The 71,459-nt window shown below is 46.7% G+C and overlaps 2 protein-coding genes, 1 long non-coding RNA gene and 1 pseudogene across 8 annotated transcripts in view; 2 read left to right on the top strand and 2 right to left on the bottom strand.

Annotated features, from left to right (window-relative positions):
* LOC144098258 (NAD(P)H oxidoreductase RTN4IP1, mitochondrial-like) overlaps positions 1-19,925 on the top strand; it is a 20,976-nt gene extending 1,051 nt beyond the window's left edge. Inside the window, exons 3-9 of the mRNA XM_077630769.1 lie at positions 1-34; positions 138-262; positions 7,605-7,653; positions 8,777-8,913; positions 11,400-11,586; positions 18,766-18,858; positions 19,268-19,925. The exon at positions 1-34 is cut by the window's left edge and continues 35 nt beyond it. Coding sequence (XP_077486895.1) covers positions 1-34; positions 138-262; positions 7,605-7,653; positions 8,777-8,913; positions 11,400-11,586; positions 18,766-18,858; positions 19,268-19,411 — 769 coding nt within the window. The 3' untranslated portion in view covers positions 19,412-19,925. The remainder of the gene's footprint in view (positions 35-137; positions 263-7,604; positions 7,654-8,776; positions 8,914-11,399; positions 11,587-18,765; positions 18,859-19,267) is intronic.
* On the bottom strand, positions 16,711-17,828 carry LOC144098260 (uncharacterized; annotated as a pseudogene).
* Positions 19,926-29,969: 10,044 nt separating the features above from the next.
* On the bottom strand, positions 29,970-71,080 carry LOC144098256 (uncharacterized). 6 transcript variants are annotated; one of them, XM_077630764.1, is made up of 7 exons: positions 70,687-71,076; positions 70,547-70,615; positions 70,231-70,448; positions 68,450-68,599; positions 67,815-68,029; positions 56,736-56,850; positions 29,970-36,981 (listed from the first exon to the last, which is right to left on the bottom strand). In XM_077630764.1, the coding sequence occupies exons 1-7, from the start codon at positions 70,736-70,738 to the stop codon at positions 36,829-36,831; spliced, it is 972 nt and encodes a 323-aa protein (XP_077486890.1). In that variant the 5' UTR covers positions 70,739-71,076; the 3' UTR covers positions 29,970-36,828. The 6 variants fall into 6 exon arrangements, with proteins under 6 accessions (XP_077486890.1, XP_077486889.1, XP_077486894.1 ...); XM_077630763.1 differs by having other exon boundaries at positions 70,529-70,615; positions 70,687-71,068; XM_077630765.1 differs by lacking the exon at positions 29,970-36,981 and adding an exon at positions 47,980-48,137 and having other exon boundaries at positions 70,529-70,615; positions 70,687-71,080.
* On the top strand, positions 39,620-53,873 carry LOC144098257 (uncharacterized). Its single transcript, XR_013307149.1, has 3 exons — positions 39,620-40,285; positions 42,587-42,688; positions 52,661-53,873. It is a non-coding gene; the product is annotated as an uncharacterized LOC144098257 (long non-coding RNA).
* Positions 71,081-71,459: the final 379 nt, after the last annotated feature.

Genomic DNA, 71,459 nt, shown 5'->3' with positions numbered 1-71,459 from the left:
ACACGCGGAATACATTGTGGTACCTGCGAGCATTGTACGTCCCTGTACCCTTTAATTATGCATGTATGTTGCTGCCAATGGTGGTATTGTGAGTGAAGTGTTCACAGGAGTGCTCAGCTGTGCTCCCTACTGTGCAGATATCAAGAAAGCCAAAAACTAAGGACCACCTGCAGTGTGCGGCTTTGCCCTATGCAGGTTTAACAGCATGGGCTGCCATCCGCACTGTGGGCAACCTCAGCCGGTACACCACTCGAAGTAAAAGGTAAGCCTCGAGCAATGTTTCCGCACAAAGTTTAGTGACGTGATAACATTGCGTCTTTGGTTCAAGATCTTTTTCCAAAGCATGTTAGCACAGAAAAGCCAAGCACCAGACCAGGTGAAATCTTGTCATCATCATCATCAGCCTGACTATGCCTACTGCAGTCGAAGGCCTCTGCCATGTCTCTCCAATTGACCCTGTCCTTTGCCAGCTGCGGCCACCTTATCCCTTCAGATTTCTTAATCTCACTTGCCCACCTAACTTTCTACCGGCCTCTGGTATGTTTGCCTTCTTTTGGAACCCAGTCCATTATCCTTAAGGACCAGCGGTTATCTTGCCTTGCATCACATGCCCTGCCCAAGCCCATTTCCTCTTGATTTCGACTAGGATGTCATTAACCCATGTTCATTCCTTCACCCACTCTGCCCGCTTCCGGTCTCTCAACATTACAACTATCATTTTCCTTCCATACCTCGCTGCGTTGTCCTTTAGCTGAACGCTTTTCGTCAGCCTCCACATTTCTGCCCCGTAGGTGAGTACCGGTAAGATACAACTGTTGTATACATTTCTCTTGGGGGATATTGGTAAACTGCCTTTGATGATCTGAGAGAACCTGCCATATGTGCTCCACGCCATTTTTATTCTTCTAGTTATTTCCCTGTCATGATCCGGATCAGCAGTCACTATCTACCCTAAGTAGATGTATTCCCTTACCACTTCCAGCACCTCTCTACCAATTGTAAACCGCTGTCCCTTTGCGAGACTGTTGAAGATTACTTTGGTTTCCTGCATGTTAATTTTTAGACCCACCGTTGTGCTCTGCCTGTCTAACTCATTGATCATGCTTTGCAGCTCATCTCCTGAGTGACTTAGCAAGGCAATGTCATCAGTCAATCGCAGATTACTAGGGCATTTTCTATTATCTCTTATCCCCAACTGTTCCCAAACCAAGCTTTGGAATACCTCCTGTAAACAGGCGGTGAATAGCATTACGAGATCGTGTCCCCCTGCCTGACACCCTTCCTTATTTTAATTTTATTGCTGGCTTTATGGAGGACTACGGTAGCTATGCAGTTATAAATATCTTCCAGTACCTTCACACCTACAAGACTCTTCTACACCCTGATTCCACAATGCCTGCATGACTGCTGAGGTTTCCACTGAGCCAAATGCTTTCTTGTTATTATGCTTCATCCTGACCAGACGGTATTTTGTCGAACGTTAGACTTCTTGTAATCAACAAAGGCTATACGGGTTGTCCCATATAACTTGAGCCAAGGTTTTAAAAATGATAGGCACTCCAGACGCAAACAGAACCAGATGTGTAATGTTGGCACTAGCCTATAGTTACTGACGCTAATTTTTATTTTCTCCTTAAGTAATTAGTTATGCTCAATTAATCTATTTCTTAAGTATTGGCTGCAGACCCAAAGTATGATTGGCAAAGTTGTAAAGCACCTTCAGAAACCTCTCAATAAATTGTTTCTTGCACGATATATCTCATGTAGTCCTTTTTTCCGCGTTCCAAAGAAAGCCTGCAAAATAAGAAATATTACCATGTAATGGGATGATTGCACTCAGTTATTGTACTGCTCTCAAGCGTGCGATGAATGAACAAGGTTGGCTGCTGCGAGACTGCGGCCCTCGACAAGGTGCTTTGCCTGATGTAGGTGTCTGGGCATGCGGCTTTGATCGCGTGATGGCGCAAATGCATGCTGCTGGCCATGTGTTGCCACAACAATAAAGCATCCAAGGCTATGAAAAAGAAAAGAAGAAAACAGCATTTCAATTCTGCTTGAAAGAAGGAGTAGACAAGGCACGTGAGAATGATGGAAGACAAGGCGGCTTCAACAGTTTTGCCTTTGTATACAAGTGACCTTGTAGTAGTTTTCGAATTTAACGATACTACAACTTTAAACTTTAGTGTTCGAATGACAGTGGATAATTCACACGACAAAATTGAGTAATGGTAAAAAACAACCTTGGCTATATTCAAGCAAGGTTACGCATGTCTTCTTCAGACAATGACTTGGAGACAAGGACGTGGAGACATGTTCTGTAAAAATTTTCTCCAGGCGTGTATGCAAGTGTTCGCAGTGTGAGTGTTGAAGTTGGAATGTCAAAGTCTTCAGTGTGGAGAATATTGAAGAAGAGACAATGTCATCCATACTACGTGCAGCTGCACCAGATGTTGGAGCCTCATTATTTCCAAAATCAAAAGGACTTTGCAAACTGGATTCTAATCAAGACGGAAGAGGACCAAGGCTTTGTCAACAGAATACTGTGGACCGATGAAGCTAGCTTCCCACGTAATGCCCAAGTGAACATCCACAACGCTCACTATTGGAGTGACGAAAAGCTTCACTGGGTTTTGAAGACACATCATTAATATCAGTGGTTGCTTAATGTGTGGTGTAGAATTTACAGTGGCACTATCATTGACCCCGTGTTTTTTGATAACACGCTTACAGGCGAAAGTTACGTCAACGATATCCTTGATGGGGCACGCGTGGATTTTCTTTGCGAAGTTCCATTGGCTAGGATCAAGGATATTCGATATTGGGATGATGGTGCTCCTGCTCACGGCAGCAGTAAAGCTTTCAAATGGCTGGATGAAGTCTTCCCAGTGGATTGGATGGCATGGGTCCATTGCTTGGCTGGCACGATTGCCGGATTTAACTCCTCTCAATTTCTCGCTCTGGGGCTATGTCAAGAATCCAGTGTACCGGACACCAACCACAGCATCAGAGAACATAAAAGAAAAAATAAGACAAGTCTGCAACTCCATCCCTTACACCATGATGCCTATGAAACGCCAAATGCCATGTGCCTATGAAATGCCAAATCTGCATTGCAGCAGATGGTGACCTGTTCGCACGCACATTATAACCAAGGGGCACTTTTTGGATTGAAGGTTGCTGAAAAATCATTCCTGCCCTGTCCCCCTCTCAAACCCAATACAATTTGTCCGCAGGCTGCCAGCTCTTGCCCATTTTGAGCATCAAAAAATAAAGCTGCGTTTTTGTTCTCTTTCGTAACCTTGGACACTTCATCGCTTTGGCAACGCTCAGCCAGCCGCATGCCCAAATGCCTACATCAGGCATAACGCACTGTCGCAGGCCACAGTGTCGCTGCAGCCGATCTTGTTTGTTCATCGTGTGCATGGGAGCAGCACAATAACTGAGCGCAAGCTTCCCATCACGTGGTATTTCTTCATATTTCAAGGGCTTTCTTTGGAACGTGGAAAAAAGACCACATGAGATGTATCGTATAGAAAGCAATTTATTGAAAGGTTTCTAAAGGTGCCCTACAACTTTGCATATCACAGTTGGGTTGTGTAGCCAATACTTAAGAACTTTATTAATTAAACGAACTAATCAGTTAGTTATAGGGAAAATAAATATAGCCTAACTCTAAACTAGTGCCAACATTATGCATTTGGTTCAAGTCCAAAGTTCCTTCCATTTTTAAAACCTTTGCTGAAGTTATGTAGGACAACCTGTACATTACATAGGGGTTGGTTATATTCTGCGCATTTTTCTATCACCTGACTGATAGTGTGAATGTGGTCTACTGTTGAGTATTCTTTATGAAAGCCTGCCTGATCATTTGGTTGATTGAAGTCTAAAGTTGTCCTCACTCTATTGGTGATTACCTTAGTAAATACCTTGTCTGCAATGGATAGTAAGCTGATCAGTCTAATTTTTCAAGTCCTTAACATCTTCTTTCTTATGAATTAAATAACGTTAGCATTCTTCAAAGCTTTCGGTATGCTCAAGGACATAAGGCAATGCATATACAGGGTGGCTAGTTTTTCTAGCACAGTCTCCCCTCCGTCCTTCAACAGATCTGCCGTTACCTGATCCTCACCAGCTGCTTTCCCCCTTTATTTGCACATACTATCAGTCCTAACTCGGACCCAGATAGGGGTAGGCTCCTAAGGCTTTCTTTTCTTCCTCGTTCATTACTGGTGGGATGTCTCATTGCTGTGACACTGCCTCGCTCATTAACCTTCTGATTACATTGGCCACTATATAGATTTGTGTAAAACTCTTTGGCTACCTTAACTATCTTATCCATATTGCTAATGACATTGCCTTGCTTGTCCCTTAGTGCATACATCTGGTCGTTACGTATGCCTAGTTTCCTCTTCACTGCTTTTAGGCTACCTCCTTTCTTTAGAGCATGCTCAATTCTCTGCATATTAAACTTCCTTATGTCGGCTACCTTGCACTTATTTATGAACTAGCTCTGCCAGTTGTGTTCTGTATGTAAGGGTAGACACTTACATGCTTTGTTGTTTTTAAATCAGATCTTTCGTCTCCCGAGATAGCTTGCTGGTATCCTGTCGACCCATGCTATCGCTTACTTCTACTGCGCACGTTGACGAAGAAGAAGGAGCGCCGACCAAAGAAAACAAAAAACAAAAACAAACGTTTCGGCTCCCGTACGGGAGCCTTGTTCACATTGAAATGAAGCAAGCAGCACAGTGGCATTACATATGCTTGAAAAGAGGGCGCAGGGAGCGTGCGTAGATTGGGTTAAGATTTCCATCGTTGCGGTTGAGGGTGTGACTAGTAGTTTGGATGATTAATGATTCCAAGTGCAGGTGAGGGTATAGCTTCTTTTCCGTTGAAAGCACGTGTGCCCGACCCCAGTCGATGTCATGGCCTGTAGATACTGCGTGCTCGGCGATAGCATTTGAATCCACTTTTTTGTTACGTACATCGTTACTATGTTCTTTTAGCCGCCTCTCGAAATTTCCGGTTTCGCCAATGTATGCGTAGTCACAGTCGGAACAAGGAACCTTGTACACTACGCCTGGATATTTTTCTTTGGGAAGAGGGTCTTTGACATTTACCAACGCATGGCGCAGTTTTCTTGTCGGAACGTGGGCGATATGAACACCAAAGGTGCGCATGATGCGTGCTAAAGCCTCGCTTAGTCCGGGAGCATAGGGCACGGCAGCACGTTTCAAGGGTAACAGAGGAGTATCGCTTGCTGGGCGACATAACTGTTTTTCCACAGATTGCACAAATGAGGTCGGGTAGTTGTTGCTTGAAAGTTCTTGTCGTACAGTTTGAAAATCAATGGTCTGGTCTTCAAGGGAGCTGCAGATGCGTTGCGATCGTCAACATGTTTGTCCCCGACCAGACGAGTTTTCGTCGAACTCTCGACTTCATCTACTGCACACTTTGCAGGTATCTGTGAGATATTGTTCATTTTTTTAACATTAAGATCGTCTTCCTGAGTTAAAGCCAAATATCTGTTCTGCAGCAATATCCTGAATTCCTCTACTTTCCCTCTTACCGCTAACTCATTAATGGTCTTCCACTTCACTAGTTTCTTCCATTCTCTCCAAGTATAAGCTATTTCGAGACCTTACCATTCTGGGGTCACAACTACGCACCTTTCCAAGGGCCTCCACATCCTGAACAATGCAGGTTCAACGCATAGTATGAAGTCTGTTTCATTTTCAGTCTCACAACTGGGGCTCTTCCACTTCCACTTCCTGTTCTCTCATTTGCGGAAGAAGATATTCATGATTAGTAAATTATTTCTCTCTGCAAACTCTACCTGCTACCCCTGCTCTCTGTAAACTCTACCCTTGCTATTCCTGGAGTCTTTGCCATAGTCGCCTAGTGCCTGGTCTCCGGCCTGTTTCTTGTCTACCTGCGCATTAAAGTCACCCATCATTACAGTGTACTGTGATTTTACTTTGTTCATTGACAATTCTGTGTATTCATAGAAGCTTCCAACAATCTGGTCATTATGGCTGAGGTAGGCATGTGGGCCTGTACCACCTTCATTTTGTACTCTTATTAACCCTAATTACAATAAATGCCACCCTTTCATTAATACTATAGAACTCCTTTATGAGCTACGTCCTGAATAATGAGGAATCCCACACCTTGTTCTCATCTGTCTACTAATCCACGATACCACAGTGCATGCCCGCCCCTTAGTACTGTATACGCCTCACCTGTCCTCCTAACCTCACTAAGCCCTATGACATTCCATTTAGTACCTGCTAGTTCCTCGAACATCACTGTTAGTCTAGCCTCACTGGATAAGGTTGTAGTGTTAAACATTGCCAGGTTCAATTTCCAATGGCAGCCTGTCCAGAGCCAGAGATTCTTAGCACCTTCCGCTGCATTCTGCTCTGGTGAGGAGTGCGTTGTCGGTTCTGGTAACCGAGATCAGGCCACATCTCAGGCCTGGGCATGTAATTCCGTCAACACGTTTTTTTTTTGTTTTCACGTATCCGGTGGAGCATTGCGCGGCACCAGGATTCAAACCCCGGTCCTCTTGCACGCAATGTGGATGCTCTACCTCTACACCATCACTGTAAAAACCCGCATACAATACGGACCCGCATATAATATGAGAGGTAATTCGGGGATAGCAAGAACGGAAAAAAAGTTTTCATTCGCATATAATGCGAGTAAGCCAGTCGCGTTGAAGACGTTCCGGAAGACGCGAAAGCTGAACATCTGTAGTCGGTGTTTCAGTGATCGTCGTCGTCGAGTGTACTGGCTTCCGAAAAGCCCTTATCAGAGGTACCTTTCCAGTAAAACATGTCTTCAGTACCTCCGAGCGTGTGTGATGTCCCGCATTTCTTGAAATTAAAATCGGCGAGTTCCTCGGGATGGCTAGCCCAATCATCTGCCATCCAGCTGCACAGAGTGGCTGCAGAGGCCCGCGTCGAAATTGAAACTACCGACGTATGCCACCACTGGGTAGCGCCTCCTCTCACTTGAAGCGTGGTGGTAACGGCACTTGATAATTACTAAACCGGAACTGCGAATTTTGGCTGAAAATTGTTTGGATCCACATATAATGCGAGGTGGAAGTTTGACATGCTAAAATCTGGAAAAAAACCCCGAATTATACGTGTTTTTTTTTAAACGGTTTATTATATATACACCAAGTACAGCATTTCAATTCAGCTCCAACACAGTTCTAACAAGGCTGCTTAACTGGCCCACTGGAAAACCAGTTGGTACCCGGCGACACTGCATATTGAACCCAGCACCTCGTTATGCAAGGCAGACACAGTAGAAGCATCTAAAAGCATTCCCTGCAGAATATAATACAGATGAACATGGCAAGGGGACTCGGTAGATCTGAGAGCCTTTGAGTTTCAAATTACATTTCATGCATCAGATTACCAGGAATGTTTTACACTTTTTTTTTTACATTTGTCATTCTCTCCCATTTCTTTCAAAGGTGGTATGCTAGCTCAAAAGAATTCTGCTGTGTCGAATATACGAAGTGGCACTACAGACCATTGAGTTGTACATCTTCTGTTGTCTCTTTATTGCACGTATTCTTTTCATGCTAGGTGCTTAGTCTTGGGAGCCTCCGGAGGTGTTGGAACCTTTGCAGTGCAGGTAAGTTTTACTTCGTTCTGTCAGTCGCTTGTTTCAGCTCCAGCCTTATACCCCTGTCAGACGGGACTTCTTCTCGGCCTTTGCCGTAAAGTTGTCTTATTGCACTAAAGGAGGAAAACTGAAAAGGAGCAGCGACGCTGCTACACGGAAAATCCAAAGGAGCTAGAACGCGGCCTCCGTGAATGCCAAAAGTCACCGCTGTGTGTGAAGCGGCTCTAGTAACATTATAAAATTAAAGCAGACGGCAGCACTTCAGCTAAGAGTGCTTTCGTTTATGTTGGAAAAAGTAGCTATCACGATAATAAACGAGCGTTCTGACGGTGAGAAACGGATATTTTGAAACAAAGTTTCTTTTTTTTTTTTTTTTCATCGTTCTCGGTCCGACCACGGTAGGCGCACTTTTCCGTTCGGCTCCTCGTTGTGTTCGAGAAGCGTGCTTTGTTGCTCGTGTCTTTGTGCACACAAGCAAACTCAAAACACGCACACAACAAAGAGCAAACGAAGAAAAATCAGCAAAGCGAGATGCGCAAGTACGTGTGTGTCGATGCGGCTGCTGAGAAGCGTACAAGTCCTTTCTTAGCAGAGTGGATGTCTTTAGTCATAGCCTCCTCTACGGTTAAGTGCACTGTAACGCAAATTTAACCATTAAATAAGATAAATTAGATATTTTTTTACGGTTTCAAAACTAAAAATTGCGTCAATTTTTTATTCTTTAAGCTCGCTAGCTGGCACTGCCGTCTGGGTTGCTCCTTTAAGCAACTTTAAGGCCGCTGACGGCCGCCTTTATTGCTACAGACCTTTATCGCAAAGGTCTCGACGCTTTGCCGTGTAGATGCGCGTCACACGCCTTTGGGGCAAAGGACCTTAATTTCTAAGGCCTTACAAGTGCCCGTGTGACAGGGGTATTAGTCGGTACCCATCCTTTTGAAGCACTTTTGCGCCTAGGCCTCTGTATAGCTCTGCTGTTTTCTTTCATGAATCTGGGTAAAACTCCAAGAATGGTTAACCGTGTCTGTTTACTCTTGCACTACATTGCACACGATCCGATATGATCACAAGCAGGAGTATGAGTGTCTTTTCCCTGGCTTGTTAGCAGCTAGGTGTGAATGCTTCGCCTTTGCAGCTACTCAAAGCTTGGAATGGGATTGTCACAGCCACGTGTAGCACTGGAGCGGCAGAGCTGGTTTCAAAGCTTGGCACAGATAACGTCATTGACTACACCGCACCAGACTACGAGGCTCAGCTACTGCAAGGCCCCAGGTGTGTGATGGTAGCTTGAGGAGCACTCCTCAGGCTGCCTTGCTGCGAATACCCGCACGGATGCTGTATAGAAAAATACGGATGACAAAGACTACTGTGCATATTGGTTAACACGAATTCCAGTAGTGGCACACAGGCTAGCATGCCCCACAACAGGTGGTCAGCGGGTTCGTTTGCTATGCAGATGAAAAGGGAGTGCAGAAAAGAGGGCAGCAAAAGAAAGAGATAAATGCTCAGCCTATAGGTGAACAAGTGTTGCACATGGCGGATTTCTACTGTGCCAAGAACAGCCACAGTGTGCAGCTGGCCTTCTAGAAGGTTACATGTGATGGGCACATTCTGTTCTTCAACTGGTTTTCCAAGAGCATAAGGGTCACCATCGGTCGGCTGTAAACATTAGAGCAGATATCGTCCTTCTACAGGTGTAAAAGAGCTGTTGTTCCTCAATAGGCTGAAACCTACAGCTACTGAATGGTTGGCTAAAGGCACTGTGGCAGGGTTTTCGAAGGACATTTTTTTTAACAATTCCTTGCTTCCTCATATGTTCCACCTTTGCTATGCCACTTTACTCTCGACATAGTCAGGTGCATCTGTGCAACTCAATATTCCAGCCACTTGTGCTCACCTGACCAGATGCAAGGTCCCATTGGTTATGGAGGCCTCTGTATTCATGCACTGCATGACAAAGGTAATGCTTGGCACTGTAACGCCCTGTTTTATTTTCCTGCTGCGCTAGCTTTTCTTGTGGCCACCAGCCTTCTTTGCTATCAGGGTGTCCACACTTGGACCCAGTGCTAGGTTCAATGGTGGGGGTGGTTGAAGAACTGGCCCCTCTAAGGGAGATGCCACGAGGTGTTGGCCTTTTCGTCTGGAGAAACCACAAAGTCTGGGTATTTAGAGATGAGGAAAAGAGAGTGGTAGCATCAGGTTACTCGTGCTCCCTCTCATACAAATTAAATGGCACACAAGGAAGAACCAAAACACAGGCACTGAATTGCCGCATCGTGGTTCTTGTGATCCTGTCTGCCTTGGCTGAATGAGTTATTGCTTGAATGACCTAGCTTAAGGGGGCTCTGAAACATCTTCCAAGGAGAGCACATTAAAATCACTGCATTGTGTTGTCATGACTCATGAACACCTGAGTCAAGTAATCCAGTCCTACACGCAGCAGAGGACCCACAATCACGCGCAAACATTGGCGAGCCCTTTCCGGCAACTTTTTCATGCTTGCACCCTCCTCCGCTGCATTACTTCTATGTATACCAGTTGAGAAATAGCTATTGGTTAGATTCTTTCAGACATCGGGCATAAGTGGCGTAGCTCCGGCTCCAGCGGTGGGGCCAGCGGAGGAGCGCCGACTTTTCAGTGTGCACAAAGTGACGAGAAGAGAAAGAAAGCCATGAAGATGCTGAAATTCAAATTTTGACTTTTGACATTGCATTTTTTTTAAAATGCAGTGATACAATCTAACAGGCGATAAACCAGCACCCTCGCAGGCTGACTAGAGGCAAATTGAACAGCAAACCAAACGGTACGGTAGTTTCGGATTCCGGTGCGCAGCGGCTGTTACAGTAAGTTTTGCTTTGCCAACTGTTGATCCGGGAAAGCAACCACCACTATGAGCAAGCCGAATAAATGGCACGCAATTCTTCCCCTTTCTAGTCGCACCTTTTGTAGCCACACACAGCGATGCAGCCACAGCAGTCTAGCACAGCAGGGAGTGTAAAATGTGCGAGTAAAGTTGTTTTTTTTAAACCCAGGTAATAAATCGGTTGTGTGCAAATTACGCGTGGGCGCAGATTATGCGGGTAATTACGGTATTTGTCATGTGCAGTTGCTTATCCATCCCCGTAATATGGGCATCTGATGGAACAGGCACAGTGAAGAGCACGCACAGCTTCCACTGTTAACAACGGTGTCTTGACACACTGTCAGCCCAATCATTGCACTTAGTTCATGACGTCCATTGCTTTGGTGTGTTACACGAATATGTTCATTGAAGTGCAAATTTCTTGGGCAGCTATGAGTGCCAAATGAAGAGGGGAAATATATATTCAGTTGCACCATTGAAGTGGAGCTGCTGAGAAGGTGGGTTTGTAGCCAGGTGCAAGATAACCGCTGGTCCTTGAGGGCAACGGAGTGTATTCCAAGAGAAGGCAAGCGTAGCAGGGGGCGGCAGAAAGTTACGTGGGCGGATGAGATTAAGAAGTTTGCGGGGATACGTTGGGCACAGCTGCCAAAGGACAGGGTTAATTGGAGAGACATGGGAAAGGCCTTTGCCCTACAGTGGGCGTAGTCAGGCTGATGATGATGATGCAGCTGTCCTCAAGCTTTGAAGCACCCGTACACTCAGTAACTGTTTGCTGCTAGCTTAAAGCAGAAGCGATAAGGAGTGTGTGCTTTCATGTTAAAGCACACTGGTAGTAGGTGCTAATAGCTATTCCATATCAAGGTTCCTGTCGATTACACTTGGTTGCCCTTTGCAGATTTGACTTCATCCTGGACTGTGTTGGGACACACCAGGGCAGCCTGTCTCCAACCAAGCTCCTTCACAGGGGGCGCCTCTCAACCTACGTCACAGTTGTGTCACCAGTGCTGAGGAACACTGACGACTTTGGGCTGGTGCCAGGAGCAGCACTGTCTGCCTGCCAGGCCCTGCAGCTGACTGCCAAGGTGGGGGGCCATCCATTCATTCCGTGCTTTCTGGCTTGGGATGGCCTGCAACAACCAAAACCAGTTTGGCTGGAGGTGTGTGCATCCAGTCTGGGGCATTGACAGCTTAAGTGATAGTGTGTCGTTCTGAGATTACCCAACACTCATGGGCTAATACATTTGTCAATCATTGCACTGGTACTTTACATCCACTGTGGTAGGCTTAGCGGCTGCGGAACCCTAGTGAATCGTGGTCACGGTGGCTGCATTTTGATGCAGGTGAAATGAAAAAAAATGCCCATGTGCTGTGCGATGTCACTGCGCACTGAAGGACCCAACTTTGGGATGTTAAACCCCGCACACCATAACATACCGGTACTTTTACATCAGAAGCAGGCAGGCTGCACTCTGAACATGTCCGTCATCCAAAGGCACTGGAGATGTGTATTCCTGTTTATTAACTGTTCTCTGCTGCTCTGCATCACGTTTTGTTGTATGACCACAGCTTTGTTGTGCCACGACTCCCGCACTGACCGAGTGCTGTGCCAAGAGGAAGGAGAACAGTGTTTGTTCTGTCATGGCTTTTCACTTCAGCTGGATGTGGTTCAGTGTTGTGTGCCCATTTCTGCAAAGTGCTGGAAATGGCCCCTTGGCCAGCATTTTAGTGCATTTAATGCACTGTGGACACTCACTAAGAGCTGCACTTGTGTATAGACTGCTCCCCCCAGCGAGCTTTATCTTCCAGCATGCTCCGCTTGTGCCAGTAATAGAGACACCCATGAGGTGGAGTGTATGGCAACCATGAAGTGACGCCGATTGGATGGCTAAGAAGAGCATCAGTGCAGGTTGTCTGCTCGTAAATTTTGACTTTGTGGTGTGCGGTGTCCCCAGGTGTTGTTAAAGCTTTGAAAGTTACATTTGAATTTGGAATGCAATGGATGGAACCGAAGACGACTTCATTTACGGGTGTGGCAAGGAAGCAGGGCCCAAGGAGTAGCAACAGCAAAAGTGGTGAAGGAACTTGAAGGTATCTGAAACTAACCACTAGAGATACCGTGAGGCTGTATGGTACAGTATAATAGTTTCTGTAGAATATATTTGAAAAACTCAACTAAAGAATGCCGCTTTCATGCAAGGGTCGTGCCCTGCAAAATTTGTGAAAAAAAGTGCAGCCCTCAGTCAAGCATGTACGGCATTTCGATACCCACCATTTTTTTCATGCCGATAGTCTACTAGCTGTGACAGTGCAGAAGTGATATTATTATGAGGTTAGTTCAGCAGCAGCAACATTAGGCCATACACAGAAGACACACCAGAAAACGGGTCACTCAAGCATTAGCAGCAGCATCCTCGTCTTCGACTGCCCAGCGACACAACGTCGTCTTCGCTTCGCGACTGCGTACTGTAACACTACCCCCCCGCCCCACGGGAGAAGGCACAGACCCAGGGAGGCCTAGGGGGTGGGTGAGAGTGGTAGAGTTTAAGACGGGCGACGTGCACAAGCTGTGTTGAGGGGGCCACGGAAGGAGAGTGGGGGTGCAGCGGCATGAGTTCATAGGTCACATCACTTAGTTGCCTCAAGACGCGGTAAGGACCGATGTAACGAGGCAGGAGCTTCTCACACAGCCCCGCACGGCGTGCAGGGAGCCGGGAGGGTAATGGACGCCACGATGATAAAGGTCGTAACGACGTTTTTGAGTGGTCTGAGATGCTTGGAGACGATCCCTAGTGATTTGGCGGGCGGCGTCAGCACAGGCAATGGCGTCACAAGCATAGCTGCTAGTAGAAGGGTCAGAAGGCAGTAAGCTCTCAAAGGGTAGCAACGGGTCGCGGCCAAAAAGCAGGTAGAAGGGAGAGTATCCAGTGGTATCATGGCGTGAGGAATTGTAGGCGAACGTCACGAAGGGTAAACTGACGTCCCAGTCACGATGGTGGTGGTAGACATACATGGACAGCATGTCCGTCAGGGTGCGGTTAAGTCGCTCAGTAAGGCCGTTCATTTGGGGATGGTAGGATGTGGTGAACTTGTGACGGGTGGAGCAGGAGCGGAGAAGGTCGTGGACCACTTTAGAAACAAAGCAGGGGCCTCGGTCTGTAAGCAGATGACGTGGAGCGCCATGAAGGAAGACGACGTCATGGAGGAGAAAGTCGGCGACATCGGAGGCACAGTTGGTCGGGATAGCGTGCGTGATAGCGTACTGGGTAGTGTAATCGGTTGCAACGGCAATCCACTTGTTCCCAGAAGTTGATGTGGGAAAAGGCCCGAGCAGATCGAGACCAACACGGAAAAATGGCTCAGTCGGAATGTCGATGGGCTGAAGCGGGCCACTAGGCAAGAGCGGGGGCGTTTTCCGGCGCTGTCATTGATCGCAGGCAGTAACGTAACCGCGGAAAGAACGGTAAAGGCCAGGCCAGAAGAACCGCCGGCGCACGCTGTCGTACATGCGGGACACGCCGAGGTGCCCTGCAGTAGGTGCGTCATGAAGCTGGGCAAGGACTGTGGGGCGGAGATGCGTCGGGACGACGAGCAAAAGGTCGGCGCCATCAGGGTGCATATTGTGACGGAGAATATCGTGATGCAGCACGAACAGGCTCAGGTCAGGATCGGGAGTGCCGCATCGGAGGTGGTGGATTATAGGGCGCAGAGATGGATCATGGCACTGCTCGTTGTTGATGTGTAGAAAGTCCGAGATGGACAAAACACAATCGTCGGTATCATGTTTGTGGGAATCAGGAGGATCGACAGGATGGCGGGACGAACAGTCAGCGTCTTGGTGCAACTGGCCGGACTTGTAAACAACAGTAAATGTGTATTCCTGCAAGCGCAAGGCCCAGCGACCCAGTCGGCCTGTGGGGTCTTTAAGAGAGGAGAGCCAACACAAGGCATGGTGGTCCGTAACGACGCAGAAGGGCCGCTCAAACAAATAAGGGCAGAATTTTGTTAACGCCCAAACAAGTGCAAGGCACTCCCGCTCAGTGATGGAGTAGTTACGTTCAAAAGGAGATAGCAGGCGGCAGGCGTAAGCAATGACACGATAGTGGTCGTGCTGGCGCTGAGCAAGGATGGCCCCAATACCATGGCCACTGACGTCGGTGCAAAGTTCCGTAGGCGCAGAAGGGTGGAAATGGGCCAGCACAGGCGGAGCAGTGAGGGCTGCAACAAGTGCGGTGAAGGCGCTAGTTTGGTCAAGGCCCCAGGAGAAAGGCACATCTTTCTTCAAGAGGGAGGCAAGGGGACGGGCCGTGTCTGCGAAGTTCGGGAAAAACCGGCAGAAATACGAGGAGAGCCCGAGGAAACTGCGCACATAGCTCTAGGAACAGGGGGTGGGGAACTCGCGGACGGCAAGACCTTTGTCAGGGTCGGGCTTGACACCAGAAGCATCGACCAAGTGGCCGAGGACCTTGATCTGGCGCTGGCCGAAGCTGCACTTCTTGGAGTTGAGTTGGAGGCCGGCGTGGCGGAAGACGGAAAGGATAGTAGAAAGACGGTGTAGGTGGCTTTCGAAAGTGGGGGAGAAAACGACAACGTCATCCAGGTAGCACAAGCACGTCGTCCATTTCAATCCACGCAGGAGCGAGTCCATCATATGCTCAAAGATGGCAGGAGCATTGTAGAGGCCGAAAGGCATGACTTTGAATTGGTGCAGGCCATCGGGGGTGACAAAGGCTGTCTTCTCATGATCCCGTTCGTCAACAGCAATTTGCCAGTAGCCTGAACGGAGATCAATAGAAGAAAAATAGCTGGCACCATGTAGGCAGTCGAGGGCATCATCAATTCTCGGAAGAGGATAGACGTCTTTCTTTGTTATTCGATTAAGATGGCGATAGTCGACACAGAAGCGCCAACTGCCATCTTTCTTTTTGACCAACACAACAGGGGAAGCCCACGGACTGCTAGAAGGCTCAATAATGTTGTTCGCCAGCATCTTGTCCACCTCCGTCTGGATGACATGGCGCTCAGGAAGGGAGACACGATAGGGCCTTCTGTGTATGGGGCTGGCATTGCCCATATTTATGTGATGGGACACGACGGTAGTTTTGCCGAGAGAACGATTCCCAAAATCGAGGACGTCATTGTAGGAAACTAACAGGGTGGAGTGGGTGGAGGTTGGCGTGGTCAGGTGGCAAATCCGCCGCGATCATGGCAGAAATAAGAGGTCTGGATGTGAAGCTGCCGAGTGGGGATTAGGGAGACCAGCCTGAGGCTCAGCTGCGAGAGCAGAAACTGTGCATTCGGCCAAAGGAAATAGTTCAGCGAGTGCGATTCCACAGGGTAAAACTTGAGTAGAGAGGCTGAAGTTGAGAATCGGAAGGTAGGTGCAGTTACCGATGACGGTCAGGACGGTGTGTGGAAGGTGACATTTCGCTGAAGGACAACGTCCTTGATTGGGTAAGTGACGTAGGCACCATCAGGAATGGGAGGAACCGGGACATTTTAACATAGACTGCAGAATCGCGCGGCAGGCGAGTAAATTCATCGGCACGTAAGCGGGACAGCTTGGAATCGGCGCTTTCAGAGCAGAGCGGCAGGTCCAAACGAAGAAGGCCAGTAAAGCAATCAATTAGAGCCGCATGGGTTGTTAAAAAGTCGATGCCGAGGATCACATCGTGGGGGCAGTGGTCGAGCACAGCGAACAGGACGACTGTAGTACGCCCGGCAATGCAAACACGCGCAGTGCACATTCCAACGACGGCAGCAGCACCGCCGTCGGCGACACGAACGGCTGAGGAAACGGCGGGTGTCACAACCTTCTTCAAACGCCGGCGAAAGGAAGACCACAAGACAGAAATTTGAGCGCCAGTCTCAATCAGAGCCTTAACTGGTGCACCGTCCACGCAGATATCGAGAAGGTCGCGGCGAGAAGCGGGGGTCAGGAGAGGATTATCGGACCGGGTCGTCAATGCAGCGTCACCTCCGGGAGCTGCATTGGTTAGTTTTCCGAATGAGAGCCAGGCAAGGGCGGAGTGGATGGGCGTTGAAGTTGCGGCGAACGGGAGCGACGGATCTGAGGTGAAGGCGAACGGCTGTACCTGCGCGGGGTCGGAGTGTTGCCGTGCGAGAACTCGGGACGGGGAGACATCTGGCGCGGTCTGCAGTCAGCACGACGATCGTAATCAGAACGAAGTCCGTAGTCCATGCGGCGATCATAATTAGAGTTAGAATGAGGTGGGGAAAACCAACGGATGCGGCAGTGGCGGGAAATGTGGCCGACACACGAGCAGGTGAAGCAGATAGGCCGGTCGCCTGAGGTTCTTCAGTCCGCAGGATTCCGGTAGCGATAACGCGGTGGGATGGCCGGAGTCGGTGAAGCAGTGGCAATCAATGGAGCGGTGGTTGGTGTACAGGGCGACGCAGAGGGCAGGCCAGAATTGAGACCCACGTTCGCGAACTCCTGGCGAACAACGGCCTGGATCAGAGCAATCGTAGCGTCAGGCGGCTGAGGGGTGAAGGCGATGGGAGTCATAGCCTCCAGTTCCCTCCGTACAATTCTGGTTAAACAGGCAGGATGGGACGGCTGTTGCAGTGTAGGCAGGCCTTCGCAGAAGGATGTCGCCGCCGTGTTCGGAAGGCGGTCGAAATGGGGAGCAATGCGGCGGTGTTTGGCTTGCTCAAACTGCCGGCATACCTGGAGGACAGAGTCGACCGTTGTGCAGTCTTTGCAAAGGAGCAAGTTAAAAGCGTCGTCAGCGATCCCCTTGAGGATGTGGCCCACCTTGTCGGTCTCTGACATGGCGCTGTCTACCTTACGGCAAAGAGCGAGGACGTCCTGTATGTAAGAGATGTAAGACTCAGTAGATGACTGAGCTCGAGAAGCGAGGTCTTTTTTAGCGCCGAGCTCGCGTCCAATTGGCTTGCCAAATAAGTCGCGGAGCTTCTGCTTACAGGTGTCCCAAGAGGTAAGTTCTCCCTCATGCATCTCAAACCAGACGTGCGCCGTGCCCGCCGATTAGAAGATGACGTTAGCAAGCATGAGGGTCGCGTCCCATCGGTTGTGCTTACTCACACGCTCATACATGGCTAGCCAGACTTCAACATCGACGTCATCGGTGCCACAAAAGGTGCCCGGGTCGCGAGGCTGTGCCACGACAACGGTTGGCACTGGAGTTGACGCTGTGGCCGGAGGTGCGTTGGACGGCATAGCGATGGATTCAACGTGACGACCACTGCGGAGGTCCAGGGCGTGGTGTAGTACTCAGCACAACCTCCACCAAATATTACGAGGTTAGTTCAGCAGCAGGAACTGTAGGCCGTACACAGAAGACACACCAGAAAACGGGTCACTCATGCACTAGCGGCAGCGTCCTCATCTTCGTCGACTGCCCAGCGACACAACAACGTCGTCTTCGCTTCGCGACTGCGTACCGTAACAATATGCTGTGGCTGGTCAGTGGGGCACCCATGTCAGAGATAGGCCTCGCCCTGATCTTGTATGAAGGCATTGGGGTGGGCGCATGACTGGACCGAAACGGCACTACTCACACAGGTCGCGAGAACAGGAAACACAGCATGGTCTACATTTCCATTCCTTCTTACAGGATCCCCATACAGTACATGTGTGCATGCTTGATTTCACCATTTGCCCTTTCTTTTTCCCTTTTCCTATTTTTTTCACCCTCACCTGGAGTAGCACAACAGGCCAACAACTGGGCAAACCTCTCCTGTTTCATTAAAGTCTCTCCTCCTCCTACCTCATTTTGCCTGCAGAGTAGAATCTTGGTTTAAGCTCAGGACCTGTATTGTGTTGCACCAAGCTTGTGTGTTGAGAGGTTTCCGTTGGCATATTTTGTACTCATTGTGCCTCAGGGTTTTTAATGCGTCAACCCCCATGTTGGCAAAAAATCTGTCCATCTGTAGGTTCAGGTGGCAAATTGAAGAGGGGGTACTGTGTCACACTGCAATTGCTGGATCGGATTGGGAGAGTGAAGTGGGGGTACGACATGTCACACGGTGATTGACAGACTGGATCATGGTAGCTGCTCCATTCAGGGGGGAACACTAATGCTAACGGATTTTTAACTACTCGTAGTAGGATTGCCTCAGCAACAGAAGAGCAGTGATGATGTGATTGCTGTGTTCCTAGCTGCTCATTACGTGAGGGAAGCACAAAATTCAAAAGCTTCATCTCGGAGTGCCTCTCAAGATATGCATGCCCCACAGGTGCTATTGGCACAATCTGGTTTTCTCTCTGCACCTTGCAGGAGCTGCTCGATGGCCGCAGTGCGCGTTGGGCTTTCTTCTGCACCAATGCTGATGCGCTAAAGGAGATGGCAGAGCTTGTCGACCTTGGCAAGGTGGGCTGCTGCTGCAAAGCAAACCTCGCCTGTGTTTGTCCCGGTCCCATCATTTGTGCGATAGCCAGCCATCCTCCTCTCCCCTCCCACACCACCTGTAGGAGAGAGGGAAGCGGCCAGTTCGTATAAAAATGCTAAAAGAAGCAATCAGAATTGCTATAGAATTGAAAATGGAATAGAATCAGAATGGAGTCAGATTTGGAATGGATTGGCAAGTCAAAAAAAGCATCAGCCCAATTGGTCGCCCATAAATTCCTGTTGTCCCAACATAGTAGGAACTCACCACGACGCAAAATGTTCCAGACAGTTTGCACCTGGCCACAGATCGATGAGGGTATTTATGTGGGCAAAGAAAGCAGTGGTGATGTGAACCAATTGCACCTTTTGCTGCCCCCCACCCTCATTGCAGGTAACCCCCGTTGTGAGCAGCCCATATCCTTTCATGGAGATCCCCAAAGCCTACCACAAAATGAAGGAAGGCCACGCCAGGGGCAAGATTGTCATCTCACTGGTTGAGCAACAAGGGCCTACAACCAAACTGCAAATGGCATGACTTCACAGAAGCCACAAAAAAGTTGCACGTTCTTGATGCCTGAAGCTACGGCCAGCTCCACTATACAAGTCGCATGGGGAAAAGGGCAGACCACTCTGTACAATCTGTGGCTGCCAGAAATTAAGCTTTCTTGTGGCTTCTGTGTTCTGGAAGCTTCTGTGGACATGTAGGAAATGTTTAGAATGCAAGCTGAATTGTATGTATAGCATATCGCAGGTGCTCTAATGGATTGCATTCATTTTCATTGTGCAAGCTTGCAAGTGGCGACAAATGAAATATGAAAGAAAAAGCGCCAAGGTCTTGGCTTGAACAGTAGCACACTTGAGTTACACACCAATGCTGTGAAGATGGCAATGTCCAATTGTTAATTGAGCCCAGCTGTATATCTTCTCCAGACACCAATGTTTTGTTTTTGTGTGGGTGTTTCAGTTATCTTGTTGATATTTCATTTCACAGTGCTGATACGTACATTTTGATGGAATAAATTGGTTCTGCTTTCAAGGGAGAAAAAGTATGAGGACCTTTGTATTTTTTGTGAAAGCAGCTATCAGCTCATCATAAAGTAAGGTTATGTTAGCAGATTAACTTTCAAGGAAGAAAGATATGCTGACTTCTCGGAAAACTGCTTTCTAAACAGAAAAGGTGGCATGGTCACCTGTCATGATTCATCATGCACTTTCCACACTACTAGCGGTAATGGTTCTGAGGTGAGTGACCTCAACAGCTGCATCATATAAATTGTTCCCAAGAAATAACAGCACTCAGAGTGTGATATTTTGTGCTTTGAGACACTTCTCAGTGTAGTGCGCGGGCAGAAACAGAGGCACAGTGGTGTTGTCGCGCTCACTGTTGCAGCTTTGACCAATTACTCCATTCATTTGCAGTTAACAAAAGTGCCTGTCATCGGTAAATTTATGGGGCTCAATCGTTGGCATGGAAATCCCTTTACACCAGTACGCAAGTGCCATTACTTATGATACGCAGTCCACACCCAATGTGTAGTACATTGTCTGCATGGTAGGAAATGGTTTACCATTTAAAGTATAATAATTTAATTTGGCATTAATGAATTACCTTACTGGTCTAATAATTTAGCAATGTGACTAATCACTCCAGAAAGTAATTTTTCAGCGAATGTAATAAATCCCCTACGAAACTGCTTCCATTGATATACACCACTGCTCTCTGTGGCAGCAAAACTTTGGTCTCTCATACGCCCGATAGGGCACCCCGATAGGGAGAGTTGCGGTTTAAGAACGAAGTATACCTAAATAAATGGCTTTCACATGGCCTTTCTGTTTCAAGCGAGCCGCACACAAGATAAGACCAATGCAAGGTTAAGTACAAAGTCCCGCCGCGCCATCACAATGTCGCCGTGAAAACGAAACTTCTCCCAGTCCATGTCACCAAACCGAGTGGCAGGTCATGCTTCCCCTCGGCAACATTTTAACGAGTTGTCTTGCACGCAGCCGTCAGAGCGAGTTTGATGTTGCAGAGAAGCGCGTCAGATAGCGATACCGAACGAGAGCACCTTTTCGCGAGCAATACCAAGCTTTCTGTGCACGCAAAGCGAATTACTGCCATTAGCCTGCAGCGTCAGCAGTGCTGCAAACACCGAGTTAGTCTGCTGAACTTTCAGAGAACGAAACGAAGGCATTTCGATTCCTTCATGTCGCGAGTATTCTGTCGCATTTTCTCGGGACAATGCATGGAGTCTGCGCTTGTTATGCAGGTGCGCCACCTTCGGCGAGGTGTTTCCAATTGCTCAGCCGCTGCTCTGATGTGTGTTGATCAGCATTTGTGGCTCGGAGCTTCCACTGAATGACCAGTGCAGCATTCCAACTTCGTTTTTTTAAAGCGAAAGCTTTACTGCACCAGCCAGCGAGCCATTTCGACTTGTCGCGCAGCCATATGCTGTGGCTGACGAACGACCTTGAGCCGCCGTTGTCTAGCAACGCTGCAGCCGCGCTGCGACAGATGGTGCCACCATCGACGCCGCTGCTCGCTTCACCAGACGTGCTCCGCTGGGGTAGAGGGAGAGGAGGTGTCGCCTCGCAGGGGTATATGTATATGCGCTTCGCCTCAGTGTATTGTAGTCGTTATGGAGAGCGTGAAAGAGACGCAACAACGACAGAACGAAGCGAGGAAGAGACAGCGCGCTCAAGAGACGCCAGAAGAACGCGCCGCACGACTCGAGAAGCGTCGTAACGAAGATGCGGCTAGAAGCAGTTGTGCCACATCCCGGAGTGACTGAGGAAGAGACCGGTTTCAGTTCTCGAGAGCGTCGGAATGAGACGCTGCATAGATGACGTGCCGAGGAAACAAAGCTTTCGCAATTCAACTAGGGTTAACCAGAGCTAAACCACAGCCATTGTGTAACAAAAGTAAAAACAGCGTTAATTTTGACACAAACCACGCAGGAAGACCAGACAGGACGGGCGCCGACTCCAACTATCAACAGTCAGCGCCCATCCTGTCTGGTCTTTCTGTGTGGTTTGTGTCAAAATTAGAACCGTTTTTACTTTTGTTACACAATGTTACACCAACTAGCCCAGCAAGAGGTACTGTTAAACCACAGCCAATTTTTTTTTTTTTGTTTCCCGAAGTTGGGGGCTGACCTGCACAGCCCATCAAACAATGTGCGAGTAAATGCAGCATAGTGCGATTTTTTCCGTGGATTATCTTCAATTTTAACGCAAATATTCGATTATAACCTGACAGGTGACTTTTAACTGCAACTTTAGGTGAAAACTCTCGTTACATTAGAGTAAATACGGTAACTGCTTCGGAGGTTTCGAATGGTGGAGATAGCTCTGGTACCGTGCCTACCTTTGGGCATCAAGGCGTTTGGTTTGCTACTTGTTTCTGTCTCAAGTGCAATGAAAGTGGCAAGTATTCGGTGGTGCTTCTGTTTCCAGTTTTTTGGAGTCGTATCTGTATAATGGTCCATGCTACAGGAAAGAAGAAGGATGAGGGAACAGGTAGTTGGCCGAATCAGAATTTCACTGCAAGACCAAAGAATCTGTACGTCACTTTTAGGGAGATGTATGTATACTGGTATTTTTTTACTCTGCGCACTTTTAATTTCTGTATGCATGAAAATCAATAAGTAATTTAAGAGTAATTGCTTTACTTTTTTGAAGTAATTTTAATGACATTAACTTTTGGGAGAATTACTTGATAGTTCATTTAATTACATTAGCAAAACTTTAAGCACGAACCAAGTGTACAGTTCCCAAACCCACAAAGGCACCAACGTGCCAGTATTGATCTTTTTGTTGTCCTTTGGCAAGAGTACTTTTTTCCAATTGCTGCAAAAAATTACGCAGTTAGCAACCTGTTATGATCTGCATTATTAGTTGGGCTGTTGGAGCTAACAAGGTGCATCATTTTTATATCGACAAAAGACGTCTAGCACTGACCTTACCAAGTTAGAAGCTGATGATCAGCCGTATGCTTTATGTTCTATGTGGTTTACAGGGAGAAGATGCACAATATTCTTCAAATTGAGATAGCTCCCAGTGAGAGTAGTCACACGTAGAGCCAGTAAGCTGTGTGATGGAAAGGAATGCAAACAAAATGCAAGTGTGATGGTAAAAAACATGGGTGATGCTGAGGCCTGTGTTGGCAAGGTGCCTTAAAACAGGCAGTTTGGAAACAAAACTGCTCAGGGTGATTCCACGAGAGATCAAACTGCCCAAATATTTGAAATTTTGATTAATCTTGATTATTTTATATTTGTGCACACATTATTCAGCAGGCCAACATTTGTTTCGTGAAAATGCTCATTTATTTATTTATTTATTTACACAGTACTGCTAGCCTCTAGGTGAGGCTGTAAGCAGGAGCGGGAGAAGAAAAAAAAAACATAAGTGACATGCGCAAAACGAATCAAGGCACAACACGCTACCTTCAACAAATGAGATGCACTCACAAGCAAAAATAGATGAAGGAAAGTTGCGTGCAGAAACCCCCCAAAAAAAATCTCAAGAACACTCCGTAATCATCAATTACTATCTGACCGCATTCTGACAGCATTCATAAATGCTTCAGTAGTAGGGCATTCTACAATGCTGGCCGGAAGCCGGTTCCACTCACGGACATATTTCAGGAGAAAAAAAATTGTAAATGACGCCATGGCAGAGGCAATGTTTTGGTTGGTTTTGGTTGGTTTTTTGGGGAAAGGAAAGGCGCAGTATCTGTCTCAAATATCGTTGGACACCTGAACAAGGGAAGGGATAAAGGAGGGAGTGAAAGAAGAAAGGATGAGAGGTGCCGTAGTGGAGGGCTCGGATTAATTTCGACCACCTGGGGATCTTTAACGTGCACTGACATCGCACAGCACACGGGCGCCTTACCGTTTTTCCTCCATAAAAACGCAGCCGCCGCGGTCGGGTTCGAACCCGGGAACTCCGGATCAGTAGTCGAGCGCCCTAACCACTGAGCCACCGCGGCGGGTGCAATGTTTTCACGCAGAGCTCAATTTCGGGAATTTGCAATGACGTAAGAATCAAAATATGAAAGCCATGATAGAAATATTTTGTGTGCTAAATGCAAAGGCAAGAAAATATTTCAGGCTTATTTCTACTATTGTGAAGAAGTTCTCACTTACTAGAAAAAAAAAATTCGAAAGTGACACGTCTCAAATGAGGCTATTCTCAATAATTTTTTCTCCGCAAATGTAAAACACACCTTCAAACTTTCACAATAGATAAGCATCGAGGTGCTGAAAGAGTTTGGTTTGGTTTATTGGGGTTTTACATCCCAAAGCGACTCAGGCTATGAGGGACACCGTAGTGAAGGGCTCCGGAAATTTCGACCACCTGGTGTTCTTTAACGTGCACTGACATCGAACAGTACACGGGCCTCTAGAATCTCGCCTCCATCGAAATTCGACTGCCGCAGCCAGGATCGAATCTGCATCTTTCGGGCCAGCAGCCGAGCGCCATAACCACTCGGCCACCGCGGCGGCTGGTGGTGAAAGAATGTACCAACTTTAATTGTTATATAATAAAGGGAAGCACAAGAAATATTGCCCTAAATTTGGCATTTTTTAATATAGTAGTGTTTTTCAAAAATCAAAGGAAAAAACCCATCCCCAATTTTTCTTAAAACTCCTGAAACAAGTCTCTAGAAAGAGGCAAAAAAGAATACGAAAGAACACATTGCATTATTTTGTTTCCAACAATGTTATCCACACTGAAACTTTAAGCTTCTTGAGCATTGGCAGCAGCACCTAAATGAGGGGGCGAAAGTAGCTCACACCCCCTCCAGTGCTTTTTTCTCAAACCCCAAGACAGGCCTTTTCCACCAACAGAAAGCATACTTAATTACTTTTTGTGGAGAAACACCGATCTGTGATGTAAGCAGGATTCGGTAGCGCCACTATCACAGAGTGCAGTTAACAACTGGGAATGCGGCCCACAGGAATGCATGTAAAGAAAAATTATGTAACTTTCCTACTGCACAGTGCATCTATGAAGCCGTGTGTATCCCCAGGCCCTCGCTTTATCGTTCTATTCCAGACATACCATGACTAATTTTCTTGTCTGTTTGATTTAAAAATTCATTTTGGTTTCTTTTTTTTTAGCCACTGTTCATTTACTTTGATTGGTTATGTTGGTATATGATGGATAGGTTATAGGTATGCTGGAATAAGCATTCTCTCAAGTTATGTGCAATTTTCTTTAAGTTTTTGCCTGCCACAGAGACTCCAAAATTAGTAAATGAGGTTGTCTTTCATTATTAAGATGGTAAGCGCCTACAGTAAAGAATGTGCATTCGTAAAACGTCTCTGGCAAGCACATATTGTGATGTTTAAAAAAAAATGGCTTTGAAGTGACGTACATTTCACGTTCCTTTCTATGATCTAGTTGGCTTTCTTTAATGAAAGACAGCACTGTGCAGTCAGATTACATTGAGAGCTTTTGTTTGCATGCATTCCTATGGGCCGCACTCCCAGTTTTTACTCACACGCGGGGATAGTGGCGCCACCGAATCCTGCTTATGTCACAGATCAGTGTTTCTCCACAAAAAGTAATTAGGTACGATCTCTCTTGATGGAAAAGTCTGTCTTGGGATCTATGGAAAATTTAGAGCAGCGACGGGCGTGTTTGCTGCTTCCGCCCCATCATTTAGGTGCTCCTGCCAAAGCTGCAAGTTTGAGCTTGGATAACATTGTTGGAAACAAAACAATGCAGCATGTTCTTCTGTATTCTTTTCCATCTCCTTCTAGAGATGCATTTCAGGAGTTTTAGGAAAGATCTGAGGTGTGGTTTTTTTTTTTCCTTTGACATTTGAAAAACACTACTGTCGTAATGACGAAGAAGTGCGCGTGCGGCAGCGAGCACTTTTTCGTCGTTACACTACATTAAAAAATGCCTGATTTAGGGACTTCCATATTAATGGCGCAAGGACGGCAGAAAAGAAGGGGACACAACAGCGCTTTCTTTTTTTTTTTGCTGCCCCTTATTTTGATCAACTTTGTTTTAGGAAAGTGATTACTTTGTCAGAATTTTTTTTTCTGAAAGGATCATCAACAGACAGAACATTGAGTTTCTGTTGCAGATATCTTGCAACAAGCTTCTGCCATGTCCCTGTTTCTGAAACTATTGCACGAAACAGCCAGTCAAGTTTATGGGTTTTTGCCGAGAAAAAAATCTCGAGGACGCTCTTATTACTGTTCTCAATCTTACTGACAACTTGTTCAAAATTCAACTTGTTAGCTTTTTCGCCTGACTTAATTTTCCAGATTTTAACGGCATAGCACTTGTCAAACACTGCAAAGACGCTGTCCGCTGCTTTCGACACGTACACGTCTCTGCTTAAAACAACAAAGCCTCCATCTTTGTCGGCTGGAAGAAGAGTTTTCTAGTCTTGCACAAAGGGAGCTTCCTCCCTGCCTGTCTGTACTTTGTTAAAACGGCCACAACCTTCAGAGATGCAACGGTCTGCTTCGGTCTACTCCACGCGTCGGGAAACTTGTTTCACCGTCGCCAAGAGCTCCGGTCTAGATGTTTTTGGCTCAATCGTGACCTTGGGCCCCCGTTTCGTTCTGTTAATTTGGAAGTACGCAACCAACTCACCCAAAACACTGTCTTATGGACCCAGATTTAGGGAAATACTTTCTGCACTTCCCTATAATATATAACAAAGAAAGTTGGTAAACTCTTTTAGCACCTCATTGCTCATCTATTGTGCAAGCTTGAAGGTCATGTGCTTTATATTTGTGGAGAAAAAAAATTCTTGAAAATAGTAGCCTCATTTGAGACACGTTGTTTTCGAAATTTTTTCCAGCAAGCAACTTCCTCAAAATGGCAGAAATAAGCCTCCCATATTCCTTCTCACCTGTACATTTAGCAAGAAAAATATATCCATCATGGCTTTCTTATCTAGATTATTATGTCATGGCTAATTTGCGAAATTCAGTTGTGCTCTAAAATGCTGCCTCTGCCACAACGTCGTTTTTTTTTTCACCTCAAATATTCGCATTTTCACAACGAAATTCACTGTCGCCCCACTGAATAATGTGTGCAAAATGTAAAATAATCGAGAAAATTAAAAATCTGAAATATGTAGGCAGTTTGACCTCTCTTGGATCAAAATCGCCCCTCTATAAATGGTCTGCATAGCACATAGTTAGGTTACCTATCGTGACGGACAGTTAAGTCTGACAAGGTGTTTAGAAAGTATAGTAGAGACTCCCTCTCAGATGAACACGATGGGCATTGCAAATCTGTTCAAGTTAGTGGAAGTTCGGATTAATACGGGAGCTAAAATCTCATGTTCATCAAGTGAATGTAACTACCAAGTGTGAAGTGGTGATGAAACAAGCATAAGAAAGGTGAAATTTATGAGGAAACAAGTGAAAAAAAAAAACATGTTGAAAAAGCTCGCCACACTGCCTTTAGCGGAACATTCGGTAGCTGTAGGTTTTACTCCAGAAGGAGGGTGTCTGCTGACTGTTTACAGCAGATGCATGGGGACCCTCCTGAAAAGCCAGCTGTTGAGCACAGAATGTTGTTGGCACGCCATCACGCACAGCATGTATGTATCCACTTGCAATGCAATTGGAGCCTGTGGGCCAGATGTGGGATCCAAGTCGGTGCTTCTTGCCACTCTAGCTGAGGCGGGCAGAGAGGTCACGTGGCAGAGTGACTCAGCTTGATGGAACTTGGCGGGCGTGCACCATGGGCGTGTAGTTTTCAAATTGCACAAGAAATGGACACAATTTGTTGAGCCACAGTAGCGGTGGTAATCGAACTATTGAAATTATAAAACTAATATTATCATCAGCCTGACTACACCCACTGCAGGGCAAAGGCCTCTCCCATGTCTCTCCAATTAACCCTGTCCTTTGCCAGCTGGGCATCCATATGCCACCAAACTTCTTAAACTCATCTGCCCACCTGACTTTCTGCCACCCCCTCCTACACTTGCCATCTCTTGGAATCCACTCTGTTACCATTAAGGACCAGCAGTTGTCTTGCCTTCGCATTACATGCCCTGCCCAAGCCCATTTCTCTTGATTTCGACTAAGATGCCAATAACCCGCGTTTGTTCCCTCACCCACTCTGCCCGCTTCTGGTCTCTTAAAGTTACACCTATCATATTCCTTTCCATGGCTCGCTGCGTTGTCCTTAACCTAAGCTGAAACCTTTTCGTTAGCCTCCATGTTTCTTGCCCATAGGCGAGTAATAGTAAGATACAGCTGTTGTACACTTTTCTCTTGAGGGATATTGGTAAACTGCCATTCAAGATCCGAGAGAACCTGTCATATGCGCTCCACACCATTCTTATCCTTCTGGTCATTTTCCTCTCATGATCCGGATCAGCAGTCACTACCTGCCCTAAGTAGACTCATTCCTTTATCACTTCCATCACCTCGCTGCCAATTTTGAACTGCTGTTCCCTTGCTAGACTGTTGAACATTACTTTGGTCTTCAGCATTTAATTTTTAGACCCACCATTCTGCTCTGCCTGTCTTAACTCATTGTTCATGATTTGCAGTTCACCTCCAGAGTGACTCAGCAAGGCCATGTCATCAGCGAATTGCAGATTATTTAGGTATTCTCCATTAACTCTTATCCCCAACTGTTCCCAATTCAGGCCTCGGAATACCTCCTGTAAACAGGCGGTGAATAGCATTGGCAAGATCGCGTCTCCCTGCCTGACGCCCTTCCTTATTCAAATTTTATTGCTGACTTTATGGAGGACTATGGTAGCTGTGCAGGTGCTATATATATATATCTTCCAATATTTTGACATAAAGCTCTTCTGCACCCTGATTTCGCAATGTCTGTATGACTGCTGAGGTGTCCACCGGGTCAAATGCTTTCTCGTAATAAATGAAGGCCATATATAGGGGTTCATTATGTTCTGCGCGTTTCTCTATCACCTGATTGATAATGGGAATATGATCTATTGTGGAATATCCTTTACGAAAGCCTGCCTGATCGTTTAGAAGAGTGCGGTGAAGGGCTACTTGGTACGACATTATGGAAACAATGAATAACTGTGGAAAAAGGACAGGACAAGAGAGAAGAATCACACGAGACAAGCGCAGATTAACAACTGGTTTATTTTTGCGCAGTTATTCATTGTTTCCATAACTGGTCATTTGGTTGATTAAAGTCTAAGGTTACCCCGACTCTATTAGTGATTACCTTAGAAAATACCTTGTAGGCAACGGACAGCAAGCTGATCAGTCTAATTTTTCAAGTCCTTGGCGTCTCCTTTCTTATGAATTAAGATAATGTTTGCGTTCTTCCAAGCGTCTGGTACGGTCAAGGTCATAATGCATCACATTGTGCTAGTTTTTCTAGCACAATCTCCCCTCCATCCAACAGATCTGCTGCTGCCTGATCCTCACTAGCTGCTTTTCTCCTTTGCATTGCTCCTAAGGCTTTATTTCACCTTTTGTTACTGGCGGGATGACGTATTGTTGTGCACTACTGTCTCTCATTAACGTTCAGATTACATTACTGAACTAAGTTCTGGTATTGATAGGTCTTCATAAACGGTCAAAATGGAATATCAAGATTTCATTTTACCCTCTTGCGTTCAGCTTCCACTCTAGCCTCTTAGTTCAGTTTTACATATCAACGCTCGCTCCGCTAATAATAAAGAAGACCAGATAACAGAACTGCTGAGCCAATTCAGTTTTCATTTTAGTATTACTATGCTAACCGAAACATGGTTCAATAAAGAGAGCAGCGCACTACGCCTAAATGGGTACAGCAATTATTTCATTAATCGGCCGAACAGGCGTGGTGGCGGTGTTGCTGCATACATTGAAACACAGCGCCGTTGCGTTCCTGTTCCGGAGTTCTGCATTTCATTGAGTGATTATGAGATGTTAACCTTGAAATGCAACTTGGAAATTATAACGGTAGTATACCGGCCTCCAAATGACATTATTTCAAGCTTCATAGACTTCTTTGAAACATTTTTAGACTACGTTAGCGCAAACAATTTTCACCTCATTTGCGGAGGTGATTTCAATGTAGATATCGCAGGGGATAGCACCTTAACCCAACGTTTTCTGATTACCCTTCAGTCGACTGGTTTCATGAATTTAATCAACACACCTACACGTGTTACACAGACTACTTCATCCTGTATTGATCTGCTCATTACCAATATTGAAACTATCGTCAACCAAGCTTGTACCATTACCTCAGATGTCAGTGATCACTGTCCTGTGTTTATGTTCTTTTACACAGATCTGAAAAGTTGCAGGCATCCTGAAACGCCAATTTATGTTCAATACATATCAAATAGCGCTCTGGAAACATTCAAGCATGACATTAGTATTCACGATTGGTCCCACTTATACAAGATAAAAGACGCAGATGTTGCGTACACAAAGTTCCGAATTTATAACAATATACGCCTCACATTTTTCTCTCAAAGAAATTAAACATTCAGAAAAGATAAGAAAACCGTGGGTCACACCCGCACATATTAAAATGATAAAGAACAAGAATAAGCTTTACCACGCTTTTCTACATACTCGGCCGCCAGAAATTTTGATTACATTCAAAAGCGCACGAAACAAACTAAACGCTGAGCTTAGACACGCCAAGCGAACATATTATCAGCAACTATTTTCTGAACTTGCAAGGAAACAGCCCAACGTAGTTTGGAAGCTGATAAGTGACATTATGGGCCGCGGCAGAAAGAACGCGTCAGTCAGAAGAATAAACCATAAAGGAAATGAGCTGTCAGGGAACGCACTTGCTGACCATTTCAATAGTCATTTCACGAATGTTGGAATACCTGTGAATCAGATACCTAATTCAGAAACGCCGATAAAGACATGCGCCAACAGTCTTTTTCTTGAGCCTACCGACAAATTAGAGGTTTACAGGACATTCATGAACTTAAACAATAGCAAGGCCTTAGACACAGATAACCTTCAAATAAAACCAGTTAAGTATGTCACAGAATTCATAGCTCCTGTGATTGCTCATATTTTTAACCTGATTCTAGAAGCAGGCGTCTATCCTGATGAAATGAAGAAAAGTAGGGTGAGCGTCATATTCAAGGGCGGTGACAGAAACGACACAAGCAATTATAGGCCAGCCTCTGTCATTCCTGTCTTTTCTTAAGAATTAGAGAAGGTGATATTCACTCGCATGTCTAAATTTTTCCATTGTAAGAATATTATATGTGACGCCAAATTCGGTTTCCAGAAAGGGCGATCAACAGAAACCGCCCTGCTAACGCTTAAGGAAATTATTGTGCAAAATATTCAAGAAAACCTTTTCACTCTCGGCCTGTTTATCGATTTTAGTAAGGCATTTGACTGCCTCAACCATAATATTTTAATTTACAAGCTTTCACTTAGCGGAATCCGCGGAACACCTCTCGCTTTAATAAGGTCGTACTTAGAAAACAGGAAGCAGGCAGTGTACATAGATAATCAGAAATCCCGTTTTTTACCAGTGCAAAACGGTGTACCACAAGGCAGTGTATTAGGGTCTTTGCTTTTTAATATATATATAAATGATATCGTGAACATTGATTTAAACGTAAAATTTATCATATATGCAGACGACAGCAACATAATAATTTCGGGTCCTAATGTAGACGATTTAATTATCAAATGTAATCAAATACTTGACAAATTACACCTCTGGTCCAATTTAAATTGCATTAGGAGAAATCCTAAGAAGACGAAAGTAGTAATATTTAGAGCTAAAAATAAGATAGTCAAAACATGCCATGCTGTCAGATGCCAGAGCCAAGTTCAAGAAGTGAATGAACATAGAATTCTCGGGGTTACGTTTTCTTCGAACTTAAGTTGGGATAAATACATAGAAGATGTTTGTAGAAGACTAGCCGCAGTGACGGGAATCTTATCTCGCTGCCGACATCTTCCAACAAAGGCAAAAATTCATTTATCACGCACTGTTTGCTTCACATATCGACTACTGTGATCTAGTATGGGCTACGACAAAAAGAAACGTTGCAAAGATAGTTGTACTTCAAAAGAGGATCATGCGACATATTGCAAACCTTGACTACCTGTCTCCCACGTGAAGTGCTTTTATAAGCTACATCATCATTGGTGCTGAATATATGTATTCGTATCGCCTGCTCCGCTCTTTTTACTTTTCCACTGTAGCTTTCCAAGATTTTTTCATGAATCTAGGATCTCTAAAGAGAAGACATGTTACACGTAATGATGTCTGGGTCTGCCCGAAATTTCGAAATAATTATAAATTTCAGTCACTACAGCATAATCTGACATTTATTCTAAATGAGCATAAATGTGTGATGAGTTGCGGCGTAAAAGAACTGAGAATTTATTTTCTATTCAAAGAATGAATGGCTATGCATGTTTACCTTTTCATTTGCAAGTGCTGTTTTTCATGAACATGTATGTATTCTATTTTTCTTTATTTCTGTCTGCTTAACTTCTCTTGTTGGTATTGTGCTGTGTTCAAAACTATAAGTACAGTTATTGTAGACACATTTTGGAATAATATGCTGTTTAGTTAATAATTGCATTTCTGCTATTGTATAACTCATTGTTCTTTGCATTTCTTGATGTCAATTAATATGGACACTGCCTGTTGCTGTAAACCACTACTGCCTTTTAGAAGGGGGTCATGGGCCTAGTCAAGCTGTCGAGACAGCTTTTAGCTCTTGACCCTTTCCAGGATCCATTATTTCTGGAAAAAATAATGAATTGAATTGAAAATTGAATTGGCTACTGTACAGATTTGTGTAGAACTCTTCAGCTACTTTAACCATCTTATCCATATTGCTAATGACATTGCCCTCCTTGTCTCTTAACGTGTACATCGGGTTTTTACCTATGCATAGTTTCCTCTTCACCGCTTTTAGGCTACCTCCGTTTTTTTAGAGCATGCTCGATTTTCTCCATATTAAACCTCCTTATGTCGGCTATCTTGCGCTTAGTTATTAACTTCGATAGCTCTGCTAGTTCTTCTGTCTGTAGGGTTTGACACCGTCATGCTTTGGAGTTTCTTAATCAGATATTTCGTCTCCCAAGATAGCTTGCTGGTATCCTGTCGAACCATCCTACCGCCTCCTTCTATGGCACACTACGTAATGACAGCTGTCAAATTATCATTCATTGTACGAACATTAAGATCATCTTCCTCAGTTAAAGCGGAATATCTGTTCTGCAGCGATATCCTGAATTCCTCTATTTTCCCTCTTACCGCTAACTCGTTAATGGACTTCCTCTTCACTAGTTTCTTCCGTTCCCTCCTCAAGTCTAAGCTAATTCGAGACCTCACCATTCTGTGGTCGCTACAACGCACCTTTCCGAGGACGTCCACATCCTGAACGACGCCAGGTTGAGCACATAGCAAGTCAATTTCATTTTTAGGCTCACCATTGGGGCTCTTGCAGGTCCACTTCCTGTTCTCTCCTTTGCGGGAGAAGGTATTCATGATCCGTAAATTATTTCCTATCGGCGAACTCTACTAATAACTCTCCCCAGCTATTCCTAGAACCTATCCTAGTCTCGTACTGCCTGGTCTCTAGTCTGCTTCTTCTCTACCTTGACATTCAAGTCGCCCACCAGTAGCGTACTGGGGTCGTATACTTTGTTCCATGTCTTCATAGAAGCTTTCAATGATCTGGTCATCATGGCTGGATGTAGGCGCTTAAGCCTGCACCAACTTCAGCTTGCACCTCCTATTGAGCCTACCGTATTTACACGATTTCAAGTGGACCTATTTTTCAAAATTTAAAAATCCGAAATGGGGGGGGGGGGGGTCGACTTAAAATCGAAACCAAAGCATCTCACCACAAATAAAGGTGAGACAAACGGGATATCAGGCATGCTACAGTGTGGTTGCATTTTTGCTGCGCAGCTCCGTTGCATCGCTTTTGGTGCTGGCCTTGAGCAGCTGCTATGTCAACGGGCAGAACCGGCATCCCTACCTCGCGCGAGGCAGTCGATGGTGGCTGTCGGGCCGATTCACACGATGGTCCGTTCGCTCACGGCCCGTGCATCACGTGTTCATGTGCCACTAAAAACTGGCCTGTGAACTGATGACGTCAAGCGGATGCGACAGACCAAAAGAGCAGACGACGCGCTGTGTGTACCACTGTTGCCAGATTATTTTAAAGCGTTTGGCAACACTGGTCAAACTGGTTATTCTTCCCAACCCATGACTGCGATTGAATGGTGAAGGCGCGGCCCTTAGTCCTATTCCTCAATGGCCTGGGCCGTCTTGCTAGCGTAGTCAATCGCTTTGTCATGGTAGCGAACGCAGTGTAGCTTGTCAAAACAGCCCGCCAGCTCAACGCCGCTGAGCGAAATGCGGCAGCCGAAATATTGGCAAGAGCAGTGGTTGCCAGAGCTAGCGCGCATGTCTTCGTGGGCCGCCTCTAATTCCCGCAAGGGGAGAGGCACTGGAACTTCCTTGGTTGTCCAGTCCGCAGGCCGACAGCACGCCTGTTGCAATAGCGACTGTACCCCCACTCGGAACTGCAGCGGCGCCGGGGAGTGTCGCTAGCCGACGGAAGAGCCGACACCGCTCACACGTAGTTTCTCTTTGGCTCTGACGCATTTGACTACTGCCGGCAGTGGTTCACAAGTTTTTAATAAAGTGCTTCATCATTTGTGCTCTGGGTCTGGTAAGTAACCGGCGCTCGTTCACGGCTACATTCAAGATGGCCGTCATTCTTTACGCCGAAGAAACGAACTGCGCGCTGGGCCGCAAGTTCGACGTTCGCATCGGGTGAGATACAGGTGTGGAAGCTGCAGCGAGGTAAAGTTTTCAGCTGTTCCACGCGATGCCATAATGTGGCTGTTTGCAAAGTGCGCGATTTCGCTGCACAACGATGTTAGAACGACGAGCTGTGGGACCGCAGCAGTGACCACAAAAGCGCCACTAGTGAGGACGATGGCGCAAGTGTGGACGATTAGTCCAGTGACGAATACATTTCCGTTTTGCCTATAAGCGGAGGCCTCAGGATAGTGCTATTGCGTTCTATTATCAAATGCAAGCATAAAAGACCTCCAAGTCTTTTTTTTTTTTTTTCAGAAGTGATGTGGGAGGGGGGGGGGGGGGGGGGTTGACTTACAATTACGATAGCTGTCATCCTGTCGTTAATACTATAGCACTCCTCTATGTTGCCAACTATATCCTGATTAATGAGGAATCCCACACCCAGTGCTAGTCTACCCACTGATCTGTGATACCAGAGTACATGCCCATCCTTTAGCACTGTATATACCTCACCTGTCCTCCTAACTTCACTTAAGCCCTATGACATCCCATCTAATTCCCGCTAGTTCCTCGAACAGCACTGCTAGGCTAGCCTCACTAGATAAGGTTCTAGAGTTAAACATTGCCAAGTTCAGATTCCAATGGCGGCCTGTCCGGAGCCAGAGATTCTTAGCACCCTCCACTGCGTCACAGGTCTGACCGCCGCCTTGGTCAGTTGCTCCGCAGCCGCTGGGGACTGAGGGCTAATTGGCTTGTTCATAAAAAGTTGTGGCCAAGGACTACACCAAGGTGGCCAAATCCTGTTCTGGTGAGGGAGTACATTGTCTGTTCTGGTCACCGAGATCAGGCCGCACCCCAGGCCTGGATATGCAATTCTGTGGACACGCGGAGTTTTTTTTACTAATATGGCTATTACTAATGGCCAGCTACAGATCTGCAATTGCAACCAGGAGCCTATCTGTAATAATTAAAATATTAACTATTAGAATTTAGTTACTTAACCCCTTTACTAGTATGCAGTACAGCACTTCATTAGCACAGCCAAGACAATCACATAAAAAACAAATATTAACAAACTGGACACTGAGTGCCCAGACCTGAGCTTGAAGGAGGAGCTGAATCAAGGGTGAACATGCAGCATTATTCCACCTGCACATTCCCGGGCCATTGTCTTGAAGCACGCAGCCATCCGTTGATAGAAGCACATTGTGTTCTTAAACCTCATTGCACTTCTACTGGATGAAGTACATGAGGACTCCTTGGTCCTAGGAACCTACCTTGTTCACTTCACATCAGTGTGGCAACTCAATCCAGCCGGGTTTCACACAATGGGAGAGGCGTGAAACCTAAGCAGCCTCTGTCATGGCAGTGTTGAATGGTTTGTGTGCACCTAGTAGAGGCAGACTAGAACAGCACACTGATATGGCAACAAGTGGCAATATAGACTGCAAAGTTGTGGAACTCGGCACATGTATTATCACCACGCAGGCACACAAGTCCAAGTACCTTGCTGGAATGTTCAAGCCAGGATGGCTGAGTTAGGTATGTTGACAGCAAAAGAACTGTGTGAAGGGGACAGGGACAACACTGATGACTGCTTCAGCAGAAAAGACAGTCTGGCTCGATAAAAAAGGAGTTCCATGGCTGCACTGTAGGGACTTGAACTCTGATAGACCGTGGGCTGTTTTGTGCAACCAACAGAAGCAGCAGTCACTTTACTGCTGTGCTTCTGCAAAAAGGAAGACTGTGCCACCACTGGTGCAGCCACTCATCTGAGCCATCACATTCCTTGTGGGCTACGTTAGGAGGACCTGCAAGACCATGAACGCACATGCACTTTTACTCGCACACCATCATTCAGATCCCCACAGTGCACGGACAATGGGGAGCCCCAATGCGGTGCATTCCTTCTCGTGTGTTCAGTTGGATGATCTCTCTGCCACAGTCCCTTCTGTATCCCCTCACTCAGTTCCTTACACTGTTATACTCGCTTGGGAGTTGGACAAAGATTTCAGAATATTAGAAATATGGTGCACAGCCGGTCTTTCATCAAGCATCCCTACACAATCAGGCTAGACGTGTCTTCCAGTCCATACAGCTGGCCAGCAAAACATGATCGCACTCCGACCGCAGCATCAAAGGAATGAGGATGATGAGGATGACTGCACAGTTTGTGGAAACCCACTCGGAAGCCACTCAGATTCTTTCTTCAAGGTGGTCCTGAATCCTCCTCAATTCTCGCATGATGACGCGGTTGAATGGATCTCTGCCATGAGATGACGTCGAGGCCGACCTTTGCTTACGAGTGCTCCTCTTTTGGGCCACTGGTACTGCCCCTGCACCACCTGTCTGCAGAGAAATAGAGAGAGGGGCAGAAAATATGTTACGAGTAACTACTAATCATTTATTTCTTACTTCATTTACTTGTCTACCATGTCAGTGAACAGCTAGAGCCACAGTTATTATTGGTGCACACTTCAGACATATCACACTCAAGGGAAGCTTGAACGCACTAAAGGACAAGTAGCAGTGCCACACTTCGTGTAGGCTAAATTTAAGGAATGTGCATTGCAGCTACAATATATCGGTGTTTTCATCAAAAAACTGGTAGAGACACTTAAGACTGCTTGCGTGTGAGAAGGCGTAAGCCCGCCCACTCACTTTGTGAACGCAGTCGCGGCACTGCAGCGTGACGTGACCCGACGATACACAGCTGGAAATTCTACTTCCGCGTGGCTCTATGTAGCTGCCACCCCGCACCCGCCTCCAACACCAGCTGCCGCATCAGGTTGCGTTCGGATCTGCCGACCGTCTGCAAGAGGTCATTCTCGACTTTACATTCATAGATCCCTGGGAGTCCTCATACCACTCCTGGCGCAATGGCGCAGCGGTTAAGCAGTGTGTAACTGCCCTGCGATGGCAGGTGCTGCCAATGGTGGGGTTTGTGCGATCCAGGCTCCCGAGCAACCTCGCACCATCAATCACTAACTTAACTGCCACCTACCAGGTTTCATGAGGGTGCCATATTTTATCTGTACCATCAAGGGTTATCGCACAACACAAACACCACACACACATGTGGGTTTTCGCTGAATGGAGCATGTAAGGTTTATATCTTAAAAATGCAAAAAATTAATTTTTAAATTTTGAGGTTAACGTCCTAAATCAATTTGCATGGGCTATGAGTGACGCTATAGCAGACGGCTCCAGATTAATTTACACCACATTTTTGAGTTTCGCCTCCATCGAAATACAGCCGCCACTCTGGCCAGGATCAAACCCGTGACCTTAGGGAATCTGCAGCCAAACACCGAAGCCAATGAGCCACAGCAGCGGTTTCACACACACAAAAAAAAAAGCGGTAAAGGCATCATTTTTCAGTACATTAGGATAAACCGATTCCAAAGTGCCAGAGCAATCAGGCAGGTTATGTGCGCACTCGTAAAATAAAAAAACAGATCCCATTTTATGGCATTGGCTATTCTTGGCTCTAGCCCAGATTGCACCGGACGAATGCACGGATATTAGGAGCATTCCCTGGTGGCAGTCGCCTCCATGCTCGGTATTTCTTTTTCCTAACATTTCTCTAACCAATATAACTTAATGGTATTACCTAAAAATTTATCATTTTTATTTAAATACAAATGTATTGTTGATTTGTGTTGGGTTCAATGGAGCATAAGCAGCTAAGGCTATCATGCTGTGCCCAGTTCAAGGTGTAGGAAAAATTGTTTTCTGCAGATTTTTACTAAAAACAGTGGTGTAGAGGGCCTAAATTTTTGTACTGCCTAGTAATGGGAGAGGAAAGAAATTTTATAAATAGAAAATAGTAAAAGCTTTAAAGAAGGCCGGGTAAGCTCGGCAGCTGTCAATTGGCTGGGCAAGGATTTAGAGGCTCCCAAACAATCAAATGAAGCCTTCTACTCAGGAATGAGAAAACGGCTGAAGTGTATCATATAATACAGCAAAGCAATGGATCAAAATTTATAGTTTCTCATGAACACCTGTTTCTTTTAACAAGCTAAAAACACAAGACATGTTAACAATGGCATTTTCACCAAAGAGCAGCGCTGGATGTAAAAGAATGTATTCATTATAAAATTTAGTAAAGTGCTTCTTTCTTAGTTTTCCAAGTTCTGAACAAGAGAATAAAATATGGTTTAGTGTGAGCACGTCTCCACATCTTTCACAAAGAGGTTCGTCTTGTTCCATCAGGAAAGAATTAAGTGTAATGTGTGTGTATGTCCAATGCAGAGAAAAAGTTACTTCTACAAATCGTTCCTGGTGCCCACACGTCTTCCATTCACCGAAGACAGGCTTTACTAAGTGCAGCTTGTTCGTTGTTCCATGAAGCCTGCCATTTTGCTCTCAGTTTACTTTGGACAAACTTGATGCAGTCTTTATGTGGCATGTTTACTTGTTTTACTTTACCATTACGGGCAAATGCGGCATATGCATCGGCGCTCTTGTTCCCGCCGATTCCCACACGACTGGGAACCCAGCAGAACTTTTCAGTGCGAAAGCATTACTTGGCTATGTCGGCGGTTTCATGTCCGCAGCCCTTGCGTTGAGGAAGAAGTAGGAGCAAAAGAACGATTGTATGTGATTGAGGATGATAAAAAGTCGCTGCGCTTCAAATTTGGTTGCTGCTGAATAATTACTGAACTAGCGGCAAAAAGTGAATTACACGTCGAAATACTCCTGGACATCGATATAGTGGGTGGACGTCAAAACAGCCATGGACGTTGAAATCAAGTGGAGAAGACGGTAAAACCGTAGAAAAAAAAAACGTAAAAAATAGTTCAAACACATTGAAAGTGTCAATTAAACAAAATTAATTACAAACCATTAATTAATTAATGCACCGAAGAAAAAAAACGTGCTACAATGATTAAACGTGGTGGCGACGAACCAACATGGCTGCCATGGTAACATGTGACATGTCGCCTCGTTGAAATAGGGTCACTGTTATGTCAGAGAGGGCGGCGCCTCGGTGGCGCGATGGAAAAATACCTTCTACAATGTTCATGCACATCGGCTCTGAATCGGTGCTTCGACCTTCCGTCAGTCGTTGCCTCGCCGCCATCGAGTGCACGCATTCCTTTCGTATGCGCCGAATGGTGCGGTATCTCGTAGTATGGTTATGTGTGCCTTGACGCATTCTCTTTCGCATTCTTCCATTGCAGGGTGATCTCTTAATGTTTTGTACATTCTTGTGTATCAACTTTTATTACATTATGTATTGTTTCCTATTAAGGGTTCAACTGCGGTTAAGGGCTTATTGCTGCAATTACGCTAAAGGAGTCAGTGTAGATAACACTGTTCTCTATGTTTTTCTTCATTTGTTCTACAGCTACAGCAATGGCGAAGCGTTCGGCTGTAAAAATTGAAGTGCACCGAGGCAGCCTGGCTACTTTCTCCCATTTCCCTTGTATTATCACACTCCCTACATAGAGTGCTATTTTAGAATCGCTTGTGTAGAAATCAGTGTAATTCTGGTATTTTTCACTTCCTGAAAAAAACTCCTGCTGTATACATTGCTGTGGGGTTTGCCTTTTGCGAATGTGTGTCAGTGCGAGATCACATACAGCAGGAAACGTGCACCAGGGTGGCAACGAACCGGGTCTGCGGGCAACATCGGGAAGTGCATCTAGTAAGTTTATTTCATTGCATCTTTCTTCGAAGCTGAGGAGGAGTGGTCTGGCAGCTTGAGGTTCGTTAGTAAAGAGTGCTCTGGATGAGCATTTAGTAACTATGGGGTAACACATATGTTTTGGTAGCGACGTTATTTTCAGTACCGCTGGTAAGCATTGTTCTCCTGTTGGTGAGGGGCGGTTCATTTGCTTCTACGTGAAGACTATTTACAGGGGATGTTCTGTATGTAGCAGTTGAAAGGCACAAACAAAGGTTTTTGTACTATATCCAGCCTTTTAAGATACGATGGCCTTGCTGACCCATACACTATGCATCCATAGTATAAGGAGGAGCACAATACCGAGCGATAGATGTGCAATAGGCACATCTTAGCAGACCACCAGCTTTTTCGTGACAGTACTTTGAGTATATTGCCGCGAACCTTTGCAGTGTTTGTTTGTTCATTCTTCAAAGCTGCCGCTTCATCGCTTTGTTTGCGATGCAAACTAGGTAAATCTAGTTTGCATCGCAGCCAGGCAGAGCTGATTCTATGTTGTTCCAGAATGTTCTAGTAACTTTGCACACTTTATCTCGAAAGTTCGATATCAGCTCTAAATTGAGCACGGCCGCCAGCGGCGGGCCATTCTGCTCAATGACCGCCGAGCACGCTTGTTGCTACGCCACCACCGAGTGATTCAGTCCATTGTGGGCACAAGTCAGCCCAAATAAAGAGTTTTGTTTAGACACCATTTTCGCAGCCTTTCTGCTCTCCGGAGTGCAGTCACCACTTCGTGACAATATTCAGGAATTGGGTTGCTCTCTTTTTCAAGGATTTTGTGTGCGGTAAGAATGTGAGCTTTTTGTCAAAAGGTAGGCCTAAAAATTTGTTATTGTTTCACTGGAAGTACAGTTTCATTCAAGTGGAGGGTGGGATCAGTCTGCAGTCCTCTTTGGAACGAGAGAAGAACAGCAACTGTTTTTTGTGGGGAAAGCCTAAATGCACTTCTGTCTGCCCAAACTGCTAATTTGTTTATTGTAAACTGCATCCGTCTCTCATTAGTTGAAAAGCTAGAAGATATGCATGCAATTTGAACATCATCGACATAGGCCGAGTACATAATGGAGTGTGGAATTATGCTGGCTAAGCAATTCATTTTTACAATACAGTAGCATCCCTGAGGCACACTATTCTCGTGAGTGAAATCCTTCGAGAGGGTAGCACCAAAACAAACTTGGAATGAATGTTTGGACACAAAGTCACTCAAACATTTCAGCATCCTCCCGTGGATGTCAAGCTCTGCCAGGTCACGAAGAATCCCAAACCTCCAAGTTGTGTCATGGGTCATTCCACGCCAAACGTCCCAGACGCTGCACTCGACCATCTCCAATTTGTTAAAAAAAAAACCATGGAAAGTTATGCTAATGTGCTTAAGGAAAGCCTGAAATATTTTTGCCGGAAAAAATTTATTGGTGCGGTGATTGCAGTTTGAATATTTAGAAAAGGTGAGAAACCAAGCACTGTTCAATAAGTAAAAAAAAAATTCTAACTTTTAGAAAACACCTCGCAATCTTTTTAATTCACATTTGCACAGATTCTGGCTTTCGATATAATTCGGAGCGTGCAGCTTTACATGGCAGAAATATTTTTAAAAATCAAAAAAAGTGCTAAAATGTACCATTTTTATCGTTTTTCGTTGTAAATATCAACTTGCTCTCGGAAATTCGGAAATAGTCGTTTTTTGTTTCTCTAGATGTCTAATACCTATAAGATATGTTACAGGAGATGAAACTGTGTACATCTTAGTAAAAGAACACTAAAGCTGAAAAAAGTGTGTTTTGAGCCAAAAACACGAGTTCATTTCATCCTGAGGTAGTCCAAGTAAAATTACAAACAATAGCGAGTTACATAGAACAGTTTATTGCCTTTCATTTCTGAAATTTTTATCAAGGCAATTTTTGTTTAAAGCGAGAAAAGAATTTTTGAATTCGAGCTCTCGGGCCGCAAGTTGTGTCATCTCTTAACGCTTTTTCACCACAGAACAAGGCACCCGGCATGGCACGACACCTATGGCCAGATAACAACCTCAGTTTGCTGCTGTACTCTAATGTGGATTTTTAGGGCTGGAGCTAAAGAAGATGTAGGCTTCGGCACACTGTCGCATCTTTATCTTTTTGAACATGTGTTGTGAACATTTCACGAGAGGGCAGTGACCTAGGCTGCGCGCCCTGTTTCATTTTGTTTTGGTGCACGCCGTTAGAAGGAAGGGGAGCAGTTCGAACACTTATGCCCTTCGGTTGGTCTCCCCATTCGTCCTTGCAGTTTCCCTCTCCACTCCGGACCATGGGGCTCTCTGCCGGCCTTGACCTTGGCCCCTGTCCCCTTGGCAAAGGATTGCGCAACCACCTAGGGAGGAATTCTGGGGTGAGGGGAAAACTTGACATCAGTTCTGAGCTTTCCTATTCGTTAAAACTGACGAGCTGCAGTTAGCAGTTTATTTTTACGTGTGGAAAGGGGGGCGGGCATCTTGGTACTGGACATGCGATGGGGGCGGTGCCCGAGGGCTTTTTGTCTCTCACTACTCCTAGCTGACAGGCGCTCGGTCTGGCCGAGCGCGGGGGTAGCATCCGTTGAGAGCTGGTGCAAGGCGCGCCCGTTCAACTGTTGGGACGCGGTGTCCCTCGTTTCTGTGTAGGCGGTCGGCTAGGCCAGCCGCGGATAGTCGTGGGCATATACTGACTCTTGTACCCATCTGTAAATAGCCTGAATAAAAGTTCTTCGTTTCTCACTAAATCGCTTCACCTGAATCATTTCATCGAGAAGCCTTCAAGCGGTGCATCCAGTTTCTGGAAACCACCGGACCAACAACACCGGCAAACGTTACTGGCGCAGTCGATAGAATTGGTAAACTGCAGTGACCCCGAGAAATGGACGAAGACATCCAGAGAACGACGACGTTCGGCATCCAAGGCGAGATACCAAAAGGATTAGAAGCTACGGGTACGAAGCTGCGAACTGCATTGGGTGTGAAACGCCGAAGGCAAGGCCTTGGACAGACACAGAGTGGTATCCCTGAGCAGTGGCGGCAGTTGGAAAATTCAAGCGGACATGGCCTTCAGCGGACAGAAAACGGCATCCCCAAGTAACGGCAGCAGCTAGCGGCTTCAGTGGGCACCTGGTACAAGCTCGCCACCATCCCTGTACGAAAAGAGGACCCCGAGTGCAGCTCCGAATGAGTTCCCTGGTTCCTTTGTTTTCTTAGCGGCCACTGTTTGAATAGGGCTTGCGTAGTTAATGATAACCCAATTTGGGCATCTTAACCCCGACAGGGCATCTGCGATGGACAGCGGTAGTAACAGTGGTGACAGTGAGGACGGTGGAGACAAGGGCAGCAATGAGGCGTCGGGGTCACGGCATTGCCAAGACATTGAGAAAGAGTTGGAATTGTATGAAAAAAAAGATAACAGCCTTACAGCTCGAGATGCAAATCATGCGTGCTCAAAGACAGAATGCGGCGCCTTCCGAGGACGAGTGGTTGAGACAGCACGCTAAGCAACTCGCCGGCAAGTTCCCCAAATTGCCTGCAGACGGTGAAGTACCTGTCTGGTTTGAGTCAGTGGAATGCTCGCTCATGGCTTACAACGTTCCGAAGAAACATTGGGCACAGCTTGTGTTCCCAGTGCTGGCTGGGCGGTACCACGGAGCAGCACGGGAACTACGACGAGTTGAAACTTTCAGCCACAGAGTATCAAAGGCGGTTTTCTGAGGCCACCAAGCGCCGCGAAGAAACCTGGAAGGCTTTTGTCACACGCGTCCAGAGTTCATTAATTTTTATTTAAAGTCACGATGCGTGTCGTCTTTTGATGGATTACTGAAGCTACTGGTTGCGACCAGCTCAAGGCGGGGCTATCAAAAGAAGCACATAAATATGTCAAGCTCCACGAGGGTGAGAAATGGCTGAATGCGGATGAGATAGCTGCACTGCTACAGACATACGAGGAAACCACCGGGAAGGGAAGCGCTCAGAGGAAAGCCGACAACTTAAAAGGTTTTGACACGCCCCCAAAACCGAGAACTGAAGGCCCACCTACGCAGAAGCATGGAGCAGAGCGATGAGGACAGAATAGCCACAGTCAGGCCAGGAGGAGAAAAGAAAAAGGCATCGCGGTCGGGTGGCTGTTTCCGGTGCGGAAGCTGTAGACATGTTGCGAACTGCCCATTTAATCGCGAGAACCCAGCTCTCAGACGAGAGAATCCCCCGCGCGATGATAGGCTAACGGCACGCGTGTCCACCCATGCCTTGGAATCCACACGTCCAGCGCTCAGGGACGTTAAAATCTGCTGCAAAGAAGCAGTTATTGGCGCTATTGTGGACACTGGTGCAGATATCACCGTAGTGCGCGAAAGCCTTGTACCTGAGGAGTTCGTATCCCCACATGGGACGATCGATCTCATCTCTGCTTTCGGAGAGAAGGTAGAGGCAAAACTGGCAGTCAATCTGTTGGCGCTGCATCGTGGTGCTCCACTGATCGAAAATGTGGACGATGCGACACGGTTGTGTGCGCTCACCGACAAGCTCACACACACAGACTGTCTAATTTCCGCAGACGCATGGGAACAGCTGCACGACTCGCGCAAAACGGACAGTGAGGGTCTCGTGCAGGTGGTTGGAACTCTTTCGTCGCTGGCTGAAGACAGCCCAGATAGATCAGGGCCAGATGAGGGCACCGAGCCCGTCTTGGCATTCGCAGACGAAACCCTGCCCCAGCAGAGGGTTGACAGTAATGAGGTCGAGCCATCACAGGCGGGCGGGGTGGCACGGCTGAGCTTATTGGGGCACAGAAGTTTCGGGTGAAGCAGCATGAGGATGAGACTCTGCGTCAGGCCTGGCAGAACGGCAAGCAAGGAAAGGCGGGCATGTCTATCGCAGACGAAGTTTTGTATCATAAAGACCAGGTGCTAGGCCAAGGGGTACAGCAGTTAGTACTGCCAAGATTACGGCGCGAGGCCGCAATCAGCCTAGCACACGAGTCCTATTGGGGGGACACCTGGGCTTTCACAAGACTAAAGCTCGCTTAAAGTGCAGTTTCTACTGGCCGGGCATTGAGTCGGATATTCGCAAACACTGTGACAGCTGCCATAGCTGTCAAGTGCGTTCAGACCACCGGCGAACCGATAGGGTACCGATAACGGCTCTCACTCGCCCAAGTTCCCCTTTCAGAAAGTGAACATAGATATCATTTTCAGTACCACCTCTGCACATGTTACATTTTTGAACCCTTGTCTGCTAATCAGTTTTCCCGTTTTCTTCCTGTATATATAGCGTGATGGCCACAGTGTACCTGTGATTGTTCCCTTTTCATTTTTCAATGCTCTTTTAACAATTGTTTTGCCTTCTTCACTGTTATATTTCAAATGTTCCTATTGTTTGTGATTTCGTATTTTTGCTCCCCCCTTATGTAATGCCCCACCTAGGGGTCCTTAAGGGAAAATAAATGATGATGATGATGATGATGATGACTGAGCCGTCGCCTGGCCAAGGACATTATTACGCGCTTTGCATAATAGATCTGTGTACGCGTTGGCCAGAATTAGTCTGCCTTAGGTCTTTGTCCGCCAGGGCAACCTGCGACTTTGGAGAAATTGAATATACCCCGCGTTCAAGCAACGTCCCGGAGGACCGGGTAATGCTTACGCCGGATAAAACAAGCCACTTAGACAGGAATGCAGCGGAGCTGGTGCACGCCACGCTCGAGCAGCACCAGGCATTATTTGCGAATGAACCGTCGATTGCACACGTGGGCGAGCACAGCATAAAGCTCACGGAGGGGGCAACTCCAAGGTGAGGCCACCCTTATAGGATCCCAGAGGCTTTAAAAGACGAAGTAACTAGGCAAATCCATGAGCTCCTTGGAAAAGGCCTCATCTACCCCTGTAAAAGCCCTCTTATACACCCGATCGTGTGCTTTCCCAAAAAGGGCTGGTCTGTACGTCTTTGCATAGACTACCCAGCACTGAACGCGATGACCGAGATGGACGCATTTTTTATGGGTTGCCCCCAGGAGCTGATCATGCAAGTTGGAGCCGTGAGGTTCACAACTCTTCTGGCAGGTGCCACTCGCTGAGGATTCTCAGCTTCCGACAGCGTTAATCTCGCACCTAAGTCAATTTGCCTGGTGGGTGATGCCTTTCGGTCTTAAGAACGCAGCAGCAACCTTACAAAGGAACATGAACCAGTTGCTAGCCAGGCAGGAAGAATACGCTTGCGCCTATCTAGACGATACCGCCGTATTCAGCCAATCTCTAGAATCCCATATCCATTATTTAAAGCATGTGTTTTGCACTCTGGAGGAGGTAGGCCTGCACGCTAGCTGGGAGAAGTGCCAGGTGGCATTACCCTCAATCCGCTAACTGGGGCACGTTGTCGGCTCAGGCCGACATGGCCCAGCCAAAGAGAAAATTGAGGCTACTGAAGGAATTCAAGCCCCTAAGACAAAGAAAGAATTGAGGAGCACCTTTGAGCTGTGCGGCTACTACCGTAGCTATGTTCCCAATTTTGCAGAAATCGCTCTGCCACTAACACGCCTGATGGGCAAAGGCCTGCCGAACAAGATTCCGAAGCCAGATGACGTGGACAGAGCATCTCGGTCATCGCGTTCAGCGCTCGGTAGTCTATGCAAAGACGTACTGACCAGCCCTTTTTGGGAAAGCACACGATCGGGTGTGTAAGAGGGCTTTTACAGGGGTAGATGAGGCCTTGTCCAAGGAACTCATGGATTTGCCTAGTTACTTCGTCTTTTAAAGCCTCTGGGATCCTTTAAGCCCTGAAAGCCCTGAAGAAAGCTCTATGCGAGGTTGTTTTACTGGCCACTCCGGACCCATGAAAGCGGTATCTGCTTTTTACAGACGCGTCGCCAGTAGCAGCCAGTGCCTGTTTAGCGCAGCTTTCCGACAGCGGCACTGAGGCGCCGATAGCCTTCACCAGTCACAAGTTCACATCATTGCAGATGCGGTGGGCTGCAATCGAGAGGGAGGCATTCGGGGTAATCTGGGCATTAAAAAAGTTTGAAATGTGGGTGTTCGCCACCACCGTGACTGTCATCACTAACCACAATCCGCTCTCCTTTCTTACGAGCAGCGTGCCCAAAGTGCAAAGCTTACGCGCTGGGCTCTTGCGCTCCAACACTACGTTGATTGTCACCATTGAACATCGCAGAGGGGCCGACCATGCTAACGCAGATGCCTTGTGTAGGGTACCCAACGCTTGTTGGGATAGTGCACTGGCCGGCGTCCCCCAGTGTCCGCTGGGGATAGTGGACCAGGGAAATGTGTGCATGGACAACAAACTGAACTCGTACACAAGAAAGGTGCACGTCGATCGAACGAAGTGTGGGATCTCTGTGCGTGTTTTTTCTCTCTCTATTTTGTGGACCCTAGTAGCGTGTACCTGTGTAAGTGTATGACGAAGGGTCGCAGCATGTGGGCTCGCAGGCTTCGGTTGCTTGCTCGTGTAGAGGTGCTCAACCGCCACTTGCCGAACACTTTTTGTTGTTTGTTGCCCCCGCTTATCTCTGAATAGATTAGCCAAGTCTTGGGGGGAAGGTGTAGGGTTTGGTGTCACCCTGTTGCATCTTTATCTTTTTGTACATGTGTTGCGAACATTCCGCGAGAGGGCAGTGACCTAGGCAGCGCGCCAATTTTATTTTGTTTTGGTGCACGCCGTTAGAAGGGAGGGGAGCAGTTCGAACACTCATGCCCTTCAGTTGGTCTCCCCGTTCGTCCTTGCAGTTTCCCTTGCCACTCTGGACGGCGGGGCTCTCTGCCGGCCTCGACCTTGGGCCCTTGTCCTCTTGGCGAAGGATTGCACAACCACCTAGGGAGGAATTCCGGGGTGAGGGGAAAACTTGACATCAGTTCTGAGCTTTCTTATTCGTTAAAACTGACGAGCTGCAGTTAGCAGTTTATTTTTACGTGTGGAAAGGGGCGCGGGCATCTTGGTACTGGACCTGCGAAGGGGGCGGTGCAACTACTCCTAGCTGGCAGGCACTCGGTCTGGCCGAGTGCGGGGGTAGCGTCCATTGAGAGCTGGTGCAAGGCGCGTCAGTTCGACTGTTGGGACGCAGTGTCCCTCGCGGTCGGCTAGGCCAGCCCCGGATAGTTGTGGCCATATACTGACTTTCGTACCCATCTGTAAACAGACTGCATAAAAGTTCTTCGTTTCTCACTAAATCACTTCACCTGCAAGTCATTTCATCGAGAAGCCTTCAAGCGGTGCATCCAGTTTCTGGAAACCACCGGACCAACAACACCGGCAAACGTTACTGAAGATATCGCGTGACATTTGGCGGATGGTATGCAATGAATAAGATCGTTTTCGCTTTTGAAGTCCGAACAGATCCACTTTGGTGCGGGGCAGCCAAGAGAAGAAAAACTGATGATGGCCTCGCTCTGTTAGGCCAGGGTATACGTAGCGAAAGCGCGGCGACATCTGGTCTGGAAGGGTTAATATATGAAAGGCACGCATTCACTACATGCGCCTTTATTCACAATGAAACGTTGAGCCGTCATGGCGGAGTGGTAGCGTCTCCGCCTCAAACGCCAAAGGCCCTGGTTCGATTCCCAGCCTAGACACAGTTTTATTTTTTTATTATTCAGTAAGTGTGCAAGGGTTTCAGTGGCTCCCGCCACGTGGTTGGTCACGTGGTGCGGAGCAGCTGCCAGCGGCATGGCGCCGTGGCTGGTCATGTGGTTGCTCACGTGGTGCGGTGCAACCACGGTGGGTCTGCGAGCACGGCGAAACTGTGAGTTCGTGGCCAATGTAGCTTTCGATGTAAAAACGAAGTTATTCAGTGTGCTGTCTTGCATGGACCACTAGAAGAGAACTACCAGTCGGTGTGGCAGGCGTATCACAAGTGCTTTATTAATATCCGAAAAACATCACGAAGAGAGCACCTCGGAGCGCACGTGACTGCGCTAAGTGCACACCGCTGCGGCGAGTAATGCGAGGCGCGCTGGCGGTGAACGCGGCCTGCTTGCGCGTGGGTGTGTTGCTCACATGAAGGTGCTTCGCCAGCATAGTGGCTCATCTACAGTTGTCGCTGAAGTATTAATGCAGAAATTGCACTGATTAAATCAAATAGAACCAAGACATCACATTGGAAACAACCAGACATGAGAACCTGACGGCCACAAGGGTCGATACCATGTGGTGCTGCTGCATCGCGGAGTGTTTCAACACTAGATCATTCTGGTCATTTCCAGATCGGCGTCTCACAAGCTCTTATGCTGGTGCTTACGTCTGTCATGGCGCTGACAAGAATGACTGACTGCCACAGAACTACACCAAACGACTAGCTCACTTTAGCATGTACCGCCCCGGCAGCGTTAAGAAAATTTTTCCTACAAATACCTGTACGACTGCTCAACGTTCCTGTGCTTGCCTGCAGTGCAAGCTTCACTTAAGAACAAGAACTCTACATTTCGTATGGCCACAGTGTCGACAGTGTCGTGCTTTGCGGTGAAGAGGCGTTAAGAGACAACAGAACTTGCGGCACGAGAGCTCGAATTCAAAAATTCTTTTCACGCTTTAAACAAAAATTGCCTCGATAAAAATTTCATAAATGAAAGACAATAAACTGTTCTATGTAACTCGCTACTTGTATTTTTACTTGGACCACCTCAGGGTGAAATGAACTCGTGTTTTTGGCTCAAAATGCACTTTTTGCAACTTTAGTATATTTTTTTACTTCGATGTATGCAGTTTCATCTCCTGTAACATTTGTTGTAGATACTAGACATCTAGAGAAACAGAGCGGCTATTTCCAAATTTCAGAGAGCAAGTTGATATTTAAAACAAAATACGACAAAAGTGATACATTTTCATACTTTTTTTAAGATTTTATCAAATATTTCTGCCGTATAAAGCTGCATGCTCCGAATTATATCAAAAGCCAAAATCTGTGCAAATGTAAATTAAAAAAATTGCGAAGCGTTTTGTAAAAATTTGAATCTTTTATTAAGCAATGAGCAGTGCCTGGTTTCTCGCCTTTCTGGATATTCAAACTGCCCACACATCACGAATAAATTTCTTTCGGCAAAAATATTTCAGGCTTTGATTACGCACATTGGGATAAATTTCCATGAATTTTTTTTTAACAAACTGAAGATGGTCGAGTGCAATGCCTGGGACGTTTGGCGTAGAATGACCTTCATATGCTTTTTCCATATCGGAAAAGACAGCAAGGCAGTGTTATCTTTGTATAAACGCCTCTCGGACTGTGTTTTCCAGGCGGACGAGATGGTCAACTGTGGAGCATGCTTTTTAAAACCACATTGGTGGGGATCAAGAAGCCCATGGGATTATAGAAGGAACATTAACCTAATATTGAGAACACTTTCAAAATATTTGCCAAGACAGCATGTAAGTGTTATAGGCCTGTAACTACCAGAGGAGGTCGGTGGCTTTTCTGGTTTTAGGCTTTTTTCCAATTCACTGGTATTTGTCCTAGGGCCCATATCTTGTTAAAAAATTTTAACAGAACTTCTACAGAGGATTCAGATAGACGGGACAGCATTTCATAATGAATTTCATCGAGGCCTGGTGCAGTTTGTTTACCTACAGACAGTACTCTCCGACTTTCTTGAAGTGTAATCAAATTATTGCAAGGCTCGTTTGTGCTGCCTGCTGTAGGGAGCCTTTGTTTTTTGGTTGTTTTTTTTGTATTTTAAGAATGACTGTATTGTGAGGAACTAGAAACTGTAGAAAAATGACCCAAAATGTCTGCTTGTTCTTTAATACTTGTCTGTATACCAGGCCCTCTCAGAAGAATGGGGTGTAGCTGCCATTTATTTTTCTAACCTGCTCCCACATTTTTTTTTGTGTTGTTACTGTGCTGTTTATGGAAGACACATAACTTTGTCAAAAAGTTTTTTCGGCACTCTGATGTATATATCGGGCTTTAGCTTTTGCATTTTTGATAATGATATTCTAGTGAGCTGGATACGTACGAAAAACACCCCAGGCTTTATTTTGTTGGTTTTTGGCTTCCTTGCATTTTTGCGTCCACCACACCTTTGTGGTTCTGGCGCACCACTCCTGTGGACTGGGGTCTAGGCGTGCAGCATCAATGATACAAGTCGTGAGAATTTCATTTAGTTTATCTACGCTAAGTGTTTCTGAGAAAATGCTTTCTAAACTTTTTTTTTTCTTTCTAAACAATGCCCAGTCAGCTAAATGGGGCTTCCATCGTGGTTTAGTTCGGATGACAGGCCGATAAAACTGGCAGGTCATCACTCCAATATGGGTTGTCTAAAACATCCCATTTAAAATCACTAAAAACAAACGGTGAACTAAAAGACGGGTCTAAACAGGCCATTTTCCCCAGGGTTTGGGAACAGTATGTGGCCTTTTTCAATATTTAAAAGACATACATTATTGCAATTGCGAGGATAAAATCTGAGATTATTTGGCCCCTAGAGTCACAGCATTCGCATTCCCAAAAAGGGGAGTGAACGTTAAAATCTCCAACTAACAGATATGGCTCTGAAGTTCATCGATCAGTTCTTGTAGATCATGAACTGGTAATGTGAAATGTGGAGCAAAATATACAGAACAGATTGATATTGTTTTGTAGGTGACGATGCTGACCGCAACCACCTCAAGTTTTATTTTCGGTTTGATTTCTTTAGTACGGATGTCACTTTGGATTACAATTGCGACGCCTCCAGAGAGTCTATTTGCCTGTTCGTGATCGCGTCTGAAAGTTTTATAATGTTTCAGGATATTCACATGTTGTGGAACAAGATTGGTTTCCTGAAGGCATGAAGCTACGGTGGACATTGACCCTGAAACATGTGTTATGTCACTGTAATTCTTCAGCAATCCCCTGCAGTTCCAATGAATTAAATAAGTCACGTTTATGTTTTGTGGTGGGAATAAAAGGGATTTACTTCTGGACTGGGCCCATTATCTGTCTCTTTTTCGCTCAAGAGAGCTGTTCCGCCACCGCAAAGCGGGCGGACAGGGAGTTGCATCCATCACTTCGCTAGATGTGCTGGAGGACGCGGGGAAAGCCGCGGGTATGTGTATTTCAGGCCTCCCTCGACTGGGGGGAAGTCCTGCGGGATGCCGACCCGTGGACCAGCACTCCCTCCTTTGGGGATGGCAGAGCAGCCTTCGCTCTCCCTGCCTTGGGCGTGGATGACACTGCCATAGGCTCGGTGAAAGTGGCCTCGGCATGTGTCAGAGTGCTATGTGGTGAACCGCCCCTGCACATCACATCAGCAAAGTTGGATTTTGCTGTGAAGGAGAATGTGTTGGTAAGCGCAAATCGCCTCCTTGCTTCTTTAAATGAAATGTTTTCCTTGGCCTTCATGGTGATTATTTCCTTTTTCCAGGACAGACACGCTCTGGAGTATGCAGAATGGTCTCCTTCGCAGTTTGCGCAGTGCAGGGCTGTGTCCCATTCCTCAGAAGGATGGTCCTTCAAAGCGCATTTCGTGAAAGTTTTGCAGCCGTGGCAACCCTGTGAGCCATGGCCAAACTTCTGACAATTGAAACATTGGTGGGGATTGGGTATGTAGTGCCTGACGTTACCTTTCATGTCTCCAACTTCGATAGTTTCAGGCAAGGTCCTGATGTTAAACAGGAGATCTATGTGTTTAGTGTTTATTTCTTTGTTATCCTTGTGGATTTTGAACCTGTGAACTTTAAGAGATCGGTGGGGGGTCACGGAGACAGGGATGTCCGTTATAGACGCTTTGAGACTTTCGAGCACTGGATGTTGTCGTGCAAATTCTAGCAGTCAGTTGCTGCTGGCCATCTTTGATACTTTATAGCCAGGGCCCAAGGCATCTCTTATCTCTTAAGCACTTCGACACAAGGAACGGGCGGGGATATTATTCAGGCCTGTTTTTAGTCGCTTTTATTACAGATCACATGAAACTTTGAGAATGTTGTGTGTGTGTGTGTGGGGGGGGGGGGGGGAGAGTCATGAAATGTGTATGTTACGCGGTCACAGTGCCAGCCGCTCATCGTGGAGGCCAACTAGGGGACAGGACAGCAACTTGCAAGCAAGACCTGCCCACGCCAGCTGTACACGCAACTATAACCTAATATGATGCAACTCAGGGTAGTTAGCCACCCTGAAAAGGAAAAACCAAAAAGGGAGGAGACAGGAGAGTTGTAAGAAAGAGATAGGATAGAAAAGTGAAACAGAGGGGACGACAGGAAAAGGTGACTGCCGATTTTCCATGGTCGGGCCAGGCCAGAGGTGCCGTCTACAGGAAGCTGGGGCCAAAGTAGTGTGCTGTTGATCACACAGCTGATCACGCACACAATGGCATTACGGGACAACAATCACCAGCAGTGATGTCATTCAACTTCAAAAATTTTGTTTCTCATCTAAATCACAAAGTTGCTCGAATAAAACCCGCAGAGCTTAATTACAATCATACAGTCAAACCCACAATACCGAAGTGCTATGGAAATATCAGTGTTATAACCGGGTTGTGCCGAAAAAAAAAAAAAAAAAACAGAGCATGACAAACTTTAGAGCATTTAATGACAGGAAAGTCCGGGGCGGGGGCTTGATTGTTGATTGATTGAGCCTGTAAAAGCTCGTTAATTCAAACTTCATGGGTCTGAAAAAAATGTCCCGAGTTATCAAATGATACCGAAAAACTAACAAGAACCACTCGCATTACGGTGTTTTTATTTGGAGAAAGACTGGGCAATGGTCGCTTGCTTTTGAGATGAAAATGGCACGACAATGATTATTTTTTACAATTTTGCAAATGCTTTATTTCGTGCGCACTGTCGGGAGCGCCGAAGCAGAACTGCTCAAAAGTAGTAAATTTCTGCCCAGCAACCTTCATGGTGTGACACGGTGAACTTCGAGCTCCATCACTACTGTCACACCTGTCACTTGTAAGGAGGTTTACAAGGGTTGAACGTTCCAAAGCGACTCGGGCTACGAGGGACACCTTATTGAAAGTCTCAGAAAATTCCGACCACCTGGGGTTCTTTAACGTGCACTGACATCGCACAGTATACACGAGCCTCTAGAATTTCGCCTCCATCGAAATTCGACCGTCGCAGCCGGGATCGAACCCGCGTCTTTCAGGTCAGTAGCTGAGCGCCATAACCACTGATCCACCGCAGCGGTACTAGTGAGGAGGCTTCACTGCACAAACAGCATACAGCACGAACAGCAGTGCACAGTTTCAGCACACTGGAAGCACCGAAGAAAAAGAACCACACATACAGAAGTGCTCGTGCCAATCAGCCCTGCTGTGCTCGTTTAGCTGGATGATATGAGTTAGCGAGAAACTTAGAAGAGCAAAACCGAAATTACGCGGTCCGACTGATCTCAAGACGGGGCTGTAGATTTTTCATCACGGCTGTTGTTGCAGACACGTCAGAAGTGCACGCATGGCTCTGCAGCAGCATAGAATCCAGGTTTGAGCAGGGCTGTTTGGATGATCGCTCGCCACGCCAGTCATACTTGGATGCAGCCTCCATTCAGAGGCCTGTTTGAATTAACCAATGCGAAACCCGTAGCATTGGAATTAGCGAGCGTATAAAGCCATAGGCTTACATGGGTGTTGGCCAGGAAAGGGCAGGCAGTTTGAACTATCTGGATTTCCAAATTAATGTAGGTCAAATTAACGAGATTTTATTATACACCACAACTTGCATAGGTTCTTGTTCATTAATTTTTGTCCGCAACGCCTCACATTTTTGTCCGCAGATGACACACACACAGACAGGCCCACTGTACTGGAAATATAGCTTAATAGATTGTCTTGCTGGGCAAGTTGGTAAAGAGAACTATAGAACGAGAGAAATATAGCTTAAAAGAACGTCTTGCTGGGCAAGTTGGCAAAGAGAATGAAAAGTAGAGAGAGGGTGTGGCACCAAACATGGGTGATCATTCACGAAGTGCGCCAAAGGTGTTGTCTACGAAATTCCCCTCTCGTGCGGCCGCTGATATATAGGGCAAACTGGGCGCTGCATTAACGAGCAAATCAGGGAACACGAAAGAAACGTTGAGCAAGATAAAGAAGGCCCAAATATGCCTAAGCATATAAGGTCCCGCCCGTCACGCTCTTGTGAGCCATGTTTTTCCGGTGCGCGAATTCTATCAAAAAGCAAAGATACAAAAGCCAGAGAATTAATCGAAGCTGTTTTTATAACAAAGAAAGGAAGCATGTGCATCAGCGACACGTCCATATCTTTGTATAAGGCTGAGAACAATTCTTTCATGCGTTCGCTATCATATCAACTTTGAAGATGATAGCATTCCTTGCTTGTATGATGGTATATATTTGTCCGTGTTGCCTTCAAATAAATCAGTTGTGAGTGGCGCTCCGTCCAGTCTTTCTGCCTTGTGTTGTGTCTGTTTTTTGCGCCTGTAACCAAAGATGTACAGTTACCAACTTGCCCAGCAGGACGTTCTTTTAATACATATCACAGACAGATGATGAAGCATTTTATGTTGCTCATGAATTTCGTGTGTATTTAAAAAAAAACGTAAATATGCCACATTTTAGGCTATGACAAAGGACTACAAATATGTAAAACATTTTCTGCTGGGAGATTATTTGTGACTGATAGGGAAGCACAATGCTTTTACAATGTTCAAAAAAAATTTAGAGGACTAAAAAAAATTTCCTAAACTTTTTATTGTGGTTAGTTTTGCAGTCATCTGGAAAATTCAAAGGGATTTCAAATGACAGGAAAATTTTTCCCCAGAAATACCGAGGGAAATTACATTCAGCGGTGTGATATAGGGTCATAAATTTTCTTAAAGAAATCGGGTAGGGTCAAGCGCAAAGTCTGGCACAGAATGAAACGATTCCATGTGACAATAATAATCAAGCAATTCTTGTGCTCCCACCCCTTCCGTATGAAACACCCCCAAAGTGGGGTCTTTGAGGTGATAAAGTGAAATGGTATGAAGCCAACAACGGAGCCATTTTAAAACACTAGCAAACAGTGCCCTCTGAACTCAGCACTGTGCACCTGACACAGATTGTAATGAAGTGAACACACCATATATGCAGTGACCTCGTACAGTTGTACCACTTATCCTGTCCACTGTTCGCACTGGCAGCCCACTGCACTGAGGTGTGCACCGAGGCGTGCACCAAGGCGTGCACCGAGGCCCGCTCGAACTGTAAAGGGCCCTAAAATTTGTTGGAATAACGCAGAACTGAAGACAGCCAGACTGGAACCAGGGACTGACATACTGCGCAGTGCAGCTACCTGCGCTGGAGGTGCATTTGTGCAAGCACTCAGGAGTGAGGGCAAGTGACAGCCTGGGACATGTCTCTGACCCACTTGTCCGCATTTTGTGGTGCACTAAATGTCGTCTGAACACTGAAAAGGAAACATTTTTCTAGTACTCCTCAAAACCCTTGACATAGCTAACGGATGATGTCATTGCACTGCTCTGACCAAAGCCCTTACCTCAGCCAACTTGGCCTGGATGCGGCTTATCAGGCGGCGACACTGGCACTTGAGGGAGTGCCGCATGCCGGGCACCTGGGTCTGGCTCAACTGCTTCAGGAGCTGCTCCCCCTGGCTGCAGGGACCAGATCACATAGCGCAAAGGCCACTTTTCAAAGGGACCTCAAGCATCCTAGCCAAATCAAATCATTTTATTTAACCAGATGTATGCTGGTAGGAGCACCTGGGTGACCACTACAGGATGGGACGTGGTGGACATACATACAAGCACTGCAGAATAAATAGAACAGCAAAACAAATGCATTTACACAAGTGTTAACACATGACGATATGCAATATAAAACATTTATCGTGATAAAGCACTAATGCTGAAACAGTGCAATCAATAGTCATCAAACCGTGAGTGCAGCGGCACATTGCAGATGCTGAACAGCAGGCCCTACTTGAGCTGTCAGTCAGTACTCAGTTATATATACATGTAAGTACAGCCATGTATAAAATTTTTCAAAACGCCGGAGCGGCGTTTTCAAGCTGCCTCTGCGCCACTAGGCAGCGCAGTGGCTGCGTCGAGGCTGCGCTGGGCGATGACTAGGTGCATGCACATCCTATATTCATCCGCTTGCGTGTATGATACAAAAGTAAAAACAGCACTAACTTTTACACAAACCACACAGAAAGACCAGACAGGGCGGGAAAAAACAGCGCTAATTTTTACTTTTGTTACACAATGTTACACCAACTAGCCCAGCAAGAGGTACTGTTAAACGAGCCTGTCTGATAGCTCGTTTCGCGTGATCAGCTGTTTTTTCCGAGTTTGGCTGCGGGCGGCCCCTTTTCGCCGCTCGAGCTCGTCAGCGGCCTGATGGCCGCCATACTCGGCGCGTAGCCCGGCAACTGCGATGACAGTGCACATTCAGGGCGCTCGTCGCATTTATATCCAGTTTTTTTTTTTTTTTAAGGAGAGAAAGCGCTATTCTTTTTTTCTTTTTGCTAATCATTTGCAGCTTCTTGCCAGCGAATCAGGCCGGGTTTTTGCAAACAGTCCGCTGTATCAAAACCACTTATCGAGGTGGAGATTCAGTCGCCCCTCAATGACTATCTTTACCGAGCAACGTAACCACTTTGTAACTGTTGTGCCGCCAGAAAATGTAAAGGACCGACAGAATTCATAGGCAGCAAATTTATTGCCACAAAAGAAAAAATGTACATCAACAAAAACGCAATCCAGGCATCCATCACAGAAGCCGCTTTCTACTATTTGGAAAAGTCACTGTCGGCTGCAATCACGCTTGCGAAACGCGCAGCATCCATTTGTAGAAAGAACAGACGTCTGTAAAGCACGAAACCTTTACTCTGTCTTGATGGCCGCCTGTAAATTATCCGCTTTGGCATTCCCAAAATGCGAGTTCATTTGGTCAGCTTTTATCAAGCCTCACACATTTCTATGGTGTCCGCCTGTCCCTTCGGCGATCGTGCTATATCTGCCGCACGCCGCGGCCTCCAGGCACAGCACTCACTCTCTCCGAAGCCTGCACAGGACTTTTGTCCCGCTGAAATAGACGGCATTTATCCCAGAATGGTCCACCAAGGACGTAGGGCAGGAGGCATCCTCAATATTGTCCACGTAACAGTCTGTCGATTGTCACTAGAGGTCTGAGCCCTCTCCTTGACATGCGGCCCAGACAGCCGCACAGCAGTGACCATTGGCAGACACACTTTGCATGTTTGCGCTCAGCGCCTGCTTTCAGTAACCTGATATCTGCCAATTCTCGAGCAGTGCATTGAAGCCGAAATATTACATACAGAGTTGGCAAGAGGTAGATGACAGTGCAAGTTGCGGTCTTCAGTTCCGATGTGATTATGCTGACACATGCTCTAACTGATCTGTTGGTAGATAAGTGAGAGAGCGTGAGCTCTAGTTTTACATAACATCTAATGTTTCTGCTTTGTCATCAATGTTCCTCGATTTATGATTGGTTAGTGTTATCCAGCAAAACCTATATAGCCTCATCCAGAATTTATTTGCAAAGATGCAAAGATGCAAAGATGCCTCCGAGGACTGATCGCTCGCTTCTTTGTAGAAGGCCTTCCCCAGAACGAAATAGCCCGTCGGACTGGTCGGTCCAAATCCGCTGTAGCCCGTACCATCTGAGTTTTTCAGAATGAAGACAGCCTTGCCGACGCCAAGCGCTCAGGTCAATCCAGAGCCACACGATAGGAGGATGATTTCCTAATCGTAGCCACAGCTGTGGCCAACCCATTCATTAGTGCCAGAGAAATCTGCAAGGAGCTCTCGCATTGACGGTATCTTCGAAGACCATCAGGCGACAGCTGAAAGAGACTGGCCTGCGATCTTGCGTGGCTGCCCAGAAACCGCACCTTATGGATAAACAGCGCCGTGAACACCTCGAGTTTGCCAATGCTTTGAAAGACTGGACCATTGACGACTGGGCCGAAGTCATAGTCACGGACGAGGCCACATCTTCGACCCGTTGGGATCAGAAGTGCAGAGTTTGGCGACCAGAGAGTTGCAAGTATTCATATCTTTTTTTTTCGTTATCATATAATGTTGATCGTTTTGGCGTGATTGAGCTTGTGGCACTTAATGTCACGAAGAGCCTCAGACTATGAAGGACACCATAGTGGAGGGCTCCGGAATAATTTCGACCACCTTGGGATGTTTAACATGCACTGACATTGCACAGCACATGGGCCTCTTGCATCAGTTCGCCTCCATCGAAATGCTGCCGCCGCGGCCGGGATGGAGCGCGCTGAATGTTTTGTATGAGGAATATGATCATAGGTGCAGGCTGGACACCACTGCTTCGGCATACAATATTATAGACATTGCTCTAGAACCACCCATCGCAAAAGCGACTAGAACTACCCCTCCCTGCTTAGAAGTGAAGCTACAAGTTTTTAAAAAGTGACTGCTGCTAATATACAACTATGGTTTCTTAGAGGCGTGGTTAGTACCATTCAGAGCTGTTTAACACAAGCGCAAAAGCGTGCTTCACTGAAAACATTGTTTTGATCCTAAACCAAATTCTGGCAGGTGTCTCAAGCTAAGGCGTGGTGCCATTTTTTTTTTCCCCATGCACAGGCATGTCTCACCATACGTGCAAAGCACGCTTGCCAACGGTCGCAGCTCTGTGGCTGTCTGGGGCGTCATGACAACGAACGGCCTCGGACCACTAGTGAGGACTGACAGACCCTTTGCCTCAGATTCGTATGTGGACATTATTGACAACATGTTCCTGCCCTACATCCTTGACGGACCTTTCCCAGATGGATGCTATTTATTGCAGCAGGACAGGAGTCCTGTACACACATCACGAAGAGTGAGTGCTTTGCTCAAACCACGTGGCGTGCGACGGCTACAGTGGCCACCGAAGGGAGCAGACATGAACCCTATAGAGAATGTGTGGGGCATTATGAAAGCCAACCTCATGAGGTCCCACATTGGGAATGCCAACGCGGACCTATTGTGGGCAGCCATCAAGAGCGAGTGGGACAGGCTTCGCGACGACACAGATGTCACCCGTTCCCTCTATGAGTCTATGCCACGCCACTTGGCAAGCGTGGTTGCTGCTAATGGAGGATTCTCCAAGTATTAGAAAGTGGCCTTTCCATTGCCACCTGGACTGTTTTTGTTTTCTGTCGTTTTTTTTGTAGCAATTCAATAAATTTGTTGCCTATGAATTCCTTCGTTTCCTTACACTTTACGGTGGCACAATATTTATGAAGTGGTTACGATGCATGTCAACGGTGGCTGTTAAGGGGAATCAAGAAGTGGTTTTGACAGACAGCGGGCAGTAGCGCACAGCCATCATCTACAGTAGGCCAGAAGTTACAAATGATTACCAAAAAGAGAAAAAAAGAACAGGGCTTTCTTTCCATAAAAAACAAAAAAGCAGGATATAAATTCGAGGGCGCGGTGAATGCGCACCGTCACGGCAGTCGCCGGGGCGCGCCCCGAGTACAGCTGCCATCAGGCGGCCGACGAGCGCGAGCAGCGAAAAGCGGCCGCCCGTGGCCAAACTCCGAAAAAACAGCTGATCACTCGAAACAAGCTATCAGACAGGCAAGCGGACGAATATAGGGCGCGCATGCGCCTAGTCATCGTCCAGCACAGCCTCGACGCGGCCACTGCGCCACCAAGTGGCGCAGAGGCAGCTTGAAAACGCCTCCGGCATCTCGCAAAATTTTGTCCATGACTTTACAATACATGTGCAAGTAAGAAAAAGCAACAAGTAATAACAATCAAGCGCAATTGTTAAGTAATACGAAAGGCACAACTGCTTCAACAAATGTGTTCCACAGGACCAATATTCGGAGTATTGCTTGTGTGGTTCTTTAAACTGCATCATCAAATGGTTTGATGTGTGCTTAGTGTCAAATTTGTGCCTAATTAGCAGTGAGGAGAGATTATGTTGCAATGATTGGATTTTATAATTAGTTCAGAAGCCCGGAATGAATCAGCTATCAGTGTTTCTTTCTGATACAATGCGCTCAAGATGTCCTAATAATGCAGTAGAATTAAGAATTCACGGAAGAAACTTCCTGAAAGTTATAATGTACATAAAACACAAAATTGGTACAAGAAAGACAGGAGGTGATATTGTCACGAAGTGGTGACTGGAGTCCGGACAGCAGAAAGGCTACGAAAACGGTGTCTAACCAAAACTCATTTGGGCTGACTTGCGTCCACAATGGCCTGAATCACTCAGCGCCGGTGGTGCAGCAAGCGCCCGCCGCTCTCGGCCATGCTCAATTTAAAGCTGGCAGCGAACTTCCGAGATGCGGCGTGCAAAGCTACTGCAACATTCTGGAACAACCTAGAATCTGCTTCGCCTGGGTGCGAACAACCGAGATAAATCTGGCCACATCTTGCATCTCAAACAAAGCGATAAAACGGCGTGCTGGCAGCTTTGAAAAATGAACAAACACTACAAAGTTTCACGGCATTACTCCCCTCTCAAAGAAGCATCGACCCAATGCTTTAAAACAAATAAGGCAGCTAGAAACAAATAAAACAGATTGTGCAAAAATTAACGAGTGTGGAAACACAGCGTCGTTTAGCACACATAATACGGCTTTAGACGGACAACATGGACAACTTCTGGTCGTACGCAGCATCGCTGGGATGCTGTCATTTCATCACGGACAACTTCATAGTCCAGTTCACCTAGTCGACGAAGAACTTTGTACAGGGCGAAATAGTGGCGCAAAAGCTTTTCACTCAATCCGCACTGGCGAATGGGAGTCCAAACCTAGACTCGGTCTCCTGGCTTGTATTCCGTGTTGAGTCTTCGTAAGTTGTATCATCTGGCATCGGTCCACTACTGGCCTTTGATCTGCAATCGGGGAAGTCTTCGGGCTTCTTCTGTACGTTGAAGGTAGGCGGCGACGTCGATGTTATCTTCTTCGGTAACATTGGGCAGCATGGCGTCTAGCGTGGTCATGACCTCCCTGCCATGGACGAGCTTAAAGGCTTCATCTGGGTGGTCTCCTGCACTACGGTGTTGTAGGCGAAGACGACGTAAGGCAGGATGACGTCCCAGGTCTTGTGTTCAGCATCGACGTACATGGCGAGCATATCGGCGACGGTTTTGTTCAGGCGCTCGGTCAGTCCGTTGGTCTGCGGATGGTATGTAGTTGTCCTCCTGAGACTGGTTTGGTTGTAACACAGGATGGCTTGCGTTAGTTCCGCCCTGAATGCTGTTCCTCTGTCTGTGATGAGCACATCAGGGGCGTCGTGTCGCAGAAGAATGCACTCCATGAAAAATTTGGCGACTTCTGCTGCTGTTCCGTTCGGTAGGGCTTTTGCCTCGGCGTAGCGGGTCAGGTAGTCGGTCGCTATGATGATCCATTTGTTTCCTGACATTGAATTTGGGAAAGGGCCAAACAAGTCCATGCTTATCTGCTGAAAGGGCCTTGAGGGAGGTTTAATGGGGCTCAGAAATCCTGCTGGTCGGGTGGGAGGGATCTTTTGTCGCAGACAATCTCTACAGGTTTTCACATAATGTGTGACATCGCCAGACAGTCGAGGCCAGTAATACTTGTCTTTAATGCGGTGGAGGGTGCGAGTAAACCCGAGATGTCCAGCTGTCAGCTCATTGTGTGAAGCATGTAGAACTTCTTCGCGGAGACAAGCAGGTACAACAAGGAGGTAGGCTGTTTTGCTCGCAGCGAAGTTTTTCTTTACGAGGACATCATTCTGTACACAGAAGGAAGACAGTCCTCGCTTGAATGAAGCGGAGGGCGACGAAACCTTGCCTTCCAAGTACTTGATGAGGCGTTCTAGGCCGGGGTCCAAGCGTTGCTGCTGTGCAAAAGAGCTGGGGCTGATGCGTCCCAGGAAGGCGTCCTCATTGTTGTACGGTGGCGGTGCATCTACAGGGGCTCGTGAGAGGCAATGGGCGTCAGAGTGCTTGCGTCTGGACTTGTAAACGACGGTGACGTCAAACTCCTTGAGGCGCAGACTCCGAGCGAGGCGGCAAGACGGGTCCTTCAAATTGGCAAGCCAGCACAGCGCATGGTGATCGCTGACCACCTTGAATGATCGTCCGTACAGGTATGGGTGAAATTTCAACGTAGCCCAGGTGATGGCAAGGCACTCCTTCTCAGTTGTTGAATAGTTAGCCTCGGCCTTGGAAAGGGAATGGCTAGTGCATGCGATGTCTTTCTCCAGCCCGTCGCTTTTTGAACGAGGACGGTGCCTAGGCCCACGCTGCTTGAGTCTGTATGAACTTCATTATCGGCGTTTTCATCAAAATGCGCAAGGATCGGTGGAGACTGTAAACGACGCTGAAGTTCTTTGAAGGCTTCTGCTTGCAGCGCTTCTCATTTAAATGGCACAGCTACCTTCGTCAGTTGGGTCAGGGGCTCGACAATACGCAAAAAGTTTTTCACGAATCGTCGCTAATATGCACACAGTCCAAGGAATCTGCGCACTGCTTTCTTAATGGCCGGCGGTGGAAACTGTTCAATAGCAGCTGTTTTCTGCGTGTCTGGGCGTACTCCCTCCTTGCTAACGACGTGGCCTAGAAACAGCAGCTCTTCATAGGCAGAGTGGCACTTCTCTGTTTTCAAGGTTAGGCCAGATGACTTAATGGCGTCTAGTACTGTTCGAAGTCGCTCCTTTTTGAATGCCCGCTGCTCTCGGCCATGCTGAATTTAAAGCTGCAGCGAACTTTCGAGATACGGCGTGCAAAGCTACTACAACGTTCTGGAACAACCTAGAGTCGGCTCCACCTGGGTGCGAACAATCGAGATAAATCTGGTCGCGTCTTGAATCGCAAACAAAGCAATAAACCGGTGTGCCGGCAGCTTTGAAGAACAGACAAACACTACACAGTTTCGGGGCAATATTATATGTCACAAATAAGGCACTAATGCGAGACAGGTATTGGTGGCTTCCAATATAGCGCATAGTCCATTTTTGGAGGATAAGAATTTTACGCATGTCAGTGTTTGTTGTTGTACCCCACACAAGAGTGCAGTAGTAGATGTGGGAAGCAAATAATGCATGACATTCGGCAATGTGAAATAGCACCAATCACCTTGGAAGTCTTTTGGCATGCAAGTCCCAGTTCAAGCTGCTATTAAATGCGACTCCTAGTATTTTATGAACAATTTCAATATTCTGGCCATCATAGGTGATGGCGTGATTTAACTGATATGTTTTATTTTTTTCTTTACCTTTCGTCTTCGTTGGATTAACTTTCAGCCCTATTGACTATGACCACGATGATAACTTTACAACAAATTCTTGGCATTACTTTCTCAAGATATCTTCATTTGGACCGGGCATAAGTATGGAACACTCGCCGGCATATATGATAAATTTACTTGATCTGTCAATGCGAACAATACCACTGATAAAGACACTGAACAACAGCGGCCCCAACAGGCTTCCCTGCGGAACACCATTAATGGATGGCAAAAAGATGGAGGTGTGATTACCCAAACTTACCATTGAGTTTTATTGCTTAAGTAGGATTTAATCAATTGCAGAGGTGTACCACGAACTTCGCACCAGGATAGTTTAGTAATGAGAATGCTGTGGCTTAAACAGTCAAAAACCTTAGCGAAATCTACGAAAAGGCCAACGGTGAAGAGATTTCAACCAATGCTGTCCAGCATAGTAAGGGCAGTTTCAGTTGGTTTCCCTGCTCTCAAGCCGTGTGAATCATCAAAGAAGACACAGCAAAATATTTCACGAGGTGCGAAAATATGGGCTTTTCCAACCCTTTCAACAAGACTGGAATGATGCTAACCAGCCTGTAATTAGTCACAATGTTCTTATCGCCACCTTTAAAAGATGACAAACTCTAGAACGTTTCATTTCATTACGAAAGACACCACATTCAAAAGTTATGTTTAATATGTACACTAGTACGGAAAGAAGGAACTCAAACATGCTTTGCCAGCTTAGTTTGCAAGTTATCACGACCTAAAGTGATGCTGTTATTTACGCTACTGAATGTTCTGGACAGTTCTGTTTTGTCTGTAGGTTCCATAAAGAAACTTAACGGGGCTATAAATTATATTTTCATCCAGTGTCTGTGACGTTGCGCCTATGATGAAGAAATGGTTATTGAAGTAACGTGCAAGTGACTTGCTAGCGAGTTCCTTACCGTCAACAAGCATTTTATCAGGGCCTGAGTTGAAACTGTTACGGCCCAAGACATTGTTTACTACTTTCCATGCTATGTTGGGTTGTTTTGTAGACACATCAGCAAATAGGTGGTGATAATATGCAAGCTTAGCCCGTTTGATCTTGGAATTGAGTTTATACCAAGTCCTTTTGAATTCCTCAAAAGGCATACACGTGCACAGAAACGAATGGTACAGACGGTTTTTATGCATTATCATCCTCAAGTGACATCGCGTAATCCTCCTTTGATAAACCTTGGAGTCCAAGGAACCTAGTCTCTCGATGGCTGTATACTTCTGTAGCATTGTAAAATACCTAAGCACCCATGAATATGTACCCTTGTACCCCAGTGCCGGAAAGAATGGCCCTGTAGCAAAATGTTCTCTCTATTCAAAAGTTGAAGCTATGTGCAATGCCATCCTCACAGCTTTGAAGCATCCTTTGCATCTTGGAGCTCTGCGATGTTTCCATGTTTGCAATACAAGTTTTATTTTTTCGCGAGGCGTTGCCCAGAGATGGCCCAAGCGCCATCTGCAGAAGGTGGTCATGCGAGGGCAGTGCTTTGCTGAATGCTTGCCTTTGACACGAGGCTTTCTATTGCAGTTGCTTTTCTGGCCACAGCCTCTTGTTGCCAATATTTTTTTATTCTCAAGTTTGACAAGCTGGAGGCCATTTTTTTTTAATTCACTCAACTTCTCCTCCTTACAATGTGGAACATTTGACTCCTAAAGCAGTGCCACAGTGCAGCCAATTTGAAGCAATCGCAACTCTGTTTCTGTATCAGCAGTTTTGCGATGTTATGTTGGCAACGTGAGTACCATGGAAGCCAAATCACAATCCATCCAAAGTAAAAACCAGTCAAAATGTCATTGTTTGTGTTCACTGAGATCCCGTGCTTCATGCATCATAGCATCGTATTCTTTAGATGTGGCATCGTTCTCAGTGCAGTTGTTTAGACTATTACTGCTTCCTGTAGTCCACATGATGGCAAAATGTGCACAGTAGGATGCTCGTTTTCTTCACCCTGCTTCAATCATGGTGTTGGCTTCGTTTCGTGGACATCTGACCTCCAAGGTGAAGAGGTCGCTGGTGGACTCAAAAGCCCACCTTGTTATCCAAGGCGCCCGTGTGCTGTGTGATGTCAGTGCACGTTAAAGATCCCCAGGTGGTCGAAATTATTCCGGAGCCCTCCACTACAGCACCTATTCTTCCTTTCTTCTTTCCCTCCCTCCTTTATCCTTTCCCTTAGGGCACGGTTCAGGTGTCCAAAGATATATGAGACAGATACTGCGCCATTTCCTTTCCCCAAAAAACCAATTATTATTATTATTATTATTCTGGGGGAAGGAGGGGGGGGGGGGGGGTGATGACATTTGTGCTGCAGCCACTGGACATCTGACAGGGTGCGGAAACTGTACACCGAATGGATCCTGGCAGGATAAGGCTCCGATTCCCTCAGGAAGCACCAAGCGACCATGATGCGCACCACAGATCGCCGAGTGGGCATTTGCTGCTTGGTACGTGTAGTCTGCTTCATGACATGGTCGTTGGGCCATTCAAGAAATGCTCGATATCAAATGACCTCGATGACACCGAGAATGACCTCGTCTGAGAGGCTGACAAATAATAGTGTGGGCAGAAAAAGAAAGAAAAATAATGTTGCCCAGCCCGCACCGCCTAGGGCACAACGGGCTTGTGAGGCTGACAATGAGGAGGAGGACTCAGTATCCCAGAAACCTGTCTATGAAAATGAGGAACAGTGAATTTTTTCGAAAAGAAGGCGAGTGTCGGCTGCGATTTCCATTAGCTGTACATATATATATATATATACTATATATATTTGACATGCGTTGTTGTCACGTTACATTCATGGTTATTTTTTCCCACTGGGCAGCATGCGAAGTCGCCCCTCGTGTTACATGCATGTCACGCATGGAGGAAGAAAAGCTTAGGAGAGGTCCTCGCGACCCCAGCTGCAAGGCAAGAAATGTGCTGGAAGCTGCATGTTTTCACAAGAACTACTGGGAGTCTTTGGCCAATAGCGCGGCATAGTTGTCTGCTGCGCATGCGCAAGCGCGCTGAGACAATGGACAACTAGTGAGGGGAAGCCCTCACATCTGGCGTCAAAAGATGTAATATAACGACCTCTCCGAAATTCTTCCCTTCCTCCATGGCATTGTGTTACATTAAAGTAAATACGATAATGTACGAACAGCAACCTATGAGGCACACACGACACGCCCACCGATGAAGACCTTGGAACACTGTCGCCACCTTGCCTTGGAGTGCCACAACTGCAGCACTCAAGTTAAAGGCACGTTAATCGTGGCTTATTAGCTGAGCGTGCAGTTCACAGACCTGCAAACTTCAGACACAGCTGAGGCGAGCACTTGGATCTGAGAGGAAGACCAACTCACAGCATCAGGTGCAACAGGCCATCAGGCTGAGATGCCAGATCGGGGTCACTGCTGCTCCGGGGCAGGCCCATGCTGCCCACCACACAAAGCTGTCGGTGGGCAGTGCCAGCAGCACGCTGCTCTCCTGCTGCACGGCTGCATTGCGGCCTCACTTTCTTCAGCAAGGACACCAGGTTCTGAAGGTTCGCAGGAAGCGAGTGACTGGTGGTGGCACTCTGAAAACACCAGAAGAAAAAAGCATGCGCTAAGTGTGTCATGGGAACTTCTACACAAAGGCCATTACCGATGAAAGTGACAAAACAGTTTGGCCAGACTGGTTTTCAACCTTACCCATTGCTAAGAGAGCAGGTCTCACTGCCTTCGCTCCAGATCTGGTGAGCTAAGGTGTCGCAATAAAGCACTGCAGGTGTACACTGCGCTGTGTCACAAATTTCTTCATCCCTAACACAATAATCATCCACTGCTTAGCAGTACACTCACCCATGAAGTCTTGGCACAGTTTTGCATTTCAATTGAGCAGCACCAACACAGCAGAATATAAATGCCTCAGCGTGCGGTTGCCATCAGGTGAAAGAGGGTCGAGACTAACTACTTGAAATGCTGCCAGCCAGCAGTGCAGAGAAGAAAGCCCACACCTTGGTCGGGATGAAAGGCACGTCTGCCACAGTGAGCCTGCACTGTTGGTGAAGCTGGCTGGACAAAGCAGGGGCATGCTGAACAGCAGGCATTGACCTTGCTCGGCGAGTTCTGTTTGGGGGTTTCGCCAGAGCTGGAGCTTCGAGTACCTAAAATCAAGCATAGTTGAGTAGATTACTGTGCCCATGTAAGACAACGGTAGCCACACAAAATGAATGCATTCTAAATACTGCCTCAACAAACGGGTCACAACATGCACTAAACGATATCCAAAGTTAGGGAGACAAAACCTATCACTTTGTTATCACGGCAGCATCCACAGAATGCAGCTTTCCATTCTTTAAGTTGTGAGCACATGTATGGTTCATGGAGCTTTTTTTTTTAATACGTAGCTTGCACGTGAAGTCACTTCCGCCCCCATCAAGCGTTGCCGGCCATGCTGTCGAACCATTCGGCCGTCCCCGCCCATCCTCCCTGTGATGCCTGACCACTCCTGCGACGCTTTGGATTATTTTTTTATCCTTTCGGGCGCGATGCCTACTCGACAGAGGATTGAGCCATTCAGTGCAGGTTACTACTCTGAAATTATTCGATCGGCATGCGTACGCTGCGCTGATGAAGTGAAAATTTGCGACGATTTATATGGGGTCGTACACGCTGTGACCGGGAGTCGACACAACGATGGGCGTTGATGTGTTCCCTGAAATGACCCACAGGGATATCGTGTACTCTTCCAGCTTTGCGATGTTGGAAGAAATGAAAGCCTTGAAATCATTGGAGGAACACAAGGATTTCTCCAGTCGGTGGGTGAGAAGCCTGTCTGCATTGCGACTACGGGACGAAAAGCTCAGCCTCAGCACGCCGCTTTCTCTGCCGTCGTCGCTTGCTGCGATCCCAACTGGCTTGCCTAGTGCTGTAGCCTGGATGTAGCGACACGGGCCCCACTCTGGGTTTGTGTTGTCAAACAAATCAGATGGTGTCAATCAGAACCGCAGCATTCACTTCAGGGTGTAGTCCTTGCTTCTCATGTTTTCGCAAACATTTAGTTCACGGCACAAGCCTCTTGCCTGTCACAAATTGTGCTCCACACACAAGTAAACTGGGGTTGTTGGTGTCCAAATCGTCGAGCCTAATGCGAGCCTAATGCGAGCCAACAACAGCCCGTGCCGATTCGTACTGAGAGTATTGGAGCGCTCGCACTTGTATGCCTACGATTATCTAACGAATGCAGAAGTTCATGTTAATCGGCTTCTTCTTTCGCCTGGAGCTGTGGCTATAGTTGGAGCACCCAAGGGTGGCACACAAAACCATACTGAATCTTTGGATGGACGAGCACCAACACGATGCGAGCTAACAGAGGTGGTGGTAAGAGGCGGTCTGGCGGTGGTTCAGCAGCATGGCCGACTGGCATCGCACGGCCACCGAATGTGACGTCGGTGCAAGCTACCTATTGGGTATCATGTAGCCAGCATGCATTCAAAGGCTGGTACTCGGCTGCTTAAGGTTTTTTTTTTTTTTTTTATGGCTATCTCGCCAAGCACGCACCTGATCCTGAAAAGAACTGCATTGAGAACAGAATCAACGTTAGAACCAGAGCATATTTTTGAACTGCCCAAGAATAACTTAAACTGCGATGATGTTTTCAAACTTAAGCCACAGTCGGCTATTGCTGTGGTTATGCCATGCCCCCCACCCCACCCCGCCTTAATACTAGCCGCACTTCGAGGCCTCGGATGTCACTCGCACATGAGCAGGCTGCTAAACGGCCGACGGATCACACCTTTGGAGTCGTGTCCCTCGACGCTCTTTCCTTGTCGTTTGAGTCGACGAAAACCTCGTCGTTGTCGTAGGTCCAAGACTTCGGGAGCGCCGCGTCAGGAGACACGTCGGGTGTGCTCCTGAGGTTAGTAGAAAAAGCCAGAACTCTCCGAGCGTAGCGCAGTTGCTCCCCAAGCAGGGCACATTGTGCTTCCACCAGCGCGATGTGCTCTCCCAGCTCTACGTAGTACATGGGTGAAAACACCACTCTCAGTGACAGCTGGCAAGACTCCCGTAGCACCACCCGATGCTGCCCTTACCTGCGCTAGCACACTCACTTGCAGCGCGCTTGTGGACCTCTAGTCGGTGAACCTTTTCCAACAGCCTGGCGAGGGACTGTATGACTTCTGAAAATTTGAAAATGAAAAATGCGTGAAGTCGACGGACACCATGCAAACTGACATATTTACGGCCTCACCATTGCCTTTCGTGCCGCGAAGGCCAGCAGTCTCCTCGAGTTGCAACGGCATTTTAAAATGTCTTGGTCGTTGCGGACGTTTCGCGCAAGCTGCACACACGAACCTGAAACCACACTCCTCCGGCAACTATAACCGCACCTCGAACACATATGCAGCAGCACAAGCTGGCATTGCTGGCATAACCCAGAACCACCAGACAGCGGTTTTGAATATGGATAGATGGATGATAATGGATTTACCCTTTGTATCAGGCAGCGGCTTGCGCCACCTAGTCTATACTTCCCCCATTGTTGATTTTTTTTTCCATTTTCCTTCAATATCGTTCTTAAAATGTTTAGTTTGCCTATATTTTTCCTCTCCAAATTCACCCCTCCCTTGATTTCGTCCACCAATCTTCCAGCCTCCCCTCCATCAACGTCACGCTTTTCTCATCCACTCGCCCATTCTCTACTGATCCGGAGTTCCCGGGTTCGAACCCGACCGCGGCGGCTGCGTTTTTATGGACGAAAAACGCTAAGGCGCCCGTGTGCTGTGCGATGTCAGTGCACGTTAAAGATCCCCATGTGGTCGAAATTATTCCGGAGCCCTCCACTATGGCACCTCTCTCTTCCTTCTTTCACTCCCTCCTTTAAAAGAAGGAAGAGAGAAAGGTGCGGGACCTCATTCTTCCTTTCTTCTTTCACTCCCTCCTTTACCCTTCCCTTACGGCGCGGTTCAGGTGTCCAACGATATATGAGACAGATACTGCGCCATTTCCTTTCCCCCAAAACCA

Source organism: Amblyomma americanum, chromosome 7, assembly GCF_052857255.1.
Source record: "Amblyomma americanum isolate KBUSLIRL-KWMA chromosome 7, ASM5285725v1, whole genome shotgun sequence".
NCBI lineage: Eukaryota > Metazoa > Arthropoda > Arachnida > Ixodida > Ixodidae > Amblyomma > Amblyomma americanum.
The sequence above is the reverse complement of the archived record's forward strand: the minus strand, read 5'-3'. Positions and strand labels throughout refer to the sequence as shown.

What these genes read in the sequence shown, in the direction of transcription:
- LOC144098256 (XM_077630763.1), bottom strand. Translation starts at nt 70,738, where the DNA reads ATGCCGTTGCAACTCGAGGAGACTGCTGGCCTTCGCGGCACGAAAGGC. An exon ending in CGAGGGACACGACTCCAAAG is followed by an intron (nt 68,600 to 70,230) that starts GTGTGATCCGTC and finishes GCTTGATTTTAG; the next exon opens with GTACTCGAAGCTCCAGCTCT. An exon ending in TGCCTTTCATCCCGACCAAG is followed by an intron (nt 68,030 to 68,449) that starts GTGTGGGCTTTC and finishes TGGTGTTTTCAG; the next exon opens with AGTGCCACCACCAGTCACTC.